Genomic DNA, 72,089 nt, shown 5'->3' with positions numbered 1-72,089 from the left:
TTTCAATCAAAGTGATTCTCTTTAAACGAGTACATTTGCTTTTTTTTCCCGCTTTTCCACCCTTCCACATACCCGGGCAGGTGAAGTGAGGCCAGACAGCCCCTGGCACAAGCATCTCCACCTGCAGCAAAAATACCTCTGTACAACATTTTCTAGTGATGAGCTGTTGAATAATCCTCTGCTTGGCTGCTGGACCCAGATATACCATACTTTTAAATATTTCCCATTTTAGAGAATGGTAAACTGGTCTGTTTCTGCTATTTAGTGACATAAGTGATAGCACCATAGCAGAAATATTGTACCTGCCCTTCATTTTGTTCCTGTAAAGTTCTTGTGTTACTGCTTATTGTAATAAATTACTGAGTAATCTAAATTATGCCCACAAAATGGGACAAGGGGAAATGGTTTTCAACTAAAGGAGAAGAGATTTAGATTAGATGTTGGGGGAAGTTTTTCACAGAGAGGGTGGTGAGGCGCTGGCCCAGCTGCCCAGAGAAGCTGTGGTGCCCCCTCCCTGGAGGCGCTCAAGGCCAGGTTGGATGGGGCCCTGGGCAGCCTGAGCTGGTGGGGGGCAGCCCTGCCCACAGCAGGGGTTGGGGCTGGGTGGGCTTTGAGGTCCCTTCCAATCTGAGACATTCTATGATAAAATGAGCATAAACTGGCATCAAAGCTAGGACAATACAACCAGCATTGTTAATTCATGGCCAGATATTGTAATTTAGTATTCTTTTAAGAGATTCCCATCCTAGTAAATTTTAACATTTCTTCATAGAAATGGCTACTTTTCTTGGATGCAAAACACCAGAAAATGTCTTTGTAGCACTAAAATTATCCAAAGCATACTATGCTGGTGTGTACACAAGCGTAACAGAACAAACAAGATACAAATTCTGGACCTGCTAGTTTTAGTAGATAAATACTGTGTTTTTTAGGGGAAATCTATGCACAAAAGTACACAGCCTCTCCATATACGCATTCCTTCAGCAGAGCAACGCCTGTAAGAATTATTCAGAGCTGCACTTGAAGTTGGTTACAAAACAATCAGCAGAGGAGGGCTGGCAGGGTGGGAGGGAGCAGCCTCTGGAGCAACTCCCTGCTGGAAGCAGTGCTGGGGTGCCACTGGGAGACCGGGCTCCTGCACTCTCTCCCTCCCTCCCTCTCCCTCTTGTCGGTCTTTTACTTCTCACGACACTGCAGAGCTTTCCAAATGAAGAAGCTGTTTCCATGACACCAAACCCTTAATTTGAAGCATACATATAAACAGCCTAGGATTGTGATCACAGTGCACCATTCCATATTTATTTTATTCTTTTTAGGCTGTGCTTTGGACACAGCTAGAAAAGCCGTATGAAATTCGAGATGAAGATGTTGTGTTATCACTGGTGAACAGTTTCACCATTACTGTTCTACAAACACCTCATTTTTGTTCTCTGTTAAATATCTTGTCGCATTTAATAAGCTGAAAGAGCGGACCAGTCGGTTAATCAGCTGCTTCGTGCTTGTGCTTTGCCCGAGCCAGATCGGTCTCTCCAGTGATTTTTTTTTTGGTGCAGTCTCAGCTCACTGCATCCTTTTTCCTGGCTATTTACTTTTTCTCGAAAGCTGTTTTCTGGTCACTCTCTTCCTTTCACCAGAAAGCTGTTTTATAGTCTTCTATCATGGCAAACAGACAGTAAGAAAGTACAACTGTAAATATTCTCCTTCTCTATTTATCCTGAAGATAAATATGTATCTAAAAGATAAATAAAGTCTTCCTTGCACATAAAAGCTGTAAGAAAGTATATGCCATATTAAGGAAAACATAATATTGAACTGAGTTATGAATGGCGCTGTCATCAATGGAACTTACCGCAAAAATCCATTTTGTTTTTAATTTCATAATTGTGCCTACTTAATCACACAGTTTCACTTTGTTTCTTAAAGGCAGACTTTAGGAAAAATATCTTCAGCTTGAAACACTGTTTGACTCCCAACGGAAGAGGAAGGTAAAGTGCAGAGAGGAAGGCTCTGTGCGCCCGCAGAATCCCCTCTCACCCAGCAACTGCCACGAGTGAATGGCATGGACGGCAGTGCTATGTGAGAGCAGATAAGTACTATTCACAGCCTCGGCTTCATTAACAAGCCCAAGACACCTACAGGATATCCACCCACACACACGCTAACTCAGCTGCCGAGGAAAGCATGCCTTTGCTGAATGCCTGATTTTTGGTCGCTGAGCACAGGCAGGGCAGCCGCACACGGGATGCGATGCCCTCCATTCCCTTTTCCCATGGGAAGATGAGCAGGGCAGCCCACGTCCACCCACCACAGGGCATGGAGTGTGCTGCTGCCGCAGCTGACGTGACATTCCTGAGTATGCAGGGGGGGACACGGGGAAAACTACAGGGTGGCACATTTCCATCTGGCCCTTATTTGTATGCTCGCTGCTCAGCAGCAGCTCATACCTTTGGGCCCTGTCTTTCACTGTCCTGGAAGCCACAAAGCAACAAAGAAACAAAAACACTGGGAACAGCATTTTAATGTGGAGGCCTGGAGACTCCTTCCTGAAATCAGTGAGAGACAGTGCTAAATAAATCAAGTGATTCAGTGCAAGAACCAAACCAGAACTGGCCCTTTTCCTGTCCCCAAATTATCCAGAAATTCCCATGTGCAAAGCTCATGTGGCTTTATGGGATGAGACAACCATAGACAGATTTGCAAGCCGAGTGATATATTAGGGTAAAGTGTGCAGGGAGATTTTAGAATTGGAGCAATAAATTATTTTACGATGTGATGGCAGCAGACAAGGTCCTCCCATCCTAGAGCTGCTGTGGTGAGCCTGGCACTCACCACCAAGGGGCATCTCTCTGATTTGATATCCTATTTCATGACACAGCACTCTCTTTCCTCTCTAAGTAGGATCCCTTCACCTCTCAAAAGAACAGCTCGGAAAGGCAGAGAGGGTCTGCAGATGGCAGCAGTGGGCAGGCAGCTCCATCTCACCATCCCCTCACACAGGGGCTATTGTTGAAGAGGGTCAGCCAGATATAGTCTAGAGAGTCTTCATCAGCAGCCATCCTCTCAAGGAGATTTATGCCAAGTTGATGTCCATTTCATGACAGCAAATCCACTGACTCAGCAAACATCAGTTTCTAAGCCTAGACAGCTTTGCGACATAAGAACAAGTATTTTGGGGGCATCGCTACCCTACTGTTGGATTATTTAGCCCCCACCTTTGCAGAAAGGTTAGAAGAAAAGGAAGGAGGCTGCACTATTTAAGGTACTCATGTGAGACCATAGAAGTGCCATGCTTAAGCCTGCTCCAGTACAAATTCGCTTTCCAAAGCTAAAGCAAGCTTTTTGGTCATCTGTCAGAGGGAGACAGCAGCATGGCCACACATCACAGAAGTGAGTTCAAGACAGACACATGGAACACAGACAAGTCTGAAGCAGCAGGTACTAAGTCATACCAAAAGCTTGAGGAAGAAGGAGGTTTGGTTTGCATCCCTGTCTTGTACAAGGGTATGTGATATAGGGAAACCTCATGCACTGCCAGCGTATTGACTAGTGGGTGAAATGTGGCTCTGGACCCACCAGGACTGCCCAGAGCTCTGGCCCTAGGGCACATGCTTGGGGCTTCTCCATGGCTACCAGTGGGCAGGACAGTCTCCACATATGATCTGGGCTGTGACCAAGGAATGAGAAGAGGCACAGGGAAGCTGTAGGGAAGAGATGGGGTAACTAAGGAGGGACACAGTTACTTGCTGGATCACACAGATGGGATGACACCAAATAAAAGTAATCTGAACTGCAAAGAAGGCCTTTTCAATTGTGGTTAAGGACTTATACCATTAGGATGCTGCCATTCTGCGTGTTGCTCTGAAAACTATTCATGTATCTCTATATTCTAGTTGAATGATATTTTTTCCCTTTAATACACTTGCTTATTAAGTCACACTATCACACTAAAGGAGTAATTTGTATTTATCTTTATCTCTCCGTGTGCTTTCTGTAGCCATTGCTCCTCTTACTTTTTCTCCCCTATCTGCCAGTCGTTTTAAATCTGTCTTTTGTGTGAGCCCTGTAGGCCAGGGATCATACCTACTTCTATTTTTGGAAACCACCTACAGGGAATAAATTATGGTAATTAAGTCCAGCAGAATTAGATTGTAGTGACTGCCAGACATGGAATAGTCATTGTCAGATATTCTCAGAACAAGGTATCTGGTTTTTGCCCTCAAGGAAGACAGAAACAAGGAAGATGCACCAAGCCAGTATCACGGAAGTGCGTATTTCTAATCTCTAGGAAAGCACCTGGTGATCTGCCAGCAGCCACGGAATCGCGGAGAAAGCACCTGGCCTTTGGGCCTTACCACAGAAAGGATGCAATAACCTCAGTGAGTGCTGAATTTAAAACTGCATTCTACTAGAATTTCCATTCGAAGCTACACTTATTCCCTTGCTCACGGCTGTGAGAGGGTAAAAGGGTGGAAAAAAGCTTTGAACATAACTTTCGTTTTACACATTTCTGATATTTGAAATGTTTCAAAATGATTAATGATCTACATTTGGCCTCGGACAAGCGGTGGCTTATCTAATATTCTGTTTATGAAAAATATGAAAAGATGAAAATGCTATTTCCCATATATTTCAAGCAAAATCTTCCATTTATGTAATGGAAAAAAAAATGGCTGATTGTCCTAACACAGAAGTAAGTTTGTGGCATAGCCTCCAGAGGAAGAAAAATAGCTTCCCATTTGAAGATGCTCAGGTTAGCAGTTTTAAGGTGAAGGATGCTGAAGCTGAAGTAGTCACACATTCATTCAGTTCAGACACTTCAGGTTGCAGTGGCGTGATGTTCTAGAGGTAAAGCAGTTTAAGAAGACAAGGTGCAGATTGAATTGTCCTAGCTTCCTGATGCTTTAAGTAATTTAAGCACTTCTTCTGTACTGATGCCTCTAAATACCTCTACAAGTTTAAACACGGCCTGTGAAGGGAAATAAATAGGAGGCATTACTTTCGGAGCAACCCATCTTCCTGAGTGGAAAGTGTCAGCATAAACTGAAGCATCGTAGACGCAGTGGGTTCCCATCACCACAGGTGGGTGCTGCTGAGTGAAGGAGCAGGTGTCCCTGGAAGGGTTTTTCTACCAGTAACAAACCACTTGGCCAGCATGATTGTGAACAGCAACACCGCGAATATTTTTGTCCACACTGAGGCATGATCAATAGAGCATCAGGAGAGCAGAAAAGAACAGATATTTGGGGTACATGCCAGATCTCGTTATGATCAACCCCTCTGAGTCAGATTCACGGATTTCCATGACGGTTAAGATAAAAAGAGGATTTCAGGCAAACCTTAACTGCTAAAATCAGGAGCCAAAGCCCCATAGTCTCCAGCAGGTCTGGATCTTTCCCCATGAGCCAGTGACTGATTGCAGATCTTAAATGTCTCCGCAACCAAGCACAGTAGTCTTGAGCAAGGAAGCATTTCAGGACAATAACCTCAGTAACTAGTCTCCTGCATCAACTCCTTCAAGGAAATACATTGAGAAGGACGCAATCAGAATATACCAAGTTGGAAGAGACCCATAAGGACTGAGTCCAGTCAAGAGGTTCAAAGAAACTAGCCCTTCTTCCTGTACCTTTCTATACCTTCTCAGACTGACCCTAAAAAAGACAGAAAACCACCCAACGGTAGGACCTTCTGTCACCTCGTACTCTCCATCAAGGAAGAGCCATTTTTTTTGACATCTGAGCGAGATCCTGTAGATCTTTCTTAAAACATGTCCTGGCTGAAAGCGTTCCAGCGCTTTCTTTCCTTATTCTGACTTGTTTTCAGCACAGCTTCATCTACATGTGGCGAACAAAACAGCCAAGTAGTTCAGACTGCTCTGCCCAGCAGCCCTGTCTTCGTCAGTATTTAGCATGGGGAAGTCTTCAAAATATCCATAAGATCTATCACAAAGTTTTGCACCTTATTCACTACCACCAGGCTTGGTGAATAATTTGGAGGAAAGCAGCCAAGGCAGCAGCATCCAATAAAAACTCCTCCATTTAATGACAACTCTACTGGTCACAGATTTCTGAGTCACTCGGTTTGTTCTGTCTTAATCCATCATCTGGCCCCACACCTCCTCAGATAAAAATGCACATAGTGGACACGAGCAATGTATTTAAACAACCAACACGTCTTACTGTAACATCATATTTTGCACTTTTTAGGGGACGAGCATCAAGAAATATAATATAATTGATAAGAAAGCAGCGCAGGCCCTGCACAGTGTACATAAAGGCACTCCCTTTGGAAGTAGGAATCCCTGAGATTCCATCATGTGGGGAACCTACAGCCTCTCTACCACAAGAAAACAGTGGGAAAAGCTCTTTTCCCCAGGAAACTGGTATGGTGTCATGCATCTATGTGGAGCTTCTCAGTGGCAGCTACCAATTAGGGAACAGCACAGAGTATATTTTTGTACTATGAAAACATACTTCTTTTTAATTTTTTTTAAAGTTGCCTTGGGGCTATTTATATCCAACTTTTCTACACAAATTTTAATAGCTAAGCAGCAAACTGCTAGACAAAAAGATTTGTAATCAAAATGCTGACAGACTTGTGACTACAAGCAGCATCCCAAACTGCAGCATTACAGCAACCTGTGCAGAAGTCTCCATGCCCACAGAATTTCAGTTCCAGCCCAGTTCTTGGGGCTGGTGCATTCCACCTTTCAGAGCAAATGTACCAGTTATCCGGTACTGAAGGATAAACCTGGACAAATTACACAAACATTTTAATTAACACACTTCTTGACAAAAGACCCAGAAGAGAATAGTGAAGTAGCACCCATTAAAAAAAAAAAAAAAAACCACTGTGTTGAGACTGCTCGGAATTATTTCCCAGTCATATAAAAGGTAATTGGATTAAGTGAAGGGGAAACAAATTCAATGTGATAAAGGTAATAGATATTTATTGCTACAAAGGATTAGCTGACATGACGATCAAGTATGAATTTGATGCTAGATACGATAATTTGATAAGTAGAACTTGCCTTTCCATTTCATATTATATCAACTTTTTTTATTATGATGTACCATAAAGGGGAAAAATATTACATTATGGATTTGCTGCCCTGTGGGATAACCTTGAAATTGTGCCACTGAATTCCTACATCTTTTTTTTTTAGATCCCCAAGATGGGACCAAAATAAAGTTGAAAGTATGCGGAAGATTAAAGTGAGGAGGAATGCTGGTAAATACAGAGTGTGACCTTTCCTTTGTGCAGAGAAAGCCCCACCACCTCCGCTCATCGGGAGTCAAGGCACAAATGAAAGCGCTGGGGAGGAGAGGAAGAGCACACTCAAACAGATAGCAAAACTTACTCCTCTGGGAGCGTTCCATATTGAATTAGAAATAATTATTTTAAGTTATCTCCCTATACATATTGTGTATATGTAAATACTGGTGACATATTCATTTCACATCTATACTAATTCCTTGCCACGGGTTGTGATGAAGCACATTACATTTTCCATTGTAAATAATGACTCATGTGCTATCTGTATTAAACTAAGCAGAGAGGAGAGGCACAAGAGATACAAACACAGAACAAATTTGCGGGTTTTATAATTTCTATCTTCTTTTAACTATCCTGCTCTACTCTCCTTCAAGAAAAAAAAATCATAAGCAGCAGTTTTGTCTGAATAAGTAATGGTATAAACAAGGAGTTGTGAATCTATATTTTATCTCCAAAACAAACTTGCTGACATCTACAGCATTACAAAGTAATTGGATTCTTCTTAAATTGCCAAATTCTTCAGTGGTGGATCTGTGTGTGTAGGACTGTCCCCACCACAGTGGGGTTGCTAACACAACAGCAATAACAAACTGTACGCAGAGTCCCAAGGATACGACTCTTTTTCAACAACAAAAAAAAAAACAAACCCGACACACGGAACAAGTGTATGACACCATCAGACATGCTCATTCCAATTTGTTCTACCTCAGTACTGACATTTTTCCCCATTAGCTATCACATCAGTGAGATTTTAATATAATTATTTCAGAACATTGCTAAGCTCCTGTCTGCACTTGGAAATTTACCAAAATAGCTACAGTTATTCCAAGATGGTTTATTTCAATATAAATCCCAAAGTGGGCACTCTTATTCCAAAATAAGAATTCTTGATTCCAATTTAATTTAATCTCGTTCTAAAATATCCTCCCGGGAGCTTATGCTGGAATAGCTGTTCTGGTACATTTCCAAATGTAGGCAAGCCCAAGATCAAGAATTGGAGGCTGCAGTTTGCTAAAGAGAAAACTCCATTTCCACCTTAAAAAAAAAAAATTCAAATCAAATAAGCTTTAGAAATCCATCCATTTGAGAAATATAAGCCCTTATACAAAAAGGATATGGATTCTAATTTAATAATGGTAGTTGCTTAACTCGGCACATGTTCATATCAATTAACGTCTCCCATCACAAATCCTCTTCAAAAGAGTCACTCAAACCTCACCACTCTCTGTTTTCATCTAAGCATCTGCTCTCAGAGCAAAAACAGACAGGCAAACAATAAGAGAGCTGGAAACTAAACCAAGAAAATCATCTAGCCTGAGCAGCTTTTTGATCCTGAGAGAAGAGAAATGCCAAAATCTCCACTAGCTCAGCCAGGGGCTTCACATCCGCTGTTGATTTTACACAAAAGGGATTCAAATGCTGAGCTGTTAGGCAGTATACAAAACCTACGATATGCAAACTTTGAGAAAAGTGGAAAGAAGCCAGTGCTCCTACCTGGAGGGTAAGAAAGGATAGTATCAGTTCCTTTTGAAAAGCAGCTATAGTTTTTAAGGTCTAAACTTTCTAAAGCCCGTATATTAGCAGACAACATTTTGCTAGCTTAATTTCTCATACAAGACATTAAGTTAAATATTTGGTTCTATTCCTGTAGGATTTCCACAGTATTGCACTGCAGGCATTTAAATAAGCAAACACATACATAAAATAATAATAATCATCATAATAAAATCAACAGAGCTCTCTCATTCACTAAATGTAGACTTTTGATCCAAAACAGTTATTTCAAGAGATATGTCCTATGGTTTCTAAGAGCCATGGCCTGTCCTTTACGTTCTGTGAAGACCGGCAACAACACAACTTTTCGTTCATTTTATGTCCCCCAAACTAACATGAGAAATCTAGACTTTCTCACTTTTTTAGATGCCTTTTTGCAGCCTAGCCACGTGCAACACATGCACAGCAGCATTAACTAATGCCTCACTGGCAGCCCACAGAGCCAGCACTTGTCAGATCTACCTTGCATCCCATGGTCACCTTTGAAATATGTCCTACCACTACCATGTGGATCTCCTGGGCTGGTGCATGTGCTCTGCCCTGAGATATCCCAAACCCTACCCTAACCCTGCATCTCCACAAAGACCATCTCCATGAGCCTTCTCAGCAGCCCAGCTATACATTCAGTCATGCACCATGGGCAGCTGAGACCCTGGGGACAGGGAAGGAGTCTCCTTTGCACAACATTCCCTTGGCAAGTCAAACACGTGGAAAGGCAAGGAGTACATACAGTAGCTTTGGGTCACTCAGATCAGTGACACTGGCAGAAGAAGAGCTTCCACCGGTATGCAGAAGAAACATGTCTTGGTCTCTGCTCCTCTGTTCTACAGGCAACATTCATCCCTTCTTCCAGCTGCAGAGGAAGAGCAATGGTCATCTTCTCCCTCATTATGCTGATCTGTGTCTTACAGCCAGAAGAGAGACCTCTGCACGTCTTGAGCTGCACAGCCGGGTCCTGTTTGAGATGGAGAACCAAAGGGCAGGAAATAGCAATAACAGCTCCCACAGCAGCTCATGGTGCGCTGCTCTCCTTCATGCCTCAGTAGCATCACCACCACCTGAAGCGGTGCGAGACACAGCTGCAAAGTGAGCAAATAGCCCCATCTAGCGTCCCCGGGTACTAAAGAGCAATTTTCTACCTGATTTCTTCCAGCCACCCTAATTCCCAGAGAGAAGGACGAAGGCGAGACTGAAAATCACCGCTGCCCATCAGACGGGCACTGCGCAAGTTCTCGGCCAGGGCACCACTCATCATAAGGTTTCTTCAAGTGTGGTCCGAGCTTTCTCTTACTATTCCATCTTGCATAGTCGATAACTGCCTTCTTCGTTTTGCTTTGCTAATGTAAGGAATTGGCAAATTAGTTTGAGAGGAGAAATCAAAGAGGTTTTCACATGGCCTTTGCCCCCTCTTTTGCATATAATGCCCGATGGTCTCCTTAGCTCTTCTAGAAAAGCTCTCTGACTACAAGAGTGTGTTATTTGAGGGTGAAACACATTAGCCTCTGCTTGCTCCAGATTTAATTCATCTATTTAAATAATTTAATACAGCATCCATCAGCATGAAAGCTAGACAAATTGAATCCAAAGGATTTGAAGACACATAGATTTAATAAACCACCTTCAAATCCTGGCTCTCAAATTATCGCTGTCCCTGGATTAATTCTACCTTAATTAGACCAAATAATTTTCTCAAACTGATTAAGAAAATAAGGATGAAATAAACATAAAGCAAAAGCAATTGGAATATAAACAGCCAGAGAGCACAAACCGTAATACTGAGCCTCAAATCGCACACCAAAACTCACTCCATGTAGGTTCTTGTTTGAGTTCTACAAAGTCCCTGAAGGGATGCCCCAAAATACAGGAATGAGGGGGCACCACATGAAACTTCCAGTCAGAGCTTTGGAATAGACAGAAGTGGGGACTTCCTGACAGGATAACTATTCCGTTGCCTGACTCATTGCCACAAAATGCTGCACACGCTAAAAACATGAGTAGAATTTGACAAATTAACAGAAGAAAAGTCCACAAAGTGTTACCAAACACAACGATCAGAACATTTTTAAGCCATAAACTACTTTGGGGCGGGACAGCATACCAAGGAAATGTCACTCAGTACTTCCTTTGCCGTTACACCCTCTCCCTAATTATCAGCTGCTCCTGTCAGAGACAGGATACTGAGCTTGACAGGCCTTTGGTCAAGCATAATGGGGCTATCTTTATATCTGACAAGTCATTAATTGAATATACTTTTAGTTGTTGACTCTGGCTTTGAAGCCTTATTGCAGAAGGTGACTAAAGAGCATCCAAGCTAAACTCAGCTCACGGAATGTAGGATAACAGCTAGTCTCGCAGGCTTATCTAGCCTACAAGAGTTGCTCATGTTGCAACTTCAGTTAACTATCAGATCCATCAAGCATTATTATTGCAAATGCTACGTCAACAGCTCGTGCTGACAGCTGAGTACAATAAAATAGACAATAAGACTCTACGAAAGGTTCCAGGCAAGCAGATTCATCAGCAACAAGGACTTCAAGGACCAGAAAAAAAAAAAGAAAAAAAAAAAGTAGCATCTTCAAGTAAGACCCAATATTTTAGGGACAGGACCCAAATGTTTTACAATATCTGTTCCACCCAGGTAGCTGGAAACCACAGTCAATACAGCCTTGTTTTCTCTGGATAGTTCTTTGAAAGAAAGAGTAAGGAGAGCACCCTGTGCGTGCCCCAGTTGGAAGCAGTGAACAAGACCACAGAAACATAGAATCATAGAATATCCCAAGTTGGAAGGGACCCAGAAGGTCCTGGCTCCACACAAGACCACCCAAAAATCAGACCATTTGTCTGAGAGCATTGTCCAGCATGGAGAGATCCAAATCAGAAAGGTGTTTGCCCAGACCAGCCCCTGGAAACAAGTGGCAGAGCAGGTCACCACCCCAGAAGACGATGCAGCCTCAGTGCTGAATTCAAAGAGATATATGGAAATGATCTATTTTTATACCCTTCTTGTAAGTGGTGCAGACCCAAACCCCACCACCTATCGGGCATCACCACTTGGCAGGCTGATCTACTCCACTTTGACGGCAGCGGCAAGATTTCAAAGCAGTAAAACATCCAGACAGCTTGGTTTTAAGCCAGCTAGCCTAAATAGCGCTAACAGGAGAGCTGCTGGGACTCTGAGAGCTCGCCCTGGTTTTGCAGTCTGTGCTGAGCTTCTTGTTGCCACACACCTTGCTGGCTGCACCGCAGCTTGCTGAAAGTGCAGACTAACAGTGTGACATCCCATGAGAGAACTGCAACCAGTTAAGCTATTTTGGACAAGGAGAAAAAGGTGTTCAGTCCTGAAGTTCTTCTGAGAAAAAGCAATCCATGCAGTGCTCCTCCAAGCCACAAAATGGCCTGAGAACAAATACAGCAGTAGATAATCAATATTACCATAGCCTGAGTCTCCCGCCATAGTTTGATCTCTACACTGACTGTATTTTGCAGAAAAGCCCATACTTCATTTTCAGCCACTAGAAAAATTTGCATATCACAGGAAAAAAATAGATCAATAGAGCCTCTGGTCCTGATTCAGCTCTCACTGTCTCCAACAGAAAGAGCCCCAGGTCTCTCTCATGGCTAGAGTTCAACTTCCAGAGTTGTGTGAAAACGTGAAGTCCTGTGGGATGACACATATCTGAGCTGCTCTCAGAGAGCCTAGGTGGGGACAACCCCACAGCTCAGCAGAGCTTGCGGAGAGACAGCAACTGCCAGGAGCATCAGAATGACCTCTCTCTTTTTACCACACCATGGCCCCCCAAAAGCCAGGCAGGCAGCTTCCCCTGAAGGTGCCATGCAGAAGGATGGATGGGAAGGACACGTTCCTCACCACTCTGCTGCATTTCACAGTGGCAGCAAAACAAGCTCTCTTTCCTATGTTTCCCTTGTTCTCTAGAATATATGAATAAATTGCAGAATCCGAGCCTTCAGCCTCTCCTGTGAGAGCTCATTAAAATCAGTAATCTTTATCACTTCCCCCACTAGGACTATTAAATCTACTGTTTTCCATCTTACAGCTTTGGACCATTGCAAAAATATTACACATGGTAAATCTGCATTTCCACATGTTCACAACCAGACGGAGGTATTGGCATCCCTCTGTTTCCATACAACTTGCAGTTTACCCAGCATTTAGAGAAATGTGTTGAACCTGAATCAGGAAAGGAATTTAGCCCCCAAAATGAGCTGTCAGTACAATTTCTGAAAAACAACTGATATAATACAGCGTGGGTTCATCTTCAGCTTGGTCACCTTTTTTTCCTGAGAACAGACATTTTCCTCAAATAAGCTTATTTTATGTCAACTCTTCTGTTTCCACCTTCAACATGCTTCTGCTTCCAGACTGTTTTCTCCTCTTTGCTCTCTGTATAAGAGACTTCAGAAGACACATCCAATCACATGAAGGACTGAGCAACCACTTTAAGAGGGAAGGGACAGAAGATCTCCATAGAATAACATGAATATGTGAGATGACAGAATATGTGAGAATAAGAACAGTGGAGCACACTGATTATGTTAAATAAGAGTCATAAATAATAGGAAAAAAAAAAAAAGGACAAAACAAGTACACCTAAGCAACCTATCCAAATTTCATTAAAGCTATTTAATGTGTTCCTCTTGGTCAACTCCATATATCTATCACATTGCATCTGCATCTCAGCTACAGGATACGGAAATGATCTGCAAGACACAATTTGAAGGAAAACAAAAAAAAGTTATTGCTTCTTTTTAAACGTCGGTGCCCAGAAGAGAATTAATACCCGGCTCTTTGAACACAATGAGAGTGTTCTCGTTGACATAGGAAAGCATATTTCGTCCTGCTCTTTTTAAACTGAGTTTCGCTGTTAGAAATGAACAAATGGGCTGTGCCACCCACTGTGTCACAGCGTGCCGTGGGCACCAGGGGCACAACCAAATCACAAAAAACATGAGGCGGTTCTGCCTCTAGATATTTTCCACCTCTGCTCAGTTCTTTGATTTAAAAACCGACGCAATGAAATGTGCCAACAGCGACTGTGTTTCCACAAGCAAGAGGTGGCTCCCGCAGTAACTCTTCATGGTTAATAAGGTCTTGAGCAGCACATCAAGAGGGGATGAAGGTTGCTCCCAGGGGCTTCCACGAAATTTGTCGTGCTTCCATTTATACCAAAATAAGAAAAATGAAACCTCACGGATGCCGAAGAAAAAAAATTTTATATAAAAGAAAAACAGAAAGTGTCTGCAATACGCATTTTCTCTTCTGCAGCCAAAAAAGCTGTAGAGAAATTCAGGTCTGGAAAGCGATGCTCCCTGTTATCCTCATTTCCATGAGGCAAGGTGGTGCAGGATGCAAAGCGTGCAGGATGCATTGCACAAAAGGCTGAGTCACAGATGGGGTATGTAGTCTGAAGTACACGCATCTACTCAATTTTCCAGGCACCTAAACATCCACCCACTTCTTCATATCCTTTTTGTAAGGACGAATCGTGCCTACAGCAATTGTGTTTTCATTAGTTAACACTGAGTCTGCCTTCCCCAACAGAAAGAAAACCATTCATTTTAAAAATGATGATGGAAAAAGCACCACTCAGTTGCAGGACACTTAAACCTTTCCTAACCAGATGCAAATCACTAAAATAAACATTTATATAGTGCTCAGATCATATTTTTTTTTAATTATTCAAACAATAAAAAATTCTGTACTTTCTGGGTCTTCCGCTTCTCTTTTGGAGAGTATTCCACAAAGAACATGCGTATGGCTATTCAGAACATGCTTGCATTAAACCTGTAGTACAAAACATAAACATCCCAAATCCTGTTCATGTATATTTGTGTTTTCAAAGTAGAACTACATAAAAACCCCCATTAAAATACAAAACACTGAAGATTTGCTGACCGCTTTTGCATGACTACAGCTCCCAAAAGATGCAATATTTTCTGTTTGCATTTTTCAATTGAATCTTTATTAGCAGCACTATATTTTCCTGACATCATGTTTTGGTTATCACCTGCCCACAAAAGTTTCAGTTTTGGCTTTGTAACTTACAGTGCTCAACTAGAAAATGTAGGGCTCTGCCTGCCACAGATACCACAGAAATTGACCCTGGGGGTTCTTCTGTTCCTGGAGTTACAGCACATACAACTGCTCAGTGAAGGTTAGGATCTCCTAAAGAGAATCTGCAAAGTGAGTGAAAACTGCTGTTGCTGGGGGAGCCCAGTTGTAACAGGCACTGTAGGTGCGGCTGCACACACAGTTCTGGGCATGCACTGGGCATAACTGATAATGCAGCTGATAAGAGCAAGCAGTCAGCCTATTAGCTGATAAACACCACTTAGGTGAGCTGTGAAGGAAAGTTAGGTCAAAAGGAAAAAGCACAAATCAATCATCTTTCACTGAGTGTTCTTCCCATTCTCTCTGACGTCCACTGCAAATTATGGGCATGAAATATGTGGCAACTTTAAGTATTTATAAGGCACAGAAGAGGCACCCAAAGCATCAGAAGCATTATCCACACATATTAATATGTATTTCTAACTCTCACAGATACAATGAAAAGTGTTTTACTGCTGGCTGAGCACAGACAGAACTGGAGCTGCCAGCTGCAGTCCACAGGCAGGCTGAGATGGTGAACTAACGTGCATTTCATCTGGCTCATTTGGTTTCAGCACAACCAGGTTTAGTTAATAACTAAATAACTTATAACATGGTAGTGCCAACACTACCAAGGAGGGGTTGAAGATGGTGGGGGAAAGGAGTGTGAGCGGTCAGAGAAAACCCTCTCAGAAGGCTGAAAAGATAAAACGAGGTCTTGGCATTAACAAGTTGACCAACCACAGAAAATCACAATAGTCCATTTCCATTCGTATAAATTTTGCTATTAATGATTCCACATGAGTTCAAAAAGGTCTTCCATACAGCTCCCAGCCTGCCAGAGCCTGACACAGGGCCAGCTCTGAGCAGGTGGTAGATCTGTTGCAAACACATCCATGGCTTCATTTCTAATGGTTTCAAACTGAAAGAGAGGAGATTTAGACAGGATAAAAGGAAGCTGTTTTTTTTATAGTGAAGGTGGTGAGGCACTGGCACAGGTTGCCAGAGAGGTGGTGGGTGCCCCATCCCTGGAGACACACAAGCTCAGGTTGGATGGGGCTCTGAGCACCGTGATGCAGCTGTAGGTGTCCCTGTTCATTGCATGGGAGTTGGACTAGGTGACTTTTAAGGGTCCCTTCCAACTCAAGTGATTCTATGTTCCCCTACAGAAAGTATCTAATACCATTTTGTCGTCATCAGCAACAAGGACTTTTCCATAGAATAGCCCTGGGGAGGACTTTTAGAGTCACGTAAAAATATCCCCCATCTGTATTACTGGCCAGAGGTTCGCTGTTGCTGCTGCAGGAAAGAGAAAAATCCACCACCTCTGAGCGACATGCAACAAGAGTCAATTAAAGCTCTAGTTCCAAACGGACAAGTTTTTACCTGGAGTACAGACTTGGAGCCTGCTGTTAAATTAATATTTAACAGGAATCTCAGGACATTAAACTCTGCTACACACTGCAGGCACTGTAACATCCTTTTCATTATGCTTTTTAAAAGTAAATAAAAAACTCCAAGTACCAGCTAAGGTTAAGTTGTATGGTCATGCATCTACTTGTAATGGTACAGTTTGTAACACAGTTGAATGCAAAATACCATATTTATGTCAGACGTGAGCAGGGCCCACAACACGTGTGCGCTGCCTTCCATCCCACTAAAGCTGCTTCTCAGCTGGGTGAGCGATGCAACTTGAAGCTGCGTGCTTCTGGGGCAGAACCACCTCCTTCACCTAAACAGCATATTTGTCTTGGGTACCATGACAGTGGTTTGCAATCTAGATCACAGACAAATTCAGAAGGATTGGCAGCTGGAGAGCAGAAGATTAGCTGAGGAAGTTGCTCCTCCCGCCAAATCAATGTAGCAAATGAGTCCTGGGGAATGGAAGTAGAGGGTGCACCACAGTTCAAAAGAAATGCACATCACTGTCTCCTAAAATGAGGCCTCTGAAAGGACTGCCTGTACCAATTAAAATAAATCAACTTCACAGCCTATTTTCAACCATAGCACAATCATCTGTAGATGGTGTTATTTAAATTAAGAGCATTTTCTCTCAGTTTAGATTAAGCCAGTTCATTGCAGATTTCTAAAAACTCAGTATAAAACACTTCTGAAGTAAAATCACAGCATTGACAGCACACCATTAGCTGATTTCAAGCAAGCCTCAAAAAAGCAACTTCGCAGCAAGACAAAGTAACAAGCAAGGTTTTTGTTTCTTGAGAGAAGATTTATTATTACCACTATTATTTCCAAAATTCATTTCCAAAGCATTTTAAGACTTCACTTTAGCATGGCTTTTTGCCTGAGCACCTCAAAGCAATTTGTCCGAACACCAAAGAGTTTTTTTGTTGATAAAAGATACCAAGAACTTACACCCTCTTAAGCTTGGACTATTACATGGCCATTGAGGATCTACCAAGTCCTAGGCACCGGCTTTTTTAATTAATGAACAAATTTGTTTGAGCAAACATTAGATAGGTTTTTTTTTTTAAATCTTCTCAGAGAAGCATTTTTTTTGCTATAGGAAAAAGAAATTCTTGAACGGTGATACCAGCAAATGGTGCTGGCTGTTGAGTACCATCCATCAGATGTTAAGAACTTTCAGAATTAGCATTGAAGTGTTCAGTCAGACTGAAACAGATTTACAGAGGAAGTGAAAGAGTGAGAATATTTGAGTTAAATTGCTTACCAGGGACACCTATTGGAGTTTTTGTTCCCTGCAGCAGGGTTTTATTCACCTCGTCTGAAGCAAGATCCACTCTTGGAATAATTTCCAATATAATCATCTCCCATGCATGGGAAAGGAGGGAGAGAGAAGGAGAGACAGAGAGGAAACTAAGGAGAGGAAATATGAGATCAGACAATGTTTTCAGACTTGACAGCATAGATGTATTTCTGTTGGAAAATCACTGTAGCTAACTTCGTTTCTTTTATTCATAAACCTGGTATAAATAGCAATACCGAATGTAATATTTTTGCCGTAAGAACCTTATAAAGACTACAGCTATATTACACATTTGTGAGCAATCACATTACTACTGCTCAGCTCATTGTTAACAGAGATGTAGTGAACTGTTTGCACATCCTCAGTCCAGTTTAGTGTGAAGTGGATTGGATCATTCCGGGTCTGGTAGTTTGAGGTACAAATTACTACTCCCACAGACTGAACAGCTTCAACAACTTTCAGTCTGGGAGCTAGTTAAGCAGTCACAGCTTCTGCACTGAAAACCTTATGAACCACTTCAACTCAGGATTTTGCCCTGTCTTGTTATATAGTGAGAGGGAATGGGCAGTACAGCTATTCCACTACATTACCTGTCTTCTGCAGTCGCCTATGCCCACGATCCGGGAAGATGTGACCCGGGACTCTACTTGCACTGTTTTGACAGTATTTAATGGTCCCTTCTCCTACTGAACAAGCAGAAATATCAGCCTTCAAGCCACAGATAAGCAAAGATTCAGTGCCATCCCTCCAGCCAGCCCTCCCAGATCTGTGCTACCCAGCCATATTATTTCAAAGAAATCACACTGGTATGACTTCTGTCAGCAGCTCCAGTCTCTTAAACCGTCCCCTGGGAAGTTTTCCTCACTTAGCAAAGTTGATAACATTGTTATTTCAGTAGAGAATACATTAGTTTTCTATAAGCAACCTACTGCGCAAGCAGGGAAGAGCACAAGGAAGAACATGTATTGAGAAGACGCAGTGTTCTTCTCTGGCAATGCGGAATGACTGGCACATCATAATGTTCGGGAATACTAAATGCCTCTCTAGCACTTTCACTTGCTACTTGATCAACTGGCTTAATATACTGATGCATCTGAAAAGCAACCACCAGCCCAGATCTACAGACTGTGCAGGTCAACAAAAAGGCAATGGAGAACTTTTTAAAACTACCTTATAAATTCAGATTGAAAACAGAAAGAGTTAAAAAGCAGGATACCATTTTTTATATTTGCTATTATTATTATTTTATTTTTTTAAAGCAATATCTCAACTAAAAAAAAAATAATATATTTTCATCAAAAACTTTCACAAAGCTGCAGGTAGTAACTACCATTTCAGTGACTCACGTCACCTCTGCTGTAGGTTGAGTTCTGTGGTCCAACAGCACATCCTGATGCCTGAGGACATCACTCCTCCTCACTCATGTGAAAATCATTGCTTTTCGGAAACCTGGTTAAAAGGGCAGAATGGGAGCGTAAGGAAAACAAACGACAGCTTTCATAAGGATTTGGCACAACACTTCCAAGTCCAAGGACTACTTTTGTTTTCAGTGAAAAGAAGTACAAATTTCTGCCACAATACTACTGAGTAATTACTTTATTACATTTTAATGATTAGAAATGTTGCCTCCTCAAATTTCAGGAATTCTCCTCCCTAACTGTAGCAATAAGCATGACTAACGTGATAGAAATAACGTTACAAAAGGTGGAAAGAAAATACAGCGCTCACCCGAATCGGAGGTTCGGATTTTCTTGCAGGAAAAGGCTCCCACCAAGGAGGGACCTCCAGGAAGAGATCCTTCCTCAGGGGCAGTCAGCCCTTAAATGAGGCCTAAGAGGGGTGGAGCCAGGCTCCATCCCTTCTGGTTGCACAGGTGAATTGCCTTCACCTGTGCTCCCAGGGCTGACTGGGTCTTTCCTCCAGGTGCTCAATCAGTGGTTCAGGCCATGACTCAGCAGTTCCCATACACTAACTTATATGAAGCAATAATGGAGCAATCTTTCTTCTTACATGAAAAAAGAGAGAATGTGGTGCTATACAACTTGGCTAATTTTGCTAGACTCTGAAATCTAGTAGTTGTATTCTTCATAATTGATTTAGTCTTTCTCAATTCCACTTAAGTTAGCTTTCTGCTTTAATTAAATCACAACACATATTATCTCAGGAAAAAGTTGGTCATTTTGAACTGGTATAATTACAAAATATCACCACAATGCACAAGAGAATTCTGAGCTCGATGGCTATAAATAAGCTTAAGAGTTAATTTTATGCTTCTATTTTCCTTACAATATTTACAGCATATTTGCATTGCTGATATGTTTTACGCTGCTATGTTTTATAGTGTTTTGCAGACAGTGCTGCAATTCTCAGCATGCAATAACAGGAATTAAATATTTATGGCTGTGTATAACTTCAATTATCTCTGCAGTCTTCAGGATTCCTCTCAGAAGTCAGCATTTGTCAGCTCAGAGCCTGCACTGGCTCCAGTAGTGGCTGTACTCCCACCACCTCTTGCTACAGCAAGGGCTATCTCTAGCCCCAGCTCATCCATAATTCCAGTGTATTTCATCACATCTTCTTCACAGAAAAAGTTATCAAAGTCAAAAATGCTGCCCTACTTTTCAAATCTGAAGAACATGCCTGGCTGAATATGAGCCAGCAGTGTGCCCAGGTGGCGAAGGGGGCAAATGGCATCCTGGCTTCTATCAGAAATAGTGCAGTCAGCAGGAGCAGGGAAGTGATCATCCCTCTGTACTCCGCTCTGGTGAGGCCACACCTTGAGTGCTGCGTTCATTTTTGGTAGAGAAAGACATTAAGGCACTGGAGCACATCCAGAGAAGGGCAACAAAGCTGCTAAGAAATCTGGACCACAAGTCTTATGGGGAATGGCTGAGGGAACTGGGATGGTTCACTCTGGAGAAGAGAAGGCTTGGGGGAGACCTTATCACTCTCTATAACTGCCTGAAAGGAGGTTGTAGTGAGGTGGGGGGTCGGTCTCTTCTCCTAGGTTACAGTAATATGACAAGAGGGAATGGCCTCAGGTTGTGCCCGGGAGGTTCAGGTTGGATATTAGGAAAAATCTCTTCTTGGAGAGGTGAGGCAGTGGCATAGGCTGCTCAGAGAGGTGGTGGAGTCACCATCCCTGGAAGTGCTCAAGAAACATGTAGATGTGGCACTGAGGGACATGGTTAGTGGGGAAATATTGGTGGTAGGTGGATAGCTGGACTGGATGATCTAGGAGGTCTTTTCCAGCCTCAGTGATACTATGATTCTATTCTATGAACACAAACCCTGAGAGATGAAATTTTGCTTTTATTTTACACATCTCATGCGCGCCTTGGAGTGGAGGTTTGATTGAGTATGTGAGATGTGCAATTCATGCTTCTGACCAGGCCAAGACTTCAGCCTTTTCTGCACCTGACAAAAGGTCATGTAAAGATGCAAGGAAGAGGTACATTGGTGCTCTCCATCACATTTTATTCTTGCTAGAGAATGCACTGAGGGACTGACTCACAGCAGATTCCCAGGAACAGCCAGTTTTCTTCCATCCACAGCTACTACAGAACAGGACCAGAAGAGTATCCAACCTCTTAGAAGAGCCAAAGTTACAGCTGACAAACACAGTAGTTGAGACAAGCTTTTGCCTACTGCTGTCTTGCTGCCTCTTGGGCCTGGGTCTCATCTTTAAAACTGCTTCTGGCAACGTTTCCAATTTTTAAGACCTTTTTCTCACTAGCAGACAGAAAAGTCACTGAGGAATTTAGATAACATAGAGAAAATGGAGATGGTAACTTCAAGGAGGGATGCAATTTAGCTATGAGTCACCTCAAGTCCAGTCCCCAGCAAACACAGGCATAGCAGAGAACCACTGCTCCCTTCCTGCCTCAAGCCAGCAAGCTACAGGTACATACAGCAGAAAATGAAAACCCATAAAAGATCAGAAGCCTCAAGAAGTGCTTGTAAGGATCAGCATCACCACTCATGTGAATGACATCAGCATCTGATCTCACTGACTGCTAGTGATAGGCCATCCCACATATTTATTCTAGAAATTTTAAAGTTTACCTGAGAATTCAAAATAAACAAAAAAAAAGTAATTGCTGTTAAAATCTACTCCAGATGTCTGGAGTTTTTTATTTCTTTGTTCCCTTGTCCAACCATCCATGCTGCTTTAAGGACAAGAACTCAAGTGGTTGCCAGGCCTCTCTCCATCATCTTTCGACAGTCCTGGCTAACAGGGAATGTCCTGGTTGACTGGAGACTAGCAAATGTGACTCCATCTTCAAGAAGAGTGGGAAAGATGATCCTGGTAGCTACAGACCTATCAGTCTCACCTTGGTGCCAGGGAAGGTTATGGAACAGATAATCTCAGGATACATCATGGATCAATTAAATGTCAACCAGGGGATCATGCCCAGTCAGCATGGGTTTATGCACGGCAGATCCTGTTTGACAAACCTGATTTAGTTCCATGACAAGGTGATCTGCTTAGTGGATGAAGGTAAGGCTGTCGATGTGGTCTACCTGGACTTCAGTAAGGCCTTTGACACTGTCCCCCACAGCATCCTTGTGAAGAAGCTGGCTGCCCATGGCTTGGATGGGCATACACTCTGCTGGGCAAAACACTGTCTGGATGGCTGGGCCCAGAGAGTTGTGGTCAATGGAGTTAAATCCAGCTGGTGGCCAGGCACAAGCGGTGTCCCCCAGGGCTCGGTGCTGGTGCCACTTCTATTCAACATCTTTATCAATGATCTTGATGAGGGGATTGAGTGCACCCTCAGTAATTCTGCAGATGACACCAAGTTGGGAAGGCCTGTTGATCTGCCAGAGGGTAGAAAGGCACTACAGAGGGACCTGGATAGACTGCATCAATGGGCCAAGGCAAACCATATGAGTTTCAACAGGGCCAAGTGTCGGATCCTGCACTTTGGTCACAACAACCCCAGGCAACCCTACAGGCGTGGGGAGGAGTGGCTGGAAAGCTGCCTGATGGAAAGGGACCTTGGAGTGCTGATAGACAGTCAGCTGAATATGAGCCAGCAGTGTGCCCAGGTGGCCAAGAAGGCCAATGGTATCCTGGCTTGCGTCAGGAATGGTGTGGTGAGCAGGACTAGGGAAGTAATCCTGCCCCTGTACTCAGCATTGGTGAGGCCCCACCTCAAGTACTGCGTTCAGTTTTGGGCACCTCAGTACAGAAGGGACACTGAGGTGCTGGAGCAGGTCCAAAGAAGGGCAACAAGGCTGGTGAAGGACTTGGTAGAGTATGCCCTATGAGGAGCAACTAAAGGAACTGGGGCTGTTTAGTCTGGGGAAGAGGAGGTTGAGGGGAGACCTCATTGCTCTCTTCAAATACCTGAGAGGTGACTGGCAGTGAGAGCAGGATTGGTCTCTTCTCACTGGTGACAGGTGACAGGACAAGGGGAAACGGCCTCAAGTTGCACCAGGGGAGGTTTAGGTCGGATGTCAGGAAAAACTCTTTACAGAAAGCGTTGTTAAGCACTGGAACAGGCTTCCCAGGGAGGTAGTTGAATCACCATCCCTGAATGTGTTTAAAAACCGTTTGGATGTGGTGCCCGGGGGCATGATTTAGCGGTGGGTTGTTAGAGTAGTATGGTTAGGTTGTAGTTGGACTTTATAATCTCGAACCTCCTTTCCAACCTGAGCAATTCTGTGATTATCTCCACTGCACAAGATTGAATGGGCCTCAGTAAATCTGCAGGCCTCTCTCACAGCTTTCAACCTCTCCATGTAAGTGATGGGGAAGGAGGTAATAACCATATGACTGTCATAATGAGAGCTTAATTTCCTTTCAAAAGAGCCTCAAAAGAGAGAGCTTACTTACAGTGTTCAAAAGGACCTGTGTTTCTCTGTTGTCTGAACCTAATACCAGTCCTTCATTCCTACAACACATAAAGTAACCTGATTTATCTGTATTCACTACTGTGCCTATAAATGTTTGCATTTACTCCCTTTTTGGCTTTTTTCCTTATTAGATTTGTTGTTTTCTTCTCAACATAATCTGTTAGGGAACTGGTAAATCACTTTACATAGGCACATACTGCCATTTTCAATCTTGAGTGTAACCATCTAAAGAAAAAAAGGCCAAGAAAGTCAAATATTCTTGTACTGTATGTACTCTCGTATATTGTTCCTAAATATAACTTCCATTTCTATCTGGCAGAAGGTAGGAAGGGACAGCAATGATTTCTCTTAAAAATGACAAAAGCTTAACAAATCCTGGAAAATGATTTATGCTTCCAAAGGCCTATTTGCCCAAAATGCCCTGTGTGTCTCAGTATGAGCAGAGGAGTTACATGTCTTCTTGTTTGGACAACAGACTGTTCTCAAGTGCCCCTACAGAAAGAACATACAGTTTGTCACTCAGACACTCATTAAATAGAAGTGAGGATATCCTTTTTTATAACTGCGTGTATAGACATAGAAAATATCCCTTGTGCATAACTGCATATGCAAATTTCCATCTTTTATACATGTGTATCTGCAAATATATGTGTATCTTTATATCGGTATGTATATATAGAGAGATTATTAATTAGACAAACACTTCTAAATACTCTGATAGTAAAAATACTAAATATTTTAATGAAGTACAACTGTGTGGTAACTAAACTGCTTCAGAAGGTGCTTGATGCCATTATGTATGCATGCCAGCATTCTGCTACGTCTACCCCACATCTCTACTGGTCCAAAATTAATTCCTATTTCAAAAAACATCGAAAAATGAAAGCAACTAGTTAAAGGCAAAGGAGAAACATCTTGACTTTTAGGTTCTACCATTATGACCACAGGCAAGTAGCAGAGTTCAGTCTTAATCTTACATTTAAATCACTTAGATTTAAGGACGTGCTGATGTAATAGATACAGATAAAAGAATTACGGTGAAGAAAATAAGCAAGTCACAACGCATTGGTGCTATACAGATATGCAACATATAAGAAATCATGTTAGCAAAAGGAATACATGGAGGAGGCCTAGTGCTTTTCATGAAAAATATAAAAGGCGGCAATTGTCCAAACTTCTCTATGTAAACAGCTGGGAGCACAGCAGTTTTAAGGCCAATGTTTCTCACACATCAATAATGTGAGGACATGGATTTTCTTCATTAATTCAGAGCTAAAATCCATGAGACTGATAAGAAAAGAATTCATAGCACTTTGTTCAATCTTCAGCTGATTAGCTCTGAGCAAAGTCTCAATAAGCAAAAATTTAATCGACTCATTCAACAACAGACTAACTCACTTTTCTACCACAAAGCAAAACATCCTTCCTTGGGCACACAGTGCCAAACTTACTTAAAAAAAGTTGTTTGGTCATGACCTACTCAGCATATATCTTATTTGGTGTGGTGCGGCTTGTAGCATTTAAGGTCTGGCCTTCTCGGCCTTCAGAGCTGCTTACATCACCTAAGGAGGCACAGCACAGAGTGAGGCCATTACTTCCTCCTGTATGACATCCTCTTTGTTATACACATATAACTGATAAAAATTATCTTGGAAGTGGAAGTATAGATAAAAAACTGGGGCAAAGATATCTTAGAACTGCACAGTTAATAGCAGAGCAGCAGCTAGTAAAGTTTACAAATTATGTGCCATCTGAAAAAAACTGGTACAAAGACTTTTCACGTAGCAAATCTATAGAGGAAATAATGTGGACAGTGGCTGAAGAATTTGCTCAGACATCAGATACATATGAGCAAAACCAGCCCCAGCCTTGCCAGTGACTCCAGAAAGCTACAGAGAACCATAGCTCTCATCTGAGTATCCAAACATAGGGGTCACTCATGCTGGAGGAGTGCCCAAGGGATTTCTGCCCACTGAACACTAAACCTAAACCCCACATTTGCAAAGAAGAGGTGCCATTTAGAGGTACCGTGACAGGCTTGAGAAGCGGGCCCATGCAAAATTCATAAACTTCAACAAGACTAAGTTCAAGGTTCTGAAAACCTGGGTCAGGGCAATCCCAAACATGAATATAGGCTGGGCAACACGTGGATGGAAAGCAGCCTTGAAGTGAAGGACTTGGGTTATTTGTGGATGAAAAGCTGAATATGAGCCAGCAATGTGCCCTCACAGTCCAGAAAGCAAACCAAATCCTGGGCTAAATCAAAGAAAGTGTAACTAGCAGGTCAAGGGAGATGATTTTCTCAACTCTACTCCCCTTTCATGAGAGCAACAACACCTGCATTCAGCTCTGGAACTGCCACTGCAAGAAGGACATGGGCCTGTTGGAGAGGGTCCAGAGGAGGGCCACGAGGATCATCAGAGGGCTGGAGCACCTCTCCTATGGAGATGGGCTGAGAGAGTTGGGGTTGTTCAGCCTGGAGAAGAGAAGGCTCTGGGAAGTCTTTACAGAGACCTTCCAGTACCTAAAGGGGCCTATAGGAAAGACGAGAGGGACACTTTACCTGGGAGTGTAGTGAAAAAGACAAGGAGTAATGGCACTGAACTAAGAGAGGGGAGATTTAGATTAGATCTTAGGAGGAAGTTCTTCACTCAGGTTGTAGTAAGACACTGGAACAGATTGCCCAGAGAAGCTGTGGAAGCCCCATTCCCAGAAGTGTTCAAGGTCAGATGGTGCTTTGGGCAACCTCATCAACCAGAAAGTGTCTCTGCTCATGGCAGAGGGTTGGGACTAGATGATCTTTGAGGTGTCTTCCATCCCAATCTATTCTAGGTCTAGGCTCACAGTAAACATATGCTTAAATCTCTATGAAGCCAATCACATATAGTCCATTGGGATGGGATAGACCTAAGCAGAGAATATCTTTATTGTTTACTGAAGAGTAGCTTTGAAACTTTGTTTTGAATTACCATTCTCCTGTCAGTTTGATTTTTAAAGCAAAAAAATCAAAACCAAAATGACTGATTTTTATGAATTCTAATTAGACTCAGAATTTATAGACAACTTGCTAATTTGTTGAGCTCAAATTCTGTTCTTTAGCATTCTGACAATGACAGTCCATTTACTTTCCTTTGATGACTCACCTACAGTTAAATCTCACTGTCTGATTTAATTCTGAATTTTCAGATTAATTTTATCTTTTCTTACCGATATTTTGTCATTTGAGTGCACTTTCTGATCCTGCTTATTAAGGAGAGAGTTTGATTCAAGTTTTAAATTACAACAGCATTCTTCCCCGGCACCATGTGCTGATAAACAATGCTATGCAAGTTTTGTGACCTTTCTTTTTAAAAAATTGGAAAAAAACACCAAAGCAATAACGCTTTTATCTAAAGAGCACAAATACGCTGGAGGTGACCAACAAAGACAAAACAACATTTCAATAGCTTAAATATTCTACAAAGTCAGCACAGTAAGAGTGAGTTTGACTGAAAAACACATCAATCAATAAAGCAACAATCATAATTTTAAATCACTCAGGGAAAAAAAAAATGTTTATCTATCTGTGGCTGCTTTAAAGACTGGAAAACTAATTTAGCCAACTTTCATAGGTAAATAAATGACCTTTAGCTAGAGCCACCATAGCAAATGTTCGATTACTTTCTGACTTACTGCATGAGGATCCCATGTGGCAGGTGAGTGTAGAGTCGCATCAAACAGGCCAAAAGGGGTTTTTATATACCACCAGTTCCAGACCCCTATTATAGCTACACTAAAAAAAAAGACAGCAAAGGATGCACAGACCAACTCAAATCTGTGATAAGGATTGCTGCTGCATTTTGGATCAATTACAAGTTGCAGGTCAGTTTTACCAAACAAGAATGGAGTTACAGTTGTTAAATTGCATGAAAGCATGGGTTATTATTGCCAGATCAATATATGATAAATGACAGCATATCCCACATAGACCATGTATCTTAAATCAACCCTGTCAAACTATGCCTGTTGAAGCAAAGTTAAAAATGACATTGAAACTGTTCAAGCCATTTGTACTTCACAGTGAATCCATTCAATCTGACTAGAAGTAAAGAAAAAGCAGATCATTTCAGAGAAGTTACTCTTATCTAGCAACAGCATTCCTGCTTCCCCAGCACTGAGGATTTTTAAAGCATCTAACTAGCAATGTCACTCAGGTATTCCTTCTCATGGAACTGAGTCCTTAATTGAAGAGTACATGGAGCATAAAATACATCAGTGAATCACAACAGCCTGACACCCCACGCCTCCTCGTCTCCCTGGACACCTCCACTTTTGCTTTCAGTAACTATTTCCCAAACTTTTCTGACAGATGAGTTACCATCCATCCAGCCATGGAAGAAAAGAAGCCTCGTGCAAATTTTTGGTGCTGAGAAAGGCTCATGCATTGCAACTGGGTGACTGGGAGCAGCCACCACAGACAGCGGTGTGGGAGAGCTGGCCTCAGCACCATGACCAAGTCATAGAAGCATAGAACGGGTAGAGGCTTTAAAGATCATGGAGCTCCAACCCCCTGCCATGGGAAGGGCTGCCACCTACCAGATCAGGCAGCCCCAGGCCCCATCCAACCTGGCCTCATGCCTTCCATTATGGTGCAGATCCTCTCCAAAAATGGCTGAGGGCTCCAGTTAATGTATTACTACCATTAACAATTTGGTTATTCCTCAGAAACGGCAATTTTCATTTAACTATTTGAAAGAACCACCTCCCACTTACCACCTTCCCTTTGAACCACCAAGCTTACCCAAACGTCTCACTCCATGCCTATCTCACACTATGTGACTGTTTTTTTCCACCTGCATTTCCTTCCCCACTTGTTTTCTCTATTACCAGTGAGCTTCTGCTTAGTATTATTTCAAAATTACAGATTTAGATTAGTTCATCTAAACTTGTTCTATCAAAAAAATTAAATGCCATTAATCATATTAGAAATTTGTGCTAAACATAATCTGAAATGAAATACACATCTAAAAGATTCTGCAGCTCTTTGTCATATTATACTGATATTAGCCCTATCAGCTAGCTAATTTCTTTATTGAAAGTATGAGACCTTTTTTGCTCTGCACTGTCTCACACAAAATTCTTATTGTTTTATTAGCCATTTTTTTTTTCCTCCTGGAGGACATCTCTTCCCAATAGAATCATAGAATGGCTTGGGTTGGAAGGGTCCTTTAAGATCATCTAGGTCCAACTCCCCTGATACAGGCAGGGACACCTCTCTCTAGACCAGGTTGCTCACAGCCCCATCCAGCCTGGCTTTGAATGCTTCCATGAGGGGGCATCCACAACCTCACTGGGCAACCCATTCCACTGTCTCATCACCCTCACAATAAAGAATTTCTTCCTAATACCTAGTCTAAATCTACCCTCTTCCAGTTTAAAGCCATTTTGTCTCATCCTGTCCTACCTGCTACCTGCCCTTACAGATATTCCAGAAACACCAGTAATAATTTCTGATCTATTATGGGAAAATCAGCAGCATTAAATTACCTCCAAAGCACTTCTGTGGATGGTGCAAGATGTATATAAACTGTTATAGCCAGTTACTGACAGAATTATCTACCTTCTGGTGCCATTACACAGGGCAGACTAATATACATAATTACAGTGATTATGCAGAGTACAGTAAAAACAAAACCAAAATGATATGCTGCTTCACACTGGCTTTCTTTCAGTCAAATTCATTTTCACGTTTACAGTATTTCAAATATGGACAACATTATTAAAACATCATTATGAGTACCAACTCCACACTAGATTTGTGTTTTCAGTCTTCAGTAAGTTGTAGGTTGCTGCTTTGATGTCTTCTTGATGGGACATTAAACCAGTGAATATCCAAAAGCCTGCAAGTCTCTGCTTTTCTATCAACAGTGTCACTGAAAGTTAAATATTCCAGTATATATAATCACCACCTGCGTTCACACTAGTGTTCCCTGCTTTACACAGAACAAGGAGCTGGTCCGAATTATCAAATAAAAAGTCTTAGTATCGTGCCCAAAACATTGGTCCAAAAAAACACATCTACAGGCATGTGGTTATTTAAGAGAAGATGGGAAGCACAGGAAGGACCTTGACACCAGCAGCCAGAGTCCTTCAGCCACTGCCATGAAGTTCCCCAGTCCCAAAGGACTGCTTGAGCAGAAAACCACAGATTCCCTCCAGACATTCCTTTAACCAACTTCAGTTCTTGTTTTAAGAGTGAAACCTAAAATGCTAACATTTCAGGAAACTAGGCTATGCAACAACGCTCCCAGTCTGCTTTTTTATCTTTTGGTTCAGCCTGTTGGCCAGTTTTCTTCTAATACAACAGGCAGGAAGTCTCAAAGACATTAAGTTCCTACACATTTCCAGAAAATGTGGTGTGGGCAGAAGACCTCCTTGATGCTGCCTGTGAGGGAAAGGCTATTGAGCAAACTCCCCCCGTTAGGAACCAGACTGCAAACAAGAGAGAAAGCAAGAAGTAACGAGAATCTCAAGTATGGGAAAAGCTTCACACAGCTGCAGAGGATACAAAAAACCTCAAGTTACAGGAATCCAAACTCCCTTTTTAATCTACTTTTGGCATTTGGTCTCATCGTTTGGGATAATTCTTTATGATGCTTTTTTTTAGCATCATTACCCAAAATTAGAAGGGGACCGGGCATGTCTACGTTTGGGGCCAACTGTGCACATCTGAACTCACAGAAGTTTCATATAGGAAAGAAACAAACCTGAAATAAAACTAAAAATTACTCATGGACTTCAACTGCCCTAAGCCTGGGAAACCGCTGTCGATGCTGATGGCCATTGATGGAGCGCTGGCTGCTGAGTGAGTCATGTTAAAGATGACATTATATGGACAGGGCAACTGCTTACAGGAAAGGAAAGGAACCGTTTGATTTCCACAAAACAGCTTAAAACTAAGATGAAAGCTTTATAATGAGAGTTGAGGCTGCGGTTCACATATTAGAGAAATATTCTGCTTCTGTGTGGAGACGCTATCCAGCTGATCAGAGCAGCTTTGACTCTTTGATAACATTCTCTACTTATGGTTTCAAGTCACATAGAAGCCAGTTCCTCACAGTTCCTCCCCTAACTTGCGAGCCTCAGTTTGTGCACTCCTACCACATTCTGGCAATAAAATGGTCTTCAAGTTGTCACCTCAAAGCTACAGCAACTGCTTACAGACAACAGCCCAAAACAGCTTTTCAAACATCTTTTAATCTTAAATTTATTTTAATCTTAATTTCTAGAGAAACAAAATATAAAAAGACTAAAAGGTTTTAAGTAGGGATTGTGACATTTCTATTTTAATTATTTTCAATCACAACATTTTCAAAAATTTGCCCATTTCAAAAGATAAATTTCCACTAAAAGTACTTGGTAAAGAAAATTTATTACATAGAACATTTTCAGTTTCTGCCTCAGCATCATGATATTTAATTTCTGCATTCAATTTATTTTATGGGAGTGTTATGTCCATTTTACTTCATTCCATGATATTGTGAGAATGAATTAATTTCATGCTTAGATCAAACCACCTCCCTGATACACTTACTTATTCTTTTGGCCATGCTGCCAGGGCTCAATGGAGCGCAACATTGAAACTGCTGAGACAGCACATCCAAACCTGCACAATACCAATGAGAGATCAGTTCAACTTCCAAAGAAAAAAAAAATCATACAGCCACATCAGCACCAGAGCTAAAAAGCCTGGCCTCTAAGCAGGCATAGCCAGCTTAGGTGAAATATGGTGCTCACACTACTGTGGCAGCTCCCTGTCTGCAGCAAACGTGATGGATGATCACTACATCAGGTATTTCTGCACATTGAACAGGGCAGATATTCCCCATGGAAGGGAAAAAAAAATGGCAGTGGGATTAGATGGAAAATAACTATCTACTGACCCCTGCAGGAACTGCAGTCCAATACTGAAATCCTCAAAACACAGAGAATGAAGGTCTCACTCACAACCTATGTAGGCACCTGTATTTTTAGCCTTAGTGTTCCTCTAGTGCTAAAGTTCAGCCCATGAGCATGTCCAGGCAGTGCTGGGCAGATCAGGATGTGCCTCAGTCCCAGGCTCCCACCAGGATTTACAAACTCCAGCATTCATCTGCTCATGCATCTCACCGCTGCTTGCCAGCAGCACTCCCAGAGCCACTTGAGCATACAACAGACCACACAAGGTAGGGGTATAGGCAAGGAAAGCATGCCCAGGGAAAAGGATGGCTGCAGATATCTGAGACGAGCTGTCCCAGCTGAGTTTGAGGAAGACCCCTCTCAGTCATGTGTGTCCCATGAGCACCAGCACTCCAAAAGGGAAGCCACCGCTCCTCTCTAGGTCTAGCATGTATCTGCTTGAGCTCCCCCCCCCCCAGTGCCAAGGAAGCAGTGACAGCAGGTGATGGAGGCACTACCAATGGACAATCACTGAATTTCACATTCTCCAAGAAGGAATTTTCCTAATGAGTGCTAATTAAGAGAGGCTCTTTTCTTGCCTTCCTTGTGACATCTTAAAAGATACAGAAAGCTAGCATCAGTATTTACAAATTCTGTCATGAATGAAGATTACACTGAGCGCATCCACTAATGGCCAAGGACCAATCTTCCACAGTATTCATGGGTGGCAGCATGGTAAATCTGGAATTACAGTCAGTCCCCAGGAGGATGGCTGTCTGCAAGCCTCATGTGCTTTTAGTTTTCAGAAAAAGGAGCAAAAAACTAAGGATTTCAAGGAGCTCAGGTTGACTCAGTAGAGAGATTCTTTTTGGAGTCATCTTTATCTATCTCTACTGGACATGAGGGCCCAGTTCTCTGCTCCTTTTCTTATTAGAAGGTCCTTACCAAAGAGTAAAAATGTATTCATGGTTCACAAAATTGCACATCGGTTGAGGCTGGCAGATAAGTCATCTGGTCCAACCCTCTGTAGAGTCAACAAGCAGGCTGCTCAGGGCTTCCACATCCAGTCAGGTTTTGAAGATCTCAAGATCTCCAAGGAAGGAGATTCCACAGCCTCTATGGGCAACCTGTGCCAGTGCTTGGTCACCCTCACAGTGAAGAAGGGGGAAAAAAAAGCTTTCCAGACAGTGTACTGGTATGTGGGATTGTTCATCCTCAGAGTCAGAGATCAGCATTTGCCTTTGCTGAATTTCTTGAGGTACCCATCAACTACTTTCCAACCAGTCAAGGCTCCTCTGAACAGCAGCACAACTATTTTGTGCATCAACCACTCTTTCCAGTTTTGTACTACCAGAAGATTTGCTACATTCAGATGCGGCTACCCCCTTCTCGAAGTAATTCCAATTTTATTAGTCAGTCACCTGAAAGCACTGACAACATCTCTGTCCACATGGACTATCAATATTTACCAGTCTTCTAGCAGAAAGGCATGAGTTTTTTTTCCTATAGAGCTCAACATTAAATGAAGCAATGTTTCTATAAAAACCTTCATCAATAATTTAATAAAAGATCTTTCTCCCTAAAACTTCACATCTCTTACAGACCAAAATGGTTGCTACCAGTACTACTGCTATTGCTACTATAAAATTTCAATTTTCTTATATAGCTTTAAGAGTAGGTTTTATGGATTCTTCACCAGTAGACTATTACTGACTCACTCTTGACTGTTACTTCCGTGCCCTTCAATGTGTCATTTTTTTTTGTTAAATTGTTATTAATCACACTTATTACTTAGGCCTTCATTTGAGAGGTCCATACAGAAAGTAAGGAAGCACACGGTAGTGGAGGGGCACATTGCAGAGCTGCCTACTTCCTCCAAGACACCCAAAGCAATATCTCCACCACTACAGCCACCCTACTTTGCATCAAGTAGTGATCTCCCTTTAACATCTGAAAAGTGTTTCTTATTTAACAATGGCAGACAAATTATCAGAGACAGATCTGCCTGTGGAGACCACACAGTCCCAGGCACAAGTGTGAGAATGTTTTTTTCCCCCCTCTAATTAGCATAGAGGCCGATTTCCTCCTTAACTCTTTATCTTATCACATATTTGAATTTCTCAGAGCATTCACTTTGACTCTAAGAAAAGCAGTGTTTAAAACACTTCCACCTCTGCTGATGTCTGGATTAGCACTCCTCCTTTAGCAAAGCATTCCACAGAATGGCTCTGATTAGCAGGACTTGGCACCCTGTGCGCAAATCAATCCAGGCAATTTCAGGGTCACTTTTAGCAAAGGAAAGCCTGCCTGTTAAGACCAGATAAGAATGAGGTCATTGATTTATTTTTTCCTCATTATCTGGCAAGGTTTCAGTTGAAGCCTAAACCCATTATCTTGAAATACAAACATGAGTTGGTCCCTTGAAGCAAGTTAATTTAGTTTGAAAACAGTTAGGGAGTTACCTTCTGAATTCAATTAGCTAATAACTCCTGATGGGTATGGGTCATAGGCAGATCAAGGCATCATGCTGGTTCAAGCTGAATGCAATTGCAGGTGATATCAAATCAGTGTGTTTCCCTTCCACACTGAACCACAGCTGCAGCTTCCAGCCACTGTCTCCAAAGCCTCCATCAATTAGAGAGACAAATTCATGTTGAGGGGGGAATGCCTAGGGGACAAGGACAGTGGCAGCACCTTAGAGCCACAGAAGCTTCCCTTTGTGCAGGAAGGAAACCAGCAGGGGAAGGCTCATTCCTTGCAGCCAGGCCAAACAGGGCCCCACCACTCCCCCTCAGAGATCAGACTGCATGGATGTCAATACCCAAAGCCCTCCAAGCAGCAAGGCCGCAGCCCAGTGTGAGATCCATCTTCTATTCCCAGGCAGCAAGCAATGCATGTTTTCCCACGTTTTTAAAGAAGTGACACTTCTGCATCATTCATGGGCCAGCATCCCAGGGGCTGATTCAGGTTGGGCTGGGAAAATATATCCAGATTAACAGCCAGATTAGAAAACAACAGCCCAACAGAAACACTGGCAGTCTGGAGCACACCCGCTGGTATCACTGTAGTGAAGGGGAAGCAGGCAGCGCACGGTGACATCTCCCTTGAGGGAATGTGAAGCCATGGCAAGCTATGTGCAGCTGCCTCCTACAGACACTATTCTTCATGTTACATGAAAGCTCTTTTCTTCCCAGTACTACTTCAGGACATCAGTGGGATTATAATTCTCGTGTTTTTCCAAACTGCTTTCTACCTTCATTTGATTTTGAGCACCTGATTAAATTTAGCCTCCCTGAAGAAACAGACATTCAATTTAACTCCAGCTCGACATCATACTTGCACCGCAAATGCAGTGCTCACGGTTGCACTTTTAGTTAAAGAGCAATTTTGTCACTGGAAGTGGCACTCCCTAACCAGGGACAATATATTGGCTCCCTTCTGCATGCCTGCTGCTCTACACAAGCTCAGAAAACAGCCAGAGCAATGCACAGTACAGAAAGGGGAGCTGGGACTCCAGAGAACTACCACACACCAGGTTACAGGACAAGGCCATGCATCATACCTGCTCAGCATACTGCATGTGCCCTTCCCAAGTACTCCTTTTATGCCACAAGATGCACCACAGGACCATGCACAAGGTGCAGCATCACTGTTCATCTCACATTCTCATCGTGCAGGGAACTGAGTTCAACACCCAAAAGCACCTTTGGTTCATTACAAAAACCCTCAGAGTTCCCCCATTTTCACGTGGCTGGAATAGGGCCTTCTCCCTTGAGATTCTGAAGGGATATCCAAGCTACGTCTAAATTATGTCAGTGAAGAGAAAGCCTCAGGAGCCTGTGGGCCTCTGGTGTATTTCACATGCCTTTCTCTCAGGCTGACTCCTCATAAAGACATTATAGAGAATAATCAGATCAGATCAAAAGCCCATTTGGTCTAGTATTCTGCTGCTGACAAGAGCCAGTAGCAGATGCTAATGGAAATAATTTTTAAAGAGTCATAATGCAGGCTTTTTCTCTGCTTTATACCCAACATCCAGCAGTTTGCCACCCCGGGGACTCCTGCAGCATGGCCATCATCTCTGTGATTATTTTCCCTCTACTTTGTGTGATTAGTTTTGAGTGCATTCAAACTCTTGACACCCACAAGATGCTGTGGGGCTGATTCCAGCGTAATCATAGAATCATCAAGATTGGAAAAGACCCCTGAGATCATCTAGTCCAACCACCCACCTACCACAAATATTGCCCACTAACTAATGTCCCACATCTACAAATTTCTTCAACACCTCCAGGTGACTCCACCACCTCCCTGTGCAGCCTGTGCCACTGCCTCACCTCTTTTTGAGAAGAAATTTTCCTAATATCCAACATGTTGTTACCTGGGAGAAGCAGCCAACTCCCACCTTGCCACAACCTCCTTTCAGGCTGTCGTAAAGAGAGATAAGGTCTCCCTGAGCCTCCTCTTCTCCAGACTCCCAGCTCCCTCAGCTGCTCCCCATAAGACATGCTCCAGACCATTCACAGTGAGAAAAAGGCCGTTTGCTGTTGTTTGCTTAAACTGCAACCCGCCAATTCCACCTGATGTCCTACATTCTTGTTTTGTGAGAAACACAAATAATCAACTGTTACGTATGTCCTCCATGCCACTCATGCCTTTCTTCCTTCTCTTCTCCCTTCTTAGGAGTTCATTTCATCAGTCTCAATTCATAAGCCATTCCATTCCAAGCAAATACTTGTCCGGTTCCTCCGCTCCTTCCCAGCTCAACTCTACTTCTTACACAGAGAGATCAGAACTGCTCACAGCTATCAGGAGGTAACTGCACAACAAAATGGTTATTTTGTTTACTGTGTCTTCCCTAGTAATTTCTGACAATCTGATTGCTGTTTTGAACATTGTTCTGCCTGATCCAACATTTCTTGTAACTACTCAGAGCCACTCTGAGCTCCATTTCTGGAAAGGTAATGGGTAACTTAAAACCCATCTTCAGTGTACAGTTGGGTTTATTTTGTTCCATGTGCTCGTTAGCTCTGAAAGGAGGTTGCCATTTTACTGCAGTGCCATTCTTCCACATTTTGAAAGGTGGATTTTTATTTTTTTTTCCTACCCTGAATAACTTTATTTAATAACCATTTAGCTCTTTGCTGTTCAGAGCACTTTCCAGGCCAGATATCACAGACGTTAGCACAGATCTTTGCAGGATTCCACATACCACCTCATCCTCCCAAAGTACTCTAGTCACAGAATCACAGAATGGCTTGGGTTGGAGGAGACCTTGAAGACTATCGAACTCCAGCCCCCTGCCATGTGCAGGGCTGCCCCAGGCCCCATCCAACCTGGCCCTGAGCACCTCCAGGCATGGGGCACCACAGCTTCTCTGGGCAGCTGTGCCAGCACCTCACCACCCTCTGAATAAACAGCAACCACCCACACTGCTTAGAACTCTCTCTCACTCCCCATCACAATGTTCTTCCAACCTCTCCAGAGAAGTGGCCTACAGATGCTGCTGGGTGTTTCCCACAGCTGCTGGGTTCTGGACATGGTTTCCTCTCTGCCCATGCCCTCCACACCCCCTGCAGAACAGGGGATATTAAATAAGTGAATGCCAGTGACTGAGTTATTCTAATAGCATCCAGCCATTTGGCTGCAGATCTGGTAGCTACTCCAAATTTACCTGGTTACTCAAAATAGGATTTAACTACACAAACATATTTAGGTTCTTTCTAATGCTGTTTATTTTTATGTTAACAGACTTATTTTTATCTTCATGCTTCTTAGACTTTTCACTCAATGCCTTGAAATACAAAAATGTGACAAGACAACTCACCTTCTCACATTATGACACAAGTCCTTAGAGCTTTATAAATGCAATACATGAAAAAACCACTGAGATCCTAGGCACTGTTTTGCATGTATGAAGTGCTATCTGTAAGAGAATTCAATCAGAAAATTCATTACCAAATGTGAGAAATGGCCCAGAACCTGCAGTCCTAGCTGCAGCGTTCTGTACACAGAATTTTATAAGTGATAAAAAAAGAAAATTGTTTCCAGAAGGTACCAGACAGATAAGACGGTAAAGATAAAGACTTCCAGACAAGAAGTCACAAAACAAACCACACAGCGATGCCCAAAAAATATGCCAGTATAAGATAGATTACGAACATTCCAGTTAACTCTGAGCAAGTAAATATGCATCCACCCACATTAAGTAAGACTGGGGATTAAAATTGTTCCTGTCTCTGAAAGCAGATATTGTGAAGTATGTTAATATTAATAGGGCATCCTCCATTGAAGAGGCAAGATCTCCCAGTGGAAGAAAAATAGTTCATTTGAGTTTTCTCACTAACACACGTATCTGAGTGCGTACATGCACATAAGGTGCTCACAGAACACCGTGGAAGTACATGCAGCAATCTTTGCAGTGCCCAGCACACACATCCTTTTAAAACTGCAGTAGGAAACCAGTGAGGTGATGCTACTTTTCCCCTTGTGAAACATTCAGACATCTCCTTTCAGATGGAATGCTCTTTGGATGGGGCCATTTATGTCATGGGCTACCGTTAAGTACCACAAGTCAATAACTGGTATCACTTACTGCAAAGTGTACTATACGAAAAGCCTCCTTCTGCAGCACTCGAGCAGGCAGGAGGACACGTATAATAGATGTTTCAGTGCTTAGCACTCATAAAGAAAGGAAAATCCAGCAGCGTTAGATCCCAGACCCAACCATATTAGGACTATCAATGCACAGAAGCACAGTGTGAATGACAGCTTCCGGCTAATTAAAACCTGACAGCTACAGCAATGTTTCCAGCTCAGCACGTCTCTCTTATGTTTCTTTTTTTTCCCCATTAATGTTCATTTCAAGTAATATTTTAGCAGTGTTTGTGTCTCCTGAAGCACTGCAAGTCCTGATACTCAGAGCTGGTCCAGCTTTCTTGCATCCTTCTAAGTTAAGCGCTGCACCCAGCCTCTTACACAGGACCACAGACCAAGCCTGACTCATGGCAGAAAGAAGGGACTCTTCAGTCCATCACTGTCACCATCTCAAAGCTCCTGACTTCTTAGCATTTGGATTTGGCAGTGCTGCACCGAAGCCGAAGGGATGTGACTCATCATGGCTTCTTCTAGGTAGCGTTTGCAGCTGAGGTGGGTTTTTATGTAGCAAGTTTGTCATTGTGACAGGACACAGATACATCCACAAAATCCCAGGAAAGTGGTTGCCTGACAGGTCTGGGGCTTTTCTGTGACATTTCGGTCCAGCTATTTCCTCTGCTGTTGTGCTGAGAAGCACATCACCACTGCCGAGCAAACCTCACGCTGCTTACTTGTGAGAGCAGCACCAACAGCAGGCTTCAAACCAGAGACCTTCAGGCTAAAAGCAGAAATCTTCACAGCTTCTGAAAAGCAGACAGCCTCCGGGGTTGCAGAGAGAGCAGATCTGCTTTTTATTTTTTTTTTGAGGGGTGCAGAAGGATTTAACACACTCACTGAGCAGACTATGCATCTCATCTCCCGGAGCCTTCTGTTGGCTTCTTTTAACTTTCCAAAAATCACAGCATTAAAGCAGGGCTGGCAACATGTCTGCTGGATGAAGTGGGGAGAAGGCCGTGCTCTGCACTGCTGGGGACAGTCCTTTCCCACCTCCTCCTCCCTACTCACTGCCCTGCAGCTCTCCTGGCGTTATCAGAAGTGCCAGGAGATGAGAAACGTGGGTGCACTGAATCACGAAGCGGCGTGGGATTGCAATGAGCTACTGATCCTTAACAAATAATTTGGTAAGTGCAAACAGTCATAATCTACAGTGACCTATTCAGACACACCCAGCAGAGCTACATGCCAGCAGGTAACTTGCACAGCACGCTGCTGCTATCTGCAGAGGAAAGGAGAACAAAACCCATGGCATGGCAAAGCTGCTCACCACAGCCGGTTCCAACTGCATCCAGGGTGCTCCACTAAATAAACTGGCCTTGCAGGGAATTAAAGTGAAATCACCAAAGAGTGGAACTGGAGCATTTTTCATGGGGCATTTCTGAGCTATGCCTTGCTAACCAGCTATGTGTTCCAGTCTGCTTGTAACGTGGCTACAGACTAACCAGGACTAAAAGTGTTGAATCAGCCCTCTGCCAAGCAGCAGCAAATGTTGCAAACGACCTTGAAGACTGCTTCCTTACAGGAAGATCAAAAGATATGGAACCTGACTTTTCAGAGGTTTGTTTTCTTTTTGTAAGTGTTGCTTGTTTCATTTCCATTAAAAATACCATCTGGCAGAAATCTTATCTCAGAAATCAACAGGCAGGTCTAAGATAGGAACTCTGCCCCAAAAACCATTCTGTGTTATCAGTGTTTTTAGCCAGGAACTTCAGTTCACTCAGCCAACTTTTAACAAGTATTTCAAAGCACATGCCTGAGGAGCACTTCCATTTAACAGTGAGCTATGTGGTATAGCTCAACACATCATTTTATTTATCCCACCAATACCTGCTATCTTAAAAATCCTTAGAGGTTTTACAGTTTAAAAATCTTTTTAAAAACAGGGTGTGTTTAGCACTGCCACATTACCCACCAGCATGACCCACTTCACTTTTTTACTAGATTAACACTTGTCAACGGTTTAGGGGCATTTGGCCCGGTTCCGTGAGGAAGGGGACGGGGGACCCACGGGCCCACGCCCCGGGAAAAGGGTAAGGAGATGGCCCTGAGAGCAAAGAACAGCGGTAACAATCTGAGGAGAAACAAACTAATTTACTAAATAAGATATCGGAATGCAAAACAACACATTATAATACAATATAATTACAATTTAAGCTGATAAATCCAATACAGAGAGAAAGAATGTCCCAAAATCAAGGTAGGCCTTACTCTACTACCGATGATAAGACGGCTGGAGAGCAAGGAGCTGCCAAGACAAGAGACGGGTGGAAAAAGGGACGAGGTCTCGTGATCTGCAAGTTTTTATACTGCGAGCTTTTATCTTTTCCCTCTGGCTGGAAATGGTAACAGAGGAGAAAAGTACCGTGGGGAATGTAGTAGTCCTTCTCTTCTGAGAACCAGGTACATTCACTACATGATGTTATGATGTGGAGTACCAATAACCGAAAATCATAAAACCATGACAACACTCTAGATTCCACACTGAATAAAGTGGTGGTAGTATTTTGGGTTTTACTCTTCTAATTTCAGTACTTGAATTACATACCATGTTTTACCACAGGCTTTAAAAAAGCAGCAGATACAACCAAAATCAGCTGCACACAACTGTAGCAAAGATTGGTCTCCTCTATCATTTTCCTCTATTTTTTTGATTTTATGATGGTGAGATTATAGGATGTAGGCATATAAATAGTTTGCACACAAGTAGAATAATTTAAGCGTAGAGTCCTGAACATATTTAATATCTTGAAATCTCTATGCTTTCACTTAAGAGTTCATCACCATGCAAACTGCACTGAGGTGTGTCTTCTCAAGGTCCCATGGAAGCTGACAGCCTAAAGCAAAGAACAAGCTTTGGCCCATCAAGGGATTATATTAGGCATAGCAATTGGAAGGACCAACACAATGGAAAAGGCGTTACAAAAGAGGTGGAAGGACCACCACAATAGCAAGGCGCTACAGCAGAAGGGAAGTAGATCACTCACCCGTATCAGAAGATTCTGGGTTTGCAGGGAAAAGCTTCCACCAAGGTAGGCTCTCCAGAAAGAGATCCTTGCTCAGTAGCAGTCAGCCCATAAACGAGGCCTAAGAAGGTTGGAGCCAGGCTCCACTCCTTCTGGTCACACAGTGAATTGCCTTCACCTGTGTTCCCAGGGCTGACTGGGTCCTTCCTCCAGGTGCTCAATCAGTGGTTCAGGTCATGACTCAGCAGTTCCCATACATTAGGATTTGCTGAAATTACTGTACAGTTCACCACCAATACAACTTATACACTAAACTGTGCACAACACAGGAGGAGATACAAGATCTTGAGATACCTACAGTATATTATATCAATTCCAACAATGAAGAAATTTTCTTTTGCAAGAAAATATCTAGCTTCTCGCATTTGACAGGACAAGAGGTAATGGCCTTAAACTGCACCAGGGAAAGTTCAGGTTGGATATTAGCAAAAATTTCTTCTCAGAGAGTGGTGAGGCAGTGGCACAGCCTGCCCAGGGAGGTGGTGGAGTCACCGTCCCTGGAGGTGTTCAAGTAACGGGCAGACATGGCACTGAGGGACATGGTTAGTGGGCAGGGTGGGGATGGGCTGATGGTGGGGCTAGATGGTCTTAGTGGTCTTTTCCAACCTCACTGATTCTATGATTCTGTGATTACACTAAGCATTCTCAGACAGCCAAACCTCTGAAATGTATGCTAAACTGAATTGGAACAGATGCGAATGTTACCATTAGAGTGGTAATGTTTTCATTAAGTTACAGTAATTGTAAATGGAGCAAAGACATTTCTAAAACAGCAAAAAAGAATGAAGGCCTGTGCACTACATTCAGTTTAGTTAACACAGAAATGATAGCTTTCTGAACTTAAACTTTCAGGGAAAAAAAAAAGTATGTGGGTAGCAAAAAGGAAGCAAAAACAAAAACCAAATACTTAATTCCAGTACTCCATAGTGACTAGGTTCAAAATTATCTTCTGTAACAAATTTCCACCTCTTTCACCAAGAGTTTTATGGCTAGTTTTTGTCTCATTTCGTCCTACTCTTTAATGACCACTTTAGGCTCCCAGTTTTTTTTTTCCTCTCAGAGATGTTATAAACACCTGTAGATTTCATATTTTAGAAAGGAAAAAAAAAAGATTTCGGGACATATTAGGCATTTGCAGAATGCTCAGCTGCCCTTGTTTTCATTGGTATAACAACATTTTACTGCCACCTAGTGAGCAATGTAAAACAGACCAACACATTAAGGTGTGTGAGTGTTTCTAGTCAAAGGCAGTCTTTCTCTGTCACATGTCCAAATAAAACAGAAAGGTAAAACTAGATACTGAATGGTGCTAGAAAGTTAATAACAGAAAAAGGCTTTGTTTTTCAACCAGGAAAAAAGAGGAGCAGGTGGGCAGGATTTAGGAGAGGAGCTGGGAATTATTTAAGACCATACTATCACAGAATCACAGAATTGCAGGGGTTGGAAAGGACCTCCAGAAATCGTCAAGTCCAACCCCATTGCCAAAGCACTATCCCTGTCTCATGGAAATGTCACCTCCTCTGAGTGCCTTTATGGGCTCCGTACCGTGGGCCTGACTGCAGGCCCAAGGAGGCAGAACCAAGGTCAGGACCCCAAAAGGGCGGATGAACCACTGCAAAGGACACCGATGGGGATCACTGAACTTGACACAGCTGTGCTTATCACTCTGTAGTGAAGTGATAACCTCCCTTCTGCAGGCTCAGTGCAGGTAGCTGCGCTGGCCTTGCTCACAGGCTTTCAGCTGTGCTGGTCTCGGGTTAGGTCTTGATGTCTGCATTGCTGTTCAGGTGAGGTGCAAATATAGTCCAACAACTGTTAGAGGATGATGAACACCTAACAGCTACCGTTCAGTGCTTATTTTCTCTGCCCTCACCGTCCAAACACTGCAGTAATTGTCAGAGAAATAGGGGGCACTTTAATACTTGCTTTTTAATGCAATGAGAATTGATAGACAGAGTAAACACATTTGCACCCACCTGCAGGTGACAGACAAAGCAGAACTGACAGGACCCTGCAAGGACGACATTATTTCTTAGGTCAGGGAAGCAGCTTTGCAGGACTTGTTTATATTCACCACCTTGTAGATCCTGTCAGCTCTTACACAGGTAAAAGAAAGCTTTGACCGGATGGTGCTTTAGCAACTGTATTCCCATGACTAGAAATATCGAGCACTCTTTTTTTGTCATGCTCGGTCAAACACATTAATAACATGCTCAGTGCTGTTTCTATCACACTAGCCCCTCAGGGTTCCTGACACTGATGCCGCGAGGAAACAGAGCTGGCTGCAGTTCACTCGCAAGGAGGAGAAAGGAAAATAAATTAAACACAACTTTCCTTGGCAGCTGTGTTTGCCGAGGAAAAACACCACTTCATCCCCAAACACCAGCGTATTCCCCAAAGCTAGGTTACAGGAATAAGTATTCCTTTTATGCCACTCCACTACCCAGTGGCAGGCTTTACGAAGTTACCGTTTGCATTTAACCAGCCCTATTGCTTCAGCAGTGCCACTTGCAGCTGCAGTTAGGAGCCAGAATGACCTTCCTGTACAAACAAATGCCACCACCCAGCAATCCTCAGCCTGACAGGGTCCTCAGGGACTCCCTGCAGTCAGCAGACACACGGCCGGTCCCACCAGCCTTGCCTTCTCAAGAGCCAACAAGGAAAACGTTTCTCTAATTGGCAATTTTAACAGTGATCACTTACAAAACAGTTATTTTCCACTATCCTTTCTCCAAGAAAGTTTTCTGCACTATATATTTTCTCTCATGTGTGGCAAGCAAGACAATGGATTTAAAATTAAAATGCCCTTGTAAGCTATGACAGGGACAAAACCAACTGCTAGTTTCACCAGCACAATATTGAACATCTGATGCATCTGTTCCAAGAAATGGTGATTGGCATCTTGCTGCAGAATACTCTGCTATATTTTCCACTGTACTCGTATATTTGGTCATTTAAATGTTAGCAAGGTGGGGTTTTTTTTACAACGAATGAGCAGACAGAACGTGTATAACCATTTCTAGGCTATCTCAATGTCCTAAACCACTCCCTGCTCCTGTAACTGAAGCACCATCATGGCAATGACACCCTGATACAAACAAGCACTGGCCCAAAGAGGGTCGGGAAATGGGCTGCCCAGAGAAGCTGTGGATGCCCCATCCCTGGAAGCATTCAAAGCATTCAAAGCTAGGTTGGATAAAGCCCTGGGCAGCCTGATCTAGGCTAGGGGGCTGGAATTAGATGGGCTTTAAGGTCCCTTCCAACCCAAGCCATTCCATGATTCTGTAACTCAAACTGAATAACTGAGGGCCCAGCTGCGGCATGGCTTGCAGTAACACAGCCTTTCATGCATCTGATAAAAGGAAGGATTTATAAGCAAGCTTTCACTTCACACATGGTAAACCCTACCTACTTCAGAGGAGCTGTACAAATGGATGATATTCAGCACAGTGATCAATGTAGCGCAGTATTTCTATTATTTCATATTAACAGCATAACTAATTTCAGCAATTCAAACACAAAAATAAATCTTCAGGTCCATCACTGGACAAAGAAAGTAGGATGCCTGTGTTCTCCATTTGGACCCTGAATGATACATATTTGGATTCCATCATGGATTTAATCTACAAAATTTTTCCTGTTTTAATGACATCCAGAAGTCTTGATAGCACAACAGGAGCCAGACAGTCTTTCTTGCTGATATTTTGAACTCTGTTAAATGTCTACAAATACATAATCACATATGATTCTCAAATTAGCTTTAATATTATATCCTGCAGATAAAACCCGCTGTCCTTCAGCATCTTCTCCATTCACAAGCATCCCGATTCCTTTCTAATTTACAGCATTGGTTTTACTGGTTTTCTTGTTCATTTATTGGTATTTGGGAAGACCTATTGACTGTGGGATGTTAACAGTATGCAAAGTGCATACCTCTCAACCTCTCCGTTTTTTTCAACCTTACTGTATGACTACTCTTCCAATCACCACTTTCTTATGGTTCAAAACACCAGCAAAAAGAGAAGAGTGGCACAACTAAAATATCTTTCTCCGTGCATGCATGGAGGCTATGCCTGTCACCTTCCTTACAAGCAGGGAGATTTAGGAAGGCTTTGTGTTAAATTCAGTACTACTAGAGCTGGATCATATACTCTATCACTGCATTTTAGCAACCTTAAGTGTAAGGTACACCTGAACTCAAGACTGATTGGAGTACAAAGACTTTTTAAGTGCTTTTTTCCACCAGGGCCAGAGTGCCTAATGCTTTGCATGAGCAAATGGGTTTTGTCCATCTTCCCTTTGAATGACTTGTCCTTGATAGAGGAGAAAAGTGAAACTCAAACAGCAGCATTAAACTGAAGATCAGATTTTACCCTGCTTCTAATGTTTTAGGAGATATCATCAGACACTGGACACTATCAATTCACTGTGAAAAAATAGGACAAGGGGACATCGTGTGGCATCAAGCCTATCCACTCTGGTGCGGGTGTTGCACCATCCTGAAGATGCAACTATCACAGATCATATGTAGAGATTAGATGTGATGCAGATGCTCCCCTCTAAGAGCCTGAACCACCAGTTTCTCCAGAGGATGGCACCCGTGGTACTATGAGAGCAAAAGGTTACTGAAGTCCTCACTTTGGATGAGGCGTAGCTTCAGCTCCCTCACATCTTCATTTCCCAGGGCCCCAGTTACAATCCAACGGGCTCACTTCAACCACGGCACGTGGATAGGCCCAGCATAGCCCAGCGCTGCCAGACACTGTGCTGCAGTGACCTACTGCTCATCATGGAGCCACAGAACATCCTGAGCTGGAACAGACCCACAAGGATCACTGCATCCAGCTCCTGGTTCCACACAGCACCACCCAAAATCCAAACCTTATGTCTGAGAGCGCTGCCCAAACACTCCTTGAACTCTGGCAGCTTGGTGCTGTGCCCACTGCCCTGGGCAGCCTGTCCATGGAATTGTAGACCTATAGAATCACAGGGGTTGGAAGGGAGCTCTGGGGATCATGGAGTCCCACCCCCTGCTAAAGCAGGTTCCCTACAGTCGGTCACAGAGCTCATTCATGAATCTGCTGTGAATTGCTGCACACGTGGCAGCTACCCAAGATTATGGACCAAAACCAGCATGTTCTTTTACACCGAGTACATCTATTAGGGGAGAACATAAAAGCTCCAGTCAGTACAGATTGGTAAAACCGCACATGCTGAAATGCCCACACTGCCACAGATAAGAGCTATCAGATGGGAAATCTGACACAGCGGTACGGTTCCCTTCTGCAATCACGCACTGCACACACGCTCTCCCTCCACAAATACCTCTTTATTCTTTCTCTCTAGAGAAGTACAGAACGTACCACTCCCTCCGGGACTTAAGCAGCCGCCAGGCCGGAGCCGCCGACCTCGCGGTCCGAACCGGGGTTCAACCGCGAGGCGGCCGAGGGGCAGCGCCGGGCGGAGCCGCTCCCCCTGGCGGCGCAGCGCCTTGGGGCGACGCCGGGGCTCTGCCCGCGCGGGAGGGCGGCCAAGCTCCTCCCCGCAACCGCCCCTCCGCGCCGCGCGGCGGGGACGTGCAGTCGCTCGGCGGGCCATGGAGGCGGCGCGGCGGGGGCCGCGGGCGGGGGTCGGGAGCCTCGCGCTGCTGCTGGCCTTGCTGCTGCACGGGGCGGCGGGGGCGGAGGCGGAGGAGCCGCGGCCGCAGCGGCAACGCGGGGACGAGAAGTGCCACTACTACGCGGGGGGACAGGTCTACCCCGGGGAGGCGGCCCGCGTGCCCGTCACCGACCACTCGCTGCACCTCAGCCAGGCCAAGAGTAGGTGCGGGGCGGACGGGCGGGGAGGGGAGGGGGATGCTCCGGGGCGGGGTGCGGGCGGCCGCGGCATGGCGGCTGGGCGGCGCGGGGCAGGGGGCGGACGGGGCCCAGTGGGGCGGCGGGGCGGCCACGTCAGGGCGAGCGCTGGGCGCGGGGCGGGACGAGGGGCAGGAGCGTGCCGTGCTCGTGTTGGGGTTGCAAGTACCGAAAGGCCGCCTCGCCTGCTCGCTGTGCCCGTGTCGCACCACGTCACCCCTGCGGCAGCGAAGCGGGCGGTGATTGGAGTGCCCGCGGTCGGTGCGGGGTCTGGTTGGCCGCCTGCTTCTGTGCCTCTGCTCGTGATTCCGTTGCCGCGCGTCAGCGGGGGCACCTCGGAGCGGCACGTGCTCTGGGTGAGCTTCCTTTGGTGGCACAGAGAGTGCGGAGACATCCAGTGGAAGTCATCTTTGCTGTGAGAGCTCACCAAGGCAGGACGCGGCTTCCATTTTAAACGTTCGCTAGCAGATGCGATGGGAAGAGTGGAAAACCAGTCAAGATGTGTGAGAAGGATCGTTCGTGTTTTTCTCCCTTTGTAATGCAACTTACTGCAGCGTCTCAGACAGTTATTTCTAAAGGAAAAACAAAAACACAGGTCAAAATACAGCGTATTTCATTTTTATCCCTTAATCTGAAGGGCTGTTTGGAGGCAATGCTTTCTTACAAAGAGGGGTGATCAGGATTGCTGGTTTTGTAAAGAGCAGCATTTGAAAGGCTTTGGGGCAGCTCTGTGTAACTCGGGCATTAATCTCGGCTTTCACCTGAGAACAGTCCCTTACCTACAGTGACTCAGTAAAAAAGCGTTAGAAGTTCTGAGCTCGAAATCTGGTCAGACATAATTGTACAGAAGATGTAAGAGGAAGAGCATTTCTTAAAAGTTAACTGAAATCGTCGGTCATGGCTACTGATTCTCTCTGCTTGCGTTGCTGCATCCCCTGTGGGTTACCCAAGGTGAAACTGACACAGGCCGTCCCCACTTACAGGCACTGTGTCTGTTGCATCTCCTTACCAGCTGCATTCTGTAGCCGTGGGTTGTTCTAAGAAAACAAGATTAACAGTGCAGTCATCATCTAGATAATAAAGATTCTATATATTTTTCTCAACGGCACAATAATTTCTGGGGCGGTGTGTCAACATCCTGGACATCACTGGTGTGTTCAGATCAGCTGGGTTCTACCTTTTATATCCGGCATACTCTACCCTTTGTCTCAGAATTCCCGTTGCTGTAAAAATTGTATCTGCCCAAATCATTTTTAATATTTTTAAGTTCAAGGCTCATCCTTTTCAGTAGGAAGTGCAAATAAGTTTCACGTGTTTTAAAAAAAACAACTGTCTTCAAGTTACAGTTTGCTTAGGAGCTGTAATTTGGCTAATTTATACCCCATTTTTAGGCATTTGCTTCTAAACATGTTGTAGCATGTATTTTCATGTGAACTTGAATTGCAAATAGTTTTTCATGCCTGAAGAGTAACAGGATGAACTTGAACCATCTTACACTTCTTTTTCACAACAGTTATTTTAAACATAATGGTGTGATTTCCTGAAATCTGAAACAGTTTCTCCTTCAGTCTAACAGATATTCTGTCATGAGCTGATAGTAGACATGGGGTTTGTTTAAAAATATATGTATATACATATATAATATAATATAATGCTTGTGCGGCCTTGATTACCAGGGATTTGAGAGGCTCATGTATAAGCACAAGTCAGCTGCATTAGGGGGTTGTTTTCCAAGCTAAAGGAGAACAGTTGTCCTTGTACATGAGTTAATGAGCAGCTTGCTTTGAACACGTGCTTCATACTCAAATTTGAATGTCCTTCATATTTCAGTCTCGAAACCGGCACCTTACTGGGAGGGGACAGCGGTCATTAATGGAGAGTTTAAAGAGCTGAAATTAACAGATTATGAAGGAAAATATCTTGTCTTCTTCTTCTATCCTCTTGACTTGTAAGTATGATGTGGGTAGACAAACCAACCCTGAGTTCACCTACACAAAACACCTGATTGATTCATTTTTCTCCTTTAGTTTTGTTTTGTTTTGTTTGGGAAGGGTTTGAGGTAGAAAAAGAGAGCAATAGGAGAAAATACTTTCTTTGCCTTTGTGTTACCGTTGTGCACTGGTAAAATTAAAACACAATACTTGTTGTACTAGGTGTGTCTGCCGATTTGTGTTTCAATTTAAAAGAATAATCTTCAGTTTCTTGTACCCAGTAGGGCGACCTCAGGATTCCATATTATGCTGTACATGACTGCTGCAAACAGAGGGCAGCATCCCATCTGTGTTTTCCAGAGTATATGCAGGACACTGAGAGATGGTGTTTTCCACTTAACAAGAAATTAACAGCATGATCTTATGGAAAAACTTGGCATATTCTGCTTAAATGCAACCACTTAATATTCAGAAAGTCTGCAAAAACATTTATATCCAGATTGCAAACTTAACTGTAGGTTTATAACCTTCAGTAATAAAGCATTTGGAACCAAGCTTGGATCAGACTGGAAAACTTGTCAGGCAGCATTTTGGTAGAAGAAGCAGGAAAAAATACGTCAAAGCTGAAATAATTTGTGATAAATTCTCTACTTTTCCGTTATTTTACATAAAAATATAAGTGCTTTGACGAGGCTGCTTATTGGTGTGTTAAACAGAGAACTTACTTAACATGTCATGAAAATATGACTTTATTTTGTTTAAAATTATCTAGTACATTTGTATGTCCAACCGAGATAATCGCCTTCAGTGACAGAATTGAGGAATTCAGAGCAATAAATACCGAAGTAGTAGCGTGTTCCGTGGACTCCAAGTTCACCCACTTAGCATGGTACGTATCTTATCCTTGTCTTTTGCTAAAAGTTATTCATGGGTCCATCTGGGCTGGGGAACTGTATCCCCAGATTTATAGTGTGTGTAGGTATATCATCATGTGTAACAGCATGACGCTGTTGATACAGATGTTAAAATTATTTCTCAGTGATAGAACATGTTCTCTCTCTTGTGTGAAAAGTATCTTTATCTGTGAAGCTTGTTTAATGTGCGCTGCTTGTCCCAGTCCAAAATACTTCAAATACTAAAAATTAGATACAGATGCCAAAATCTATAAAAACAAGGTACGCTCTCCCAGTTGGGTATATTAGTATAAAGCAAAGATGACTGACAAGAAGGAGGCCACTGGTAATCAACATGGACAAACACTGCAGAAGAGCTACTGTACGTGTTGCTGAAACCAGAGATAGCATTCACTTTCCTGGTGTGCAGAACAAAAAAATGTCACGTGTACTAAATTCTTCTGTCTGTACTGTTCTGGTTTTTGGCTTCTAATTTTGTGTGGAGAATATAAATCATTATGAATAATACCCTTGTATCTCTTTTCTTTCAAAGGATTAATACTCCTCGAAAACAAGGAGGACTTGGACCAATGAAGATTCCACTTCTTTCAGATTTAACGCACCAGATTTCCAAGGACTATGGTGTGTATCTGGAAGATCAAGGGCATGCGCTCAGGTATTTCACTTGGTTACTGTTCATTTTGTCTTGCTGAACTAGTGCTTACTACTTCATATTTAAAGACACGTTGAAATGAATCTTTTATGCTTTTGAGCTATATGCATTAATATTGAAGTGGCTCGTATTTTTTGTGTGAAATGTGCATGTCTCATCTTACACTGCTAGCACTGTGAGCTCTTGTTTATGGCATGTTAGCAAGCCTGCAGCATGTACATACAAAAGATCTTACCTTCTCTTGTAAGTGGTTTAAATGTTCTAACAACACATCATGCCAATTATTTATCCTTAAAGAAAGTAATTTATGCTAAGGAACCTTTATATGAAGTCTTCCTTTACTGCTTGAAAACACATGAGTACTAAGCAGTCTGAGTGGGGTCATAGTAACCCCCCATAGATGTAGATGTACAAACTTTGACAAACTACACGGCACCAAAATGAGGTACTGTTGCAAAGCAAGAGCAGTTTTTGCTTGAGAATTCATACCCAGAGACAAAATAAGAATGCACCAAAACAAGAAGCCATAATGAGTCAGAACAGAGAGCATGGTTGATAACACTGTGTTACATCCGGCAGATGCAAGGGCAAGGCAAGCACATGGTGAGAATTCCTCCAAACTGCTGTTACTCGGGGACTTCCTGAGTTCAGCTGGAGTCAAGAGTATTGGTAACTTACAGACCAAAGAGATATGTCTTTTGTAAACCTCTGGGATCCGCCTAACACCATAGCATCTGCATCATCCCCTGGCTGGGCTTGCCAGCATTTACTTGTATCTACTACATAAAAGTGTATTTTTTTCGTTGTTTTTAACTTGACCTCATCTCAACCGATAGCCCAGGTAGCCAAGTGGGTTAGTAGTATCCTAAGGAGGTGGGTGTTGTGTAGTGCTTGCAGAGGTCAATTTCCTCCACATTCAGCAGACATAAAATAGTGTGTGAACGCAAGGCAATTAGTTTTGTTTCCTTAAAAAGAAAAAAACACTGTTTCTTACAGAGGCCTTTTCATAATTGACGATAAGAGAATCCTTCGACAGATCACCATGAACGACCTTCCCGTTGGGAGATCAGTGGATGAAACACTTCGTTTGGTACAAGCATTCCAGTACACAGACAAACATGGAGAAGGTGCTCTTTTAAATATTTTCATGTTGAAGATTGTTTTACTTAGACTGGAAGTCGTATTTATAGATTTTTTGGAAGAAAAGTACTCGGTAGCATCGGAGATTAGCCTTATGAACTGAATTAAGTGATTTGATGGTTCTGCTACAATAATCTGTGGCTGGACGGGGCTCTGAGCACCCTGATACAGCTGTAGCTGTCCCTGTTCACTGCAGTGGAGTTGGACTAGGTGAGCTTTAAAAGTCCCTTCCTACTCAAAACGGTTCTGATTCTGAAGCATTCTCTGGTCTGAATAGAGGCATTTTATACCTGTCAGTAGGATAAAGCAGTGTAAAATACAATGCCCTGAAGAATCAGGCCAAATATTTCAGTACATTTTGACGTCCTGAAAGAATCAAGGTGCAAGTAGTCCTTGTCCTGTGTCATTTGTGGATGATGCGTGACAAGTAACTGAGAGTGCTTCGTGTCAAGCAACACAGTGATGCTGTGAAGGTTATACTGCCATTGCGTTCTGTATAAGCACTATGTGGCAATTGTCCCCTGACAAAGAATACATTAACTTGATCGTTTACTTAACTATTAATATATGCGTTCAGCACTTTAACCTCCATTTCAGCTCAGGTGGGGTTTTTTAGTATTTAAAAGCACCTTTATCCAAAGTTGCAAATCATTATTACGTTTTGGTATACAGAATTCATAAAGCTAAATGCAGGTACTTAGGATATGCGTGTCTGAGTGAGGAAGGTGAGTCTCCCTTTCTTAGTTACAAAGACTCCCTAGTGGTTCTGCTAGATCCGTTGCACAGAGCAGGAGGAAAAGTTCTTCACAGTTCCTGAATTGCATTTGTTGTATTTTATCTGACAGAGCACCTTAAAGCAGTGTAATAAAGCACAATGACAGTGGCTAAAGCATCACAACATATGGGAGTTTCAGTCTGGAATGTGCAACTGTTCAAATGGCCACAGAGCTTTAAGTCGCACGTTACCTATGTGCTGTCATCCCATTGCTCCTGAACAAGGCTTCAGATATCACTCATTCTCTTGTGGAAACTTTGAACTGGTGTCCTGGCTAAAAAAAATATATTTTAAAGAAAGGTAGATAGGTCTGTAGTTGCCTGAACTTTATCATGAACCTTCTGTGTTTAAACAGAATGGGCGTTCATTTTCAGGAGCCATGCTTTGCCTAAAACAGCATGAGAATTAAACCAAGCTACAGGCATCCACCCAGAGAGGGGCAATTTTCAGTTAACAGAAGTGCTACGTGGTACCAGTTATGAACTGTGTTACTGACACCATCCCATGTATAAGGAAGACTGCATATCTGTTTGTTCTGGATAACTTATTTCTGACACTTCAGTGGTGGTTTACTTCAAGTTCAGGAAGAGAACATTAAGGAAATTCAGAAAAGGAAGTGTGTGTAAAAATACTTTTACAAACTTTGTCTTTTTTTTTTTTTTCTTTTTCCTTCAGTTTGCCCTGCTGGTTGGAAACCTGGCAGTGAAACAGTAAGTCACCGTTTATACTTAAATGCATATCCTATTAGATAATTTCCTATAAAGTCAAATCCAAAATCTTTGCAGCTTTCAATAAGATGATAGGACTTAGTTCACATTATAGTTAAAGCTTGAGTGGAAGTTGGAACGTTGGGGTTAGGTTGATTCTGTCCTGTCTTCTCGGTTATGTGGCCATATAAATTCTTGGTTCTGTGGAATCTCACTGTGGATCCTGGGCACACCCACAAAGAAAGATGGGAGTTCACAAGCTGCTTTAGAATCTGGTAGAGACAGCGTGTCACTATCACGTCTCCAGCAGAGAGCACTGCTTTGCTGCACAGAAGCTCTTCTGCATTTGTTGATACTCACCCACATGTTAACACAAGCCAAAGAGCTGGTGTTCAGCTCAGCAGGATAATGAAGCTTTTACTGGAGGTCTGAGCTACTTAGGTCATATGAGATCACCGTCATTAATTTGAGAACGTGGCTTTCTTCTGAACCACTTGGGGATGACTGAGCATTGTTGTTTAAGAGCTGTCTCAACTAAAAGCAGGTCCCAGTAGCCTCTAAATAAGGAAAGCAGTGAACATTTTAACTGATAATAAAAACAGTGGAATGTTTCTTTACTGCGTGTGAAAATTTTCCACAATGACTGCAGGCTTGAGTCACCTCTTTGCAGCTAGCAGAAGAGTGTCTTAGTGTGCAAAGCTGGATTTTAAGATTGTAAGGTGAAAGAGGGCTGGCTGACCTAACGGAAAGACGCATTCTGGCACTACAGAGTTCTGCCCGCCCTAACTGTGGATTACCTAAATAGAAAATATGCTAATATTGTATTAAAAACCCATCAAAATGCTGAGAATAGGTCCAGTACTACTATTGTAAAACTATAACGTAAGCAGTTGTCTTTCTCCTCTCTGCAAAATAGGCAGATAATTTAAATAGCAGGGTAGTTCAGATACTTTCCTGAAGATGTAGCCATGCCTTGTAAATGTGTTTGATTTAATTAGATCAAACCAGAGGAAACCATGAGAGTGTGGTGGCCAAGGGAAGAACTGTAAGTAAATCCTAAGGCACTTGATCATAGAAACTAGTTTATTAAAATCTCTTGCTTATAGGGCAAGGAACATAAAGGTATTTGCTTTCAACTGCCAAAACTCTTCTGTTGGAAGGCTGCACTCTCTCTTCCCCAATTAATTAACTAGTTTTGTTACTCCCATTAAGTGCATTTAGAGATAAACAGTAATCTATAATCAGGTCAAATGATAAATTACTCTTCAGCAGTTGTTTGTAGGTTGGCTTTGCATCCTGATGAGATGCGTCTGCGGGTCCTCAAGGAACTGGCTGATGAAGTTTGTAAGCCACAATGTATCATATTTGAGAAGTTGTGGCAGTCCAGTGAAGTCCCCACTGTCTGAAAAGGAGGAAACATATCTCCCATCTTTAAGAAAGGAAAAGGAGGAGGACAGGGAAGTAGAGAGCAGTCAGTCTCACCTCTGTGGCCAGCAAGATCACGGAGCAGATCTTCCTGGAAGCTATGCTAAGACATATGGAAAACAAGGAGGTGATTAGTGACAATCAGCATGGCTTCACTAAGGGCAAATCATGCCTGAAAAAACTGGCTTTCTGTGGCGGGGTTACAGGAGTGGTCGACAAGGGAAGAGAAGCTGATGTCATCTGCCTGGGCTCTTGCAGACGGTTTGATACTGTCTCACACAACATCCTTGTCTCTGAATTTGAGATAAATGAATTTGATGGTTAAGGAATTGATACTGGATGGTCACACTCAAAGAGTTGCGGTCAGCAGCTCGATGTCCAAGTGCAAACCAGCGACAAGTGATGTACCTCAGGGGTCTGTATTTACATTCTTGTCAGCAACATGGACAGGGGGACTCAGTGCGCCCTCAGCAAGTTTGCTGACAGCACCAACCTGTGTGGTGTGGTCAGGGCATTGGAGGGAAGGGCTGCCATCCACAGGGACCTTGGTAGGTTTGAGAGGTGAGCCCATGCGAACCCCATGCAGTTCAGCAAGGCCAAGTGCAGGGTCCTGCACGTGGGCAATCCCAAGCACAAATACAGTCTGGGCAGAGAATGCATTAAGAGCAGCCCTAAGGAGAAGGATTTGGAGATTATTGGTTGATGAAAAACATGAACTGACATTGTGCGCTTGTAGCCCAGAAAGCCAGCGTATCCTGGGCTGCATCAAAACTGTAGCTAGCACACTTGCTGGAGCAAAGGCCAGAGGAGGCCAGAAGGATGATCAGAGGACTGGAGCATGACTCCTAGGAAGATGGGCTGAGAGCTGGGCTTGCTCATCCTGGACAAGAGAAGGTTCCAGGGAGACTGTATAGTGGCCTTTCAGTACAAAAGAAGGCTTACGGAAAAGCTGGAGAGAGACTTCTTACAACAGCATGTAATGACAGGACAAGGTGGAATGGTTTTAAACTGAAAGAGGGGAGATTCAGATTAGACATTAGGAACAAGTTCTTTACTTAGAGGGTGGTGAGGCACTGGAACAGGCTGCCCAGAGATGCCCCATCCCTACAACTGCTCATGGCCAGGCTGGATGGAGCTTTGGGCAACCTGATCTAGGGGAAAATGTCCTTGCCCAAGCCACAGATCTCTGAACTGAGCAGTCTTTAAGATCCCTTTCAATCAACCATTCTGTGATATTTTGAAGTATTGCACTGTTCTGGATTCTCAAGTTCTTGCATACGCATGGTTTTGTTTCTAGACTAACATTTTCATTTTCTTTCTTGCACAGATAATTCCAGATCCAGCTGGAAAACTGAAGTATTTTGATAAACTAAACTGAGGCTGACTTCCATTTAATTACTTAGGTCACATTCAACTTAATTTTTGCCAATAAAATTTCGTTAATTTTCTTAACTTTCATGAGTTCGACTAATGTATATGTTTGCAGTAGACAGCTAAAGCTCTGGTAGCTTAAGTACCTGTTAGAGGCATTGATACTTGATTATTAGAGCATTCGTGTGAAATACACGTTTTCCCTTTAAGTTTTGTTTAGGTGCTTGGTTTTCCCCAAACATATTATTCTTAGCAGCTCGGGCTTAGATTCACAACTTTTGCTATTGATAGATTGCTTAATTTCTGCAGATAACTTGTGTGCTTGGTTGCACTGTAGGAACTACAGCTAGAGAAGAGGGACTTGGTTATGGTATAACAATAGTGAGGTGGAAATGGCAGCTAACCCTGAAGCCAGAAATGGAGATGCTGAATTGAGTTTCCAGCTTGTCCAAAGCTACAAGACATTCTTCATTAAGCTCCTATGCACATAGCCTAGGCTGCATAACTCAGTACAACTGCACAAAATAAAATACTGCTATTCTAGTTCATCTGATTCAAGAGCTGGACCAGGATTTTTTCTTCCATGCTTGTATTTCTAGCAGATATGCTGATCAGTTCCATTGCAGATGGTCTGCATTTTCCCAGGTCTTACACCGGTACAGAGGTACATACCAGTTAGCATTCTGCTATAGCTCCTAGTTGTAAGGGAGCAACCCCAAGATGAGTGTTGATGTGGCCATTGGCCTTCAGAAACTCCTGTGGGTCACGTACGTAAATTTCAGGGCGGAAAAAAAACAGTGACCTTGTAAGACATACTTAATCCTTGTGTGCACTGGAGGTTGCTTTCATAAGAATGTCTTTTATTGCTTGTTCCTACCTCACCCTGGTTTTAACATAGCATTCTAGTGTTTGTGCAACTGGAGAAAGATCACCCGAGAGCAGAAGACCTTACCCAAGATCACCCTTGGAGAGAAGGCTTCCTCCCACCTTTAATCCTGCACCACTGTATTACTAGCTTTGGGCCCCACGCTCCTGAGACCTCAGTTCCTGTTCCCCCACCAGACCGTACAATACTTGTCCTGCACACACACATCAGTACAGTTCTGCAGAACTAGCCCAGCAGCTGCGTGTTCACCATGAAATTAACTCAGCTTTGTAAACTTTGGTGAGTACTGCCCAGCTGCGTCACTGCAGACAGCACAGGCAGCTGCTGGACCTTGGCTTCAGCTCTGCCGGAAGTAATACCTAAGTGTATGCCTCACTCAGGCAGAGGGGCACTGAGTGCCACTGCCCCATCCCCACGAGGCCTGGGGAAAGGAGCTTAGGTTCCAACCAGAGGGTGACAGAGGCACAGCTGTATGAAGAAGACAAGTGCCAAGGGCTGCTAATGTGCTGCTGCAGCTCCTGCCATCTCCAAGACTGGAGGGCAGCATGTAAAGAGCAGGTTTCTCATGTAACTGCATTGTTAGTCAGCCACTTGATTTTACTCAGAGTTTTGCCTAAAGCAAGCCTGAAGCACCTAAAATAATATCAGCACGTTCCAGGCCACTGCAGCATGACTAAAGCAGGTGCAGCTATTCATGGCTGGTCATAAGCAGCCCGAGGCATAAAAACAAGCCTCACGTACTGCTCATAGCAGCTGTGCCCTGCTCTCCAGCAACACCAGTACAACTGTGCCTGCCTCCAGCCAGGTCACTCACACCTAGTGCTAGCAGCAAGAGCCTTCGTTACACTAAGCCAGCTAATGAGATGTTACCAAACAGCAATAAGCTATCGCCCATGTTTTGAATGCATGCCCGCCTACAGCTCCTTGCTGAGCCAGGTAAGTAGCAAGTCAGAGAGCAAAACCACAGGCTCTGTCACTGTTTCAGATCACAGTGACAGCATCAGACAAAAAGCAGACATGGAAAAAAAAAACTAAACTGGCACAGGTTGCCCAGAGGGGTGGTGGGTGCCCCGTGCCTGGAGACACGCAAGGTCAGGCTGGACATGGCTCTGAGCACCCTTATCCTGCTGTAGGTGTCCCTGTTCATTGCAGGGGAGTTGGACTAGGTGGGCTTTAAGGGTCCCTTCCAACTCAAACGATTCTATGAAATAGTCCTTAAGCAAAGGCCTGACTCCCCACACTACATTACAGGCTTGAAATGTTACTTCCATGGAAAGAGAACGAGGTTCTACAGAGAGATCAGGGTATGCTGGTAGGGAAGCTGGGGAAAGACAAGCCTGAGTGAAAAATACAGATGTGCTGGTGTTTGAGGGGAGAGAGGCGAGAGCGGGCAGAAAGAATGGCAGAAGTTCCAGGAACAAGAGGGGCAACAAAAGAGGAAAGACAGATCCACCAATGAAAGAATATTGGAAACCTGAGGAGAAAAAAAAAACACTTCAGTCTGTCATTCTGGATTGTTAGTAGGATTTGCAGAGATTTAAAATGAAAGGTAAGCTGAGGGTCTTGCTTACTGCTGCCTACTAAAGCCACTGCCCCTCTACTGATCTGCTATTGAGAACTTGATTCCAGAGCACCCTGAGCCACCGTATGCCATTTAATGGCGTCAGCTGATTTCTTTATCACTTTCCATCATACAAGAGCATGATAAACAACTCAGAGCACTCCACGCAACGGTTTCCCCATCTCCAAGGAAACATCAAGGAAGCAGTGACGGAAAGTAGAGTATAAACTAACGGCACCTGAACAGTGCAGATAAAGCTCTTGAAAGTGTACAGCTGTACTCTGCACTGACATTTGCTGGAAGGATTATGTCCTTCGTGTTACATACACGCCTGATAAATGCGGTAACATAGCAATGAACCAATCATGTAACTAAGGATGATGCTGTGAGAGCTGCAACTTCAGAGTCGGGTGGCTGCTTAATGCTTTGCATGATGTAGCCAGCATGCAGAGGTTTGGAGATCTTCCAGCAAAACCACCAATAAAAAAAACCCACAACTCTGAAACTAGAGTTTGCATACATCAGTGTCAATGTGGTCTGCAGTTGGCAAAGGCAGAGCAGAGGCAGTTGCAGTTAAACATCTGTAGTTCACTCTGACTCATTCATGCTAATGAAGGAAACCCACTTGCCTCTTCTATATGCAAGACTGGTTCCTGCCCTTGGGTAGGGGTGTCCACGGTCCGTTAGTGTACCTGGAAATGTGTCATACCCAGATGTGGGACCAAGACCTCCAGCCTCTTTTTTTCCTGTTGGCTGGTGTCTGCTCCATGAAGCGGCAGTGACTCACACACCGACTTTAAATGCATTCAGAGGAAAACCAGCAAACAAGTCTGTCAGCAAAGGCTGAACATACAGCAAAAGCAACCAGCCGTGGTAATTTTAGAGGTAGCTTCTGAACTAAAGCCCTCACCAAAGGCCAACGTTTTATGAGCTGCAGCAAGTTTATGCTGTGACTTAGCTGCCAAACTATCACAAGTATTTGAAGAGGCGCTACCAGAAGCTGTTACAGGAAGAGGCGCTGAAAACAAAGTGCTTTTTGGGCACTCAGCTCAGCCAATCACACGGAGTTCTCCTTTTACAACAGCATTAACTGAGAAGGGCGGGGGAGGCCATCCAGCTCACACAGCCCTCCTCCATGACATGACATCACAGAAACACCTGCTTCCTGCTACAGAGCTCCAGACAGACACGTTCACTATCAATACAAAGATTTTCAATTAATAACTCCAGGCTTCACTTAACTCTAGAATACAAGGGGTTTAACTCTAGATAACAGCAAGGGGTTTCTCATTAAGCTCCAACACAAACTTAGCGTTAATTACTATGGTAAAATGTTTTTATTCTCAATGCAAGATCTAAAAACAAGTAATTTTCATCTCATACACACAGGTACACAGAGAAATGCATAAATAGTATTCCTCGAACCAAGATTCATTTTCCTGTTTTCAAAGAGGCTGACAATGTGGAGTTACTGTCCCAGACTAAAAATATGGGAGATTATATTTCTATATAGTAAAAGATGCATTTTACATGTCTTACATATGTATATATAAACACACAAGTTCTGCACAGCTGTAAGTACATCTTTATAACTACTGTGACTGCGGTACATGGTTAAGTTATCATGAACTATAACACACCCATCCTTTTAAGTATCTTCATTTGTGGATGGATTTCCTTTCCTGTGCCCAGAGGTGTGATGTCACATCTTGCTTCTGGCTCTATCATCTCCTTTTCTCCTCTCCCACCCCCTCCCAAAGGAAATTATGAATAGAAATTATGATAACTTCATATTTAAATATAATTGAAGGGGCAACAGAGGAACAATTTGGTGCCCCCTTAACTTACAATTACTATGCAGATGCAACCCATGTAGGACCACTGGGCCAATGATAAAAGCTTGCAGATGGAAGCAATAACATCTGGCTCTGACACCTCTCTCTCCACTCCCTGCCTTCCTGCTTATTTCTGAATATCCAACAGTGACATAGGCAGTGAGGAAGAAGCTGGGATAGAATTTCAGTTCTCTACTTGCGTGGTCAGTCAAGTATATTCAGTTTCCAGAGAGTTTTAGAAGTAAGGAAAACAGAAAATATAATACATACCCACAGTGGCATAACCGTTAAAGAGAATAACTGATACATGGCTGAATCAGCAATCAAAGAGAGAAATTTAAGGAGCCAGGAACCAGGAGCTTGCTGTCTCTGCAGCTGATTAAACCCATCCAGATCAGTAACAGCCCTGGTTCCATCACTGGAAAGCTGCCTCGCTTATAAATACGTGCAGCAAATTCTTAGAAAGAAAAGGCCAATGTGTAACACACTGTTATTATAAGAGTCTCATTACACAAAAAGCAATCAGCTTTAAGAGCCATCAACTTCACACTATCCTAGGATCAAGGAAAGCTGTTCCTAAACATGAATTTTTAAAACTTTCTTACTCTGAAATAAAAAAATCACAACCCGCTGATTTATTTTATCAACTCGTTCCATCCATCTGTGTTGTCTACATCATTTTCACCCACCTGTTCAGCACAGATCCTCTGGACATCTAATTCTTGCATCAATCAAACACAGCCATTCCCATTTTTGGAGGGGGGAGAATGCAGTCCAAAGCGGGTGGTAAACTCCATCTAAGGCTAAATACCGGCACGAGACCAATAGCCAACAAGTAAGGGCAAACGGAAAAAGAACTTCAAATAACTTCTCTGCTTCCAAACCCTAAGAATCCAAAACATTCTGCTCTACAGTACCATTTCCCCGTCTTACCCAATCTGGCCAATCAGAACTTGACAGGCTGTAAGAAATCGTTCATTCAAGAACTAGCGTGCAGTTACAGCAAAGGAAAAACAAGTTCTTAGAAGAGGCTGACAGGACCAGCTGTATAAAGCTAGAACATCAGAACAGACCATCCAGCCACCTCATCACAGAAGAGCTCCTCTCACGAGGGCTGGAAACCATCCAAACAAGAAGCTGCAACAGTCTTGTAAAATTCCAGCTGATGGAAAACACCTGCTTGGACACCACGCACATACTCAGAACTTCTGAGCTTCTGCTGCTGCCCAGATGCCTGTGTCCTTCCTCAAAAACAATACCTTAAGCCTAATTTACATGCAAATACAAGTCAAATGGCTTGAGCTGTGTGTATCTACTGATTGCAGACATTTTCTGAAAGAACTTCTGTCTCCTCCCAGAGAAACACAAAGGGGAGCTATGAGGGAAAGAAGGCAGATAGGGACAAGACAGCAAGGAGGGAAATGAGATCTTTCAAAGCAGACAGAGAACCCATCTATCTAAAGCTTCAAGTTTTTCGGTCTTGTTTCCTAACAGAACTCATGCGCTAAAGTAGATTGCAACAGATCCTAAGAGCAGAGAATAAAACAAAATCCATTTATGTGCAAATACATAAATAGCACTGAAAAGGAGTAGGCAGTTGCTTTGCTTGTTTTTAGTACTGCAAGCACATATCCCCCGAGATGGCTCACAGACAGCTCCTTCCAAGCCAGTAAGCTGCTACACAGCTGGCACAGCACTGGGTGCCTCTCAGATTTCTTTCATGATTGCAGCAAAGTGTCGCTTCCCATCTAAGTACAACATGGACTCTGAAACAAGGGGGAGAAAAGAGAACCACATGAGAAACTTAGTATTGATATTGGGCAACTACGCAGAATGGCAAGATTAAGAAGCAATCCATATTGTCAAAGTGTAAAATAAATGCACTTTGTCAAGAAATCGTTATATTATTCAAATGCCAATTGTTCATCTATTAAGGCGATCAGTGTTTCAACAGGAAGCCTTTCCCACAGTTATCATGACAAAGCATTAATTGGATACTTGCCTCCATATGTTTTGGGGACAACACGTGGGACCTCATTCTCTGATATAAATGTGAAATGGAAGATGTTGGTTGTGTGGTGCTCTCTGGTATCTGCATCATAAACCTCACTGTGTACTCGAACCTGGATGTAGTTTTTCTCTGTGTAACAGACCTAAACAGTTAAGACAGGAGTTACAGCTCATAGTATATCATTGCCACTGAAAAAACTGTAGCAGACTTTATTTTGAGTCACCGTCCCTGGAGGTGTTCAAGAAACATTTAGATAAAGCATTGAGAGACATGGTTTAGTGGGGTTATTGGTGGTAGGTGGATGGTTGGACTGGATGATCTTGTAGGTCTTTTCCAACCTAGCTAATTCTATGAGTCTATGATTTTGCTAGAGAAAAATCATACACTCTTGTAATGTACTGTTTCTTAACAGTGACTGACAGTGCTAACAGGAGGCATAAGTTTTTCTGCTCTTCCAAGAGAAATCAGCTCCTACCTGTCCAGAAAGCAGTAATAAGGATCCAACCTCAACTGGCCTCTGAAACATGATATCATCAACCGAGACAATAAAAGGCCTGGAACACCTGAGGAAGAAAAAGAGAAAATTCTTCTCTTTAATAGCTAGTGTGTTTGCAGAAATCAAAACTATTTCCTTGACAGAATTTTCATAAATGGCCACTAGAAAATAAGGTTCTTATTTAAATGCTGACAATAGGAAGTGTTAAAGAATTATGCTATCACCCAAGACAAAAGTAAGTGGATGAAATCTCTTGCATGCATAAAAATCCAAGTCCTTTAAGGATATAATACTGCATCATTGTTGTATCTTATGACTTACACTTGCTAGACAATCTCCATGCCATCTGTCTTGGGTGATGACCTCAGTCACACTTTCTAAGCACACCTTGTTACTGGAAGTTGTTCAGAAACCGTTCCTCTCGTCTGCAGATGCAGTACTTATTTAACAGAATGTTTATTTAAACATTTAGAAAGAAAACTTCAGAAGTCCATCCCAGTAGCTTAGCAAGATAAAACAAAACTGAAAAAAGATGCATTTTCTATCTGTCTTCACACGTTTAAAAACCAAGCTCCAAGGAACAAGATATAAATCTCTTTGCAAACACGACAGGCACTCTAAGAAAAACAGTGCTGTGCACTAATGGTGGAACATCCTGTTAGACACAAAGGTCTCTTCTACTCATGTGAATAGGTTGGTTAGCATGGTTCCCCAATCAATCTATTGTGCACAATGTTCTGGATTTCATCCCTGGAGGCATTCAAGACCAGGTTGGACGGGGCCCTGGGCAGCCTGAGCTGGTGGGTTGGAACTGGGTGGGTTTTAAGGTCCCTTCCAGCCTAAGCCATTCTATGATCCTATACATACTGCAAGTCTGCAACTCACCCATAGCTGCAAGCAGTTGCCCATCCCAGTTCAAATGCCTTTCTCATTAGGAAGCCCCCAAAGATCCTGTTGAAGATGTTCCGCTCCTGTACACAGAAACAACAAAAAAATCAAACTGAGAAGAATAGATGTGGTATAGCAAAGCACTATGTTGAAGTCTGCACCCCAATTAAACTCTGAGCTTCTGAATGAATGAAGAGCACTACTGAAATACTTAGAAGTCCGAATGTCCTAGGCAACTTTACTCATCTGACTGATAACGTAAGACAAAAACCTCAAGACTGTCATCAACTGGAAGTCCAACTTAAGTAATCTGCAAATGAATTTCTTTAGACAAAATGAGCAGACTGGTAGAAAAGAAGGAAATGAAAAATCTTCTATTTTGCAGTGGCAATCCATATAGGTATTTTCTATTCTATTAATAGAAAAATGGCAAAAGAAACTAGAATCTAAATACATTGCAAGGACTGCAGAACCTAAAGAAAATAATGGATTGGCTGATCTTAAAAGACAAGTCATAATTCAGTAAGTAACTATTTTTGTAATTTATTCATATTTTTCAAAATACCTGAGGATGGCAAATCTGTAGGCCCTTTAGCTTTGCATCTTCCATCCACACTGAATTGGGTGGCAATATACGACTCCGAAAACTTACTGTCCTATGGATGAGACAATACACTTTATAACCTACATTAACACGATGCAGAAAGTCAGAAATGCTCAAGAAGCCAATGCACACAGGCATACACACAAAAAAAACCCACCACCCAGAAATGCTGTCACTGAAAGCAGCTCCATCTGGATCCTGAAGCCTTACCTAAATTGATGCTATTGATTTGTTACTGCATCATAAAGCCCACCGTTCTTATCTTGCAGAAACATCTGCTAATGTCCAAGCCCACGTGAACCAACAATCTCAACTTGAGAAAGGCAACATGAAAGAAAAGATAAGCCTCATCCACAAAGCACATGCTTTTCCAGAAAAGCCATACATTGCTTATTAAGTCACACCATGAATTAAAAGCACATAATAAGCTCACAGAGAAATTCCACATCAAGCACATAGAGAGTTGAAGCTGTTCAAATCTAGGCAGAACGCATACAAAACACAGCTATTCATTTCAATGGAAGGCATGGCTCACTGTGGTAAACAGCTTTAAAAATAACAATTGTATAATGTTAGTAAGTTAAAGAAATTATTTACAAATACAGCAGTGCACTGGTGTTATTGCACACTGTTCTACAACCATGTGCACTGGACAATTTCACAGAAATCTCACTCCAAAACTGTTGGGAGGTATTATACCTAACACACATTGCAAGGTTACCTGATCTAATTATGGTCAATTCCTGCTCTGAAAGAGGTTTTTCTATCAAGGCAGAAAACTCCTGCATTGTGCGAGTCACACAGCTGTAAAACCATTCATTTCCCTTATTTGGATAAACATCATTAACCTCTTTCCTTGAGATTATTCATAACAGCTTGCTCCCAAGTTCTTTGTGCTAACACTTCCATCAGCTTGGCACAGCTAACAATCCTGGATGATGAAGGACTCTTTTAAGAAGCATAGACTGGACATCAAAGTTTGTGCCTGTATTTCCAGGCAAAATGCCCTGGAGCTTAAATGGTGAAATGGGAAAGCAAAATGTATGCCTTCATATCAGACTACCCTCTAAGAGCCCACTCAAAACATGCATTACTTTTCTTTCTCAAGACTCGCTTTCTCCTCCACCTTTCCTTTCCTTACCTTGTGTCCAGTGTGTTAAGGAATATGTCATGAATGACGTTTCTTTCTTCTGCAGTGGGAGCCATTTTCAGTAGGGAAGCCGTGCTGAAATCAATCCTCTTCAACTTGTTCACTAACCAGAAAATACACAGGTATATCAGAATTTAAAAGGGAAAAAAAACACTTGATTTGGCTCTGAAAATTTTAATCTGGAATCAATTGACTTCTTTTTTTTCCTCCGTTAAATTAAAAGCTAGAGGTTCACAGTACTAGACTCAAAACAGAAATTTGGCTTTTAGAACTGACTGCATCTAAGAAGAAATAAAGACCTCTTGAATAATATCCACTCCTCTTACAGGGAATGTAAGTACTCCCCCTGAAGAACAGAAAGACATATAGAGCAAGGAACACTACAGAAAAAAACTAACCTTCTTCAGGTTTTGCCAATGGTACACAAACGCAAATTGATGATAAAAAAAAAAGAAGATGGAGCTACACTACTTCTGCTCTCCCCTTCATTTTCTGAGTTCCTTTCCTAAAGGAACATGGGCACCCAGACAGGAAAGGAGCTGTGATGTGCTCCAGCAGACCGACCACGGGGACAATCAACCCCACAAAGCCCACGCCGCTCTCAGTGTTGACACTGAGGTAGCAGCCTGGAACTAGAAGCACGGGGTGCACAGCACACCAGGAGCATCCTTGCCCATCAGTTTAGCCAAAGAGTTTCCAAAAATTAGACAGCAGGCTTTGGAACTCTCAGCAATATTGACATGTGAGACATGAAAAAAAAAAATGGTTTAAAACAAATTAGGACCCTTTATAAGTAGCAGAACTTCTGCAATTTAGTCCCTTCCAGCTACTAAGTTGGATCTGAGGCAGACTTGCATTCTAGGAGGAAATATGACATACATTCTCCTTGCTTGAAGATTTCTTCTTCCTCAGGGCTCTCAGGAACAAGTGGATTAACAAAGGCTGGCCTATGGACAGAGACTTATTTAGTAAGTTACAGACTATAAAAGAGTTTGTCCCATAAAAACATTTTATGTGTTCCATTTTTGTTTACAAACAAGCCACAAGATTAAAAGACATACTCCAGATTATTGGCAGCTGCCAACAGAACATCACATTCACCTCAGTCCTGAAGAGGCAGTAAAGTGAGCCAACCACAATCTAGCAAAATTAAGAAAAAATAAGTGATGCAGTGATGCTCCTTAAGGAGCTAAAATTGTACCCACAGATCACGTGGAAGATCATTAAAAGTATTTGCTGAGTTTCTCAACAGTTTTCTGACAAAGTGGTGATCTAGGACAGTCTAAAACAGGTGCACAAAACTTTAACAGCAACATTCCTTTTGGCATAGAAAGAACACAGTCTTGTAGCTGGCAACATTTCTTGTAATCTACACATTCCCATGACAGCCTTATCAACAGCCAAAAGCTGTTTACATGTGCACTGCTTATCAAAGAAGGTGATGTGAGGCTGCGTGGAGTCCCAATTCCTATGTTTGTTTAACTGCACAAATAAATGTACTCTAATGTAGTTGTATAAAGCTTAATTGTTTCTTTTCACAAAACAAAGGCTTATTTTCAAGACCCATTCTTCCCCATAATTCCCACAGATTATTTTTTATATTTTAAACATTTATACAAATGTTCAGAATAATACGTATTTATACACACAGATACTCATATATATACACATACATACACAGAGAAACATTCTAATCTGCCACGCAATTCACCTCCACACTCAGTCTTTATCCTTTGGTAACAAAAAGCCTGCAGGAGACCTTTCATTTGGAACTGCCTGCTCTTTTTTCTGGTTTGCCATAACATTGGACTGTTGGGACACACCAGCTCCTGCTCTATCACACAGCTCATTCTCTCTCTCTCCAGCTCCCCCTCTCCATTAGTTCTCCTGTCAAAGCTCCAAGACGCTGAGATGCAAGTTTGCTATGGTCCAAAAGCCACACAGCTATGTTTCTGTGGCACTGCACCCAACCTAGCATACTCCATACCTCTCTGAAAGGCTTTTATCTCACAATGAATACTTCCTGAACACAATGGGTTTGTGGTCAGCTGGCTTGAAGAACAGACAGTGAAGTCTGTATGAAGACTTAAGTTACCTGCATAAGCCCACATAGATTTGTCCTTAGCTGTCCTCAACTCATTTCTAAAGCAGGTGCCCAGTGTCAGGACCAGAGGCAATGGACACAAACTGGAACCCAGGAGGTTTCCTCTGAACACCAGAAGCACTTCCGTGCTGTGCAGGTGATGGAGCACAGGCACAGGCTGCCCAGAGGCTGTGGGGTCTCCTCTCTGGAGATTTTCAAAAGCTGCCTGGATGTGGGGCCTGGGGACCCCGCCCTGAGTGTCCCTGCTAGGGCAGGGGTTGGGCCTGATGGACACAGAGGGCGCTGTCAGCCTCAGCCACTCTGTGATTCTGAACCACTGAGACTCAATCTTTCAGTTTTTTATGGTAATAAAACAATTAATTCTAACTATTACTGTATAACACACGTGGGTTTCTGTTTTCATCAAGACAGCCATTCAAAGCGAGGAAAATCTGACAGAAAAAAGGGACAGACCCCATAACTAACAGCAATTCCTAGTGTCATCTGACTCCTGAATTCAATGCTCTCAAGCTTGCCCTAGCAAATCAACATTTGCCAATTCATTTATAGCCCACTCTGTACAGCTTCACACATACACAGCTGCCATGTTTCACATTTTCACCACAGCAGGAGCCTGTTAAGACTGTTTCCTCGTCCTACAAATTACCGTTTGTTTTCTGGATCCCTGGCCACCATGACAAAGGTTGCATCTAGCACAGGGCTGTAATCACCATCGTGTAGCTGAGAGAGACAGGAAACAATATATCTTAAATTCTCAAAGTATAAAAGGTTTTTAGCAGTTGACATCACCTATGCAATCACACTTAACTTTCAGTTTGTCACCTAAAACCTCTCACAAAAAGCTAAACAGAAAAGAACACAAAACTCCAGTTTCAGGAATTCCGCAACAAAAACATTAAGCAGAAAAATGGTAATTAACTACTATTTGCATCTAGGGAAAAATATAAATAAAATAGAATAAAATCAACATAGGCATTGCAAAATGACTTATCCTTTATTCTGAGAAATGCCAAAACAACAATTTGTTATCAATAGCAAACTGGCACCACTCTCAGCACCGGGATGCAGTACGTAACATTACCTTCTACACTAGAGCCACCCATTTTGTCCCTATGAGCATATTGTTCTCAAAGTAAATTACAAAACGCTGCTTAAGAAAAAAATCAACGTCTTGACAGAAAGATTAACAACAGAGTACCTTGCCACACCTAGACCAATGGAAATCATCTTGGTTATTTTAGAAGACGTAATTTAGACGGCTAATGTAATCACCCAGAATTCACTCTGAAGCAACTTGTGACTGTCACAGCAGAGAGAGAAGGCACAGGAACTAACCTGCAGCATGTGCATCTTCACTTCCATTGAGGTCTTCCCAACCCAAGAAACATTGCCTGTAAATTTGATGTCGCAGTCCGGATATATGACTTTCTTGCACAAATCTACAAGACAAACATTAGAGATTGCTGGAGACAACTCACTCACGTCTAATGTTAGAAAGACTGTTTTTTCCAGGATGTGTGTTTCTGTGTTGCGTAAGCAGCAACGCACATGGAGAAAAGTCAGGAAAGACAGGAGTTGCAAAGGACAACACTGCAGTTTATGCTTCACTTTATTTTACTAAAACCAGAAGAGGAGGAAACAGGCACGCATCTGGCAGATGGATGGCAGACTCACAGAGGGGTTCAGCAGAACGTGATACGAGCAAGGTCTAGCTCCGCCAGAACAAACACCATTTAATAACAAAGCTAAGAAATGCACGTGCTAATACGAAACCAAACACAGAAGCGCAGGAGACATTAAAGTTGTGTTTTGAAAGGAAGGGAAATATGAAATGCTGAAAAGCATCCAGAGAACCCTCTTCAGTTCCTCCCTTCAAGAAAACCCTGAGCATTCAAGAATTCAAAGCCAAAACAGTACGAAGTGAACTCAAAGGGAGAGGGAAGAAGGTATGCTCAGTAACAACCATAGCAACACAGTAGCTGCTGAGCAAGTAAGATAAACAGATGAAAACATTTTTACTGATCAAATTGCCACTTACTGATTTTATCTACCAGGGCTGTAACTATGGATAAGGGAGATCTCGGCTGCATTTCCTGCTTGGTGTGAGTGTAGCAAATAAGAACTGTGAAGAGACCAAAATGGAGTCAGCTCTTAGTTTTCTTTTCTTTTTTTTTTTTTAAACAAGAACTTTAGCAAAACAGATCAAAACCATCTTTGTGAAGCATAAAAGACACCTACAAAACACAAACTGAATTATCATACTACAGGAGCGCACAACGTCTGCATTTTCATGTACATCATTCAGGGGACTGCCATTAAAAAAAAACAGTAATTTAGCAGCTGTGTCAGTTATATGCATATTTACTTACTACATTGAGAAATATAAATCAACCTGTCACTCCACTCCTTCCATTCCCACATTATCTGTTCCCTTATCCCTGCAGCTGACTGTCTCAGATCCTTCATAACCTTCCCACTGCCTACTTTGATTTCCTGCAGGTTGTTCAGGGATACATATTATCTGAGGACTTGTTTTCAAATACTGATTATTTTAAAGAGGTACAGATTAGATAAACTATGCCTCACGGGCATGAAGCCGTAGTTGGAGGTACTTATCACGCTGTAATACCTGTTAGCCAAATGATTATTTAACTCAATTAGCTTTGCTCATAAGAGTATATGCAAGTAAACAGACTCAGAGTAACAATGTTGCAAAGATATTTTTCTTAGTATTCCAGTGATTTTTCACTCAATACAGTTTTCAAAAGTATCTGTTTGTACTTAACGAGATAAAAGATCTCTGCTCTTCCGGGAAATGCAATGTTTTCTTTCTCTAAAATTCCCTAGTTCTAAAAACTGCTATGCCTACCAGTGATGGCATCAATACAATTAATAAGAGTCTGAATGGGATTTATCAGAATCCTATTGCCAAAGACAAAAATCTTATAAGTCGATCAGAATAAGCTGCCCAGAGAGGAGGTGGAGTCTCCTTCCTGCAGATAGTCCAGTGACCCACTTCTGCAGGGAACCTGCTTCAGCAGGGAGCTGGGCTGGGCGATCTCCAGAGGTCCCTTCCAACCCCTACAGTTCCGTGATTCTTTCCTTTCAGCATCGGTATCCTTTTTTCTTTTCCTTAGTGAAGGACATCACACTGATGTGATCCTCTCTCTGTGGTCTTATTGTATCATAACAAACAGTACTCAAACTCACTCTCTTTACATTATTAGCGCATTCTTTTCACAGGCTTATATACACACCTCCTAAACTGTCAAGATCTTCAAGTATTCTTCCAAACCTGTAAAACACATATTTTTGACAATTAAATAACAGTATCCATAGTACATTAAAGTTAACGCTTTCCTGTAGATGTAATATACTTGCTTTGTTACCTTACACTGTTGTGTACATTCAGATACTTCTCTCGTATTTCGGGTTGACTTCCTAGAGGCAGAAGAACTTCCAAGTAGCTATCTTTCATTCTTCTAGGGGGGAGATCTTCCTGCCGTTTTGCCAGTAAAGTATGAAGAGCTTTTCTTTCTTGCATTGCTTGGACATGATCCCTGGCAAGGAAAGAAACACTCTCTGGCATACAACAACAGTACACTAGACAGCTAAAACCCTAGCTAACAGATCACATGTTACCAAAAGGAAAACAAAAAATAATTAAACGTTCTAAGACAAAACAAGTGTGTCTTGAAAAGAAAGAGAAAGGTACATAATTCAATTTGCAAAGCAAGACTACTGAAGGAAAGTTTTAAGTGGTCTTGCCTGTCAGTGGCAAGCACAAACTTTACAATAAAGAGATGAACAAAATGCATCCAATTCCGAATGCTACAAAAATGGTTCTCCTTGAGAACAACTTGGTTTGAAAAAAAAAATAGATCACACATAATTTAACCTGTAATGTTTTGTGCCTATTCATGTCTTCCATAGCTACTGTATTACAACTCTTCCTACCCTGTCAGTTTTAGAGGACTTTCAACTCAGAATCTCTCCCAAGAAGTAAAGCAGATGTATAGTACTGGTAAATTCTAAGAATTAAGAGAACTAATCTGCTAAGAATTGCTGTCACCTACAGATGTTTTCTTCCCTCACAGCATCAATTCATGCAGCACACACTTGAGTAGGACACAAAGAATTGAAAGTCAATCTACATATTTCCCTTTCTCTTTCTATTCAGTTATCTTACAACTGAACAGGAAAGTTATGACAAGAAACAATACAGAAAAGGGAGCAATAATTCAGAGTTACTTTTCCAGTCCCACCATGCCCAGGGGGGTTGCAAGTCTCACGAGGGAGTACGGCCAACTTATTGTCACTTCTTTCCAAGCTGGTTCCTTGCACAAGTATCTGTGATGCAACAGCGTTGCCCATCATACTCTCTTACCTGCTCCTCCAAAACACCCTCACCTTAACAGTGCAGCCTGACTGAATAAAGCAAGTATTTCACAACATCCCTAGAATCAATAACAAAGCATTAGAAAACTGAGGGTGAAGCACACAATATTTCAGGTGTAAAGCAAGAGTATGCGCAACCATTAATTCATTTCACAGTGCGTGAGAAGGCATAAAACACTAACTAAACTTAATTTTAAACTTGTAGTGGATATGTGCTATTCATTCAGCAGAGCATGCTGCATTGCTGTGGTTCGAGTGCCATTCCATTTA

General features: G+C 42.7%; 2 protein-coding genes across 20 annotated transcripts in view; one reads left to right on the top strand and one right to left on the bottom strand.

The window, feature by feature from the left end:
* PRDX4 (peroxiredoxin 4) lies at nt 46,698-55,973 on the top strand. 2 transcript variants are annotated; one of them, XM_021408773.1, is made up of 8 exons: nt 46,698-46,935; nt 48,802-48,919; nt 49,675-49,791; nt 50,349-50,471; nt 51,465-51,595; nt 53,059-53,093; nt 54,089-54,135; nt 55,843-55,973. In XM_021408773.1, exons 1-8 carry the CDS (start codon nt 46,713-46,715, stop codon nt 55,844-55,846), a joined length of 798 nt encoding a protein of 265 aa, XP_021264448.1. In that variant the 5' UTR covers nt 46,698-46,712; the 3' UTR covers nt 55,847-55,973. The 2 variants fall into 2 exon arrangements, with proteins under 2 accessions (XP_021264448.1, XP_021264439.1); XM_021408764.1 differs by lacking the exon at nt 54,089-54,135 and having other exon boundaries at nt 55,843-55,968.
* Nucleotides 59,642-72,089, bottom strand: part of ACOT9 (acyl-CoA thioesterase 9) — a 20,805-nt gene continuing 8,357 nt past the window's right edge. For 10 of the 18 annotated variants that reach the window (XM_021408613.1, XM_021408622.1, XM_021408753.1 and 7 more), the window contains 12 exons: nt 70,811-70,981; nt 70,679-70,716; nt 69,460-69,543; nt 68,757-68,860; nt 68,068-68,141; nt 66,197-66,264; nt 65,309-65,420; nt 64,129-64,219; nt 63,561-63,646; nt 62,655-62,742; nt 62,171-62,321; nt 59,642-61,934 (listed from right to left, as the gene is read on the bottom strand). In XM_021408613.1, the coding sequence (XP_021264288.1) occupies nt 61,876-61,934; nt 62,171-62,321; nt 62,655-62,742; nt 63,561-63,646; nt 64,129-64,219; nt 65,309-65,420; nt 66,197-66,264; nt 68,068-68,141; nt 68,757-68,860; nt 69,460-69,543; nt 70,679-70,716; nt 70,811-70,981 (1,126 nt within the window). In that variant the 3' untranslated portion in view covers nt 59,642-61,875. Of the gene's footprint in view, nt 61,935-62,170; nt 62,322-62,654; nt 62,743-63,560; nt 63,647-64,128; nt 64,220-65,308; nt 65,421-66,196; nt 66,265-68,067; nt 68,142-68,756; nt 68,861-69,459; nt 69,544-70,678; nt 70,717-70,810; nt 71,879-72,089 lie in introns of all 18 variants that reach the window. The other 8 variants (XM_021408697.1, XM_021408680.1, XM_021408671.1 and 5 more) reach the window with 3 other exon arrangements.

Source organism: Numida meleagris, chromosome 1, assembly GCF_002078875.1.
Source record: "Numida meleagris isolate 19003 breed g44 Domestic line chromosome 1, NumMel1.0, whole genome shotgun sequence".
In the NCBI taxonomy this organism is placed as follows: domain Eukaryota; kingdom Metazoa; phylum Chordata; class Aves; order Galliformes; family Numididae; genus Numida; species Numida meleagris.
The sequence above is the reverse complement of the archived record's forward strand: the minus strand, read 5'-3'. Positions and strand labels throughout refer to the sequence as shown.

What these genes read in the sequence shown, in the direction of transcription:
- PRDX4 (XM_021408773.1), top strand. Translation starts at nt 46,713, where the DNA reads ATGGAGGCGGCGCGGCGGGGGCCGCGGGCGGGGGTCGGGAGCCTCGCG. An exon ending in GCACCTCAGCCAGGCCAAGA is followed by an intron (nt 46,936 to 48,801) that starts GTAGGTGCGGGG and finishes TTCATATTTCAG; the next exon opens with TCTCGAAACCGGCACCTTAC. An exon ending in TTCTTCTATCCTCTTGACTT is followed by an intron (nt 48,920 to 49,674) that starts GTAAGTATGATG and finishes AAAATTATCTAG; the next exon opens with TACATTTGTATGTCCAACCG.